The sequence below is a fragment of the Gossypium arboreum genome, chromosome 1 (genome assembly GCF_025698485.1).
Source record: "Gossypium arboreum isolate Shixiya-1 chromosome 1, ASM2569848v2, whole genome shotgun sequence".
NCBI lineage: Eukaryota > Viridiplantae > Streptophyta > Magnoliopsida > Malvales > Malvaceae > Gossypium > Gossypium arboreum.
Genome location: NC_069070.1, coordinates 113,779,480 through 113,851,568, shown reverse-complemented (window position 1 = coordinate 113,851,568; position 72,089 = coordinate 113,779,480). Strand labels below are relative to the sequence as shown.

The following is a 72,089-nucleotide window of genomic DNA, read 5'->3' as shown; positions in this document are numbered from 1 at the left end:
CCCTTCAATCTACCCAAAATCCATTTTCCACCAAAATTTTACTCTCCCATTTACTTTTTTTTCCAAATTTTACTCCCAAAAACCCTCAAAACCTTTTATTTTCCCCTAAAATTTTTACTCCCTCCCACTTTGCCCCTAAAATTTTTACTTCATTCCCATCCCACCTCCCATCTACCCCAAATCCACCCTCCCAATTTTTTTTTTAATATTTTCCCTCCAAAATTTTACTCCCCCTATTTATTTCCCCTCAAACTTTTATTCCCCAATTTTTTTTATTTTCCTCTTAAACTTTTACTTCTCACCCTTTACTCTCAAATAAAAATCAAAATTGTCCCAAAAATCACTAAACATAAATAGTAATAATTTTATTTATGTCTACTATTTATATTATTAAATTAAATTTCACTTTTATATTATTTATATTATTGAATTGTTTAGTCATATTGAATATTTATATTAAAATTGAATTATTAATTATGCCATTAAATATTCATGTTAAAATTTTATATTGGTATCAATTTCACCTTTTATCTTTAAAATAACTTTTATTAAAAATCACATTTTTACATTTAATATATTTTTAATTCAAAAATACATAGTGACAAGAATCAAGATAATTGTAACAACTAAGCAAACAAATAAGCTAACCCGTATATAAAATATTAATAAATAAATTATGAGGCGATGAAAGTTAATAAAAAAAATTTGATTAAGGTGGACAAATTTTATTACAATGGTGACAGTGGTTACAAAGACCTAAAATTATTTTATAAAATTTAACTCGAACAAATATATTCGATCCGATTTGATTCGAATTCCATCTCACTCGACTCAATTCGAGAAAATTTCAAATTAAATTAGGATGATAAAATATGATTCGTCAACTCGATAACTCAAAATTATTTTATTCGATTCGATTCGATTCGATCTAACGCTCACCCCTAATCCCTACTATTACATTTTTCGAACGTGTACACCAATTTATTGCAAAGCGAATGGCTCAAACTGTGATTGTGAAATTACTTAAGAGAAGGATCTCCTATTTTATCGTGGTGAATAAGTTGTAAGCAATTTGGAGGTCTAAACAATCTCTACGAGTCATTGATTTGGAGAATGACTATTTCTTGGTAAAGTTCCAATGAATATTTCTTGGTCAAGTTCCAAAATGATGAGGATTATCTCAAAGTGTTGTCAAATGGGCCATGGACAATCTTACAATTCGTCCATAGACATCGGTATTTTCAGTAGATCAAGATTACCCAAAGAATCTGATGGTTTAGATCAGATTGCCCAAATTGCCAGAAGGATTGTATACAAAGAATTTACTCAAAGTTATTAGAAGCGCAATTGGCCTTGTTGCAAAAAAATGATTGGAACACAGATAATAACTCAAGGGGATAATTTGCAAGGCTCGCGGTCTACATAGATTTGGGTAATCCACTTGTTTTGGAAGTTAAAATTGACAGCAGAATTCAATGTGTGGAATATAAATTGCTACCTCTAGTTTGTTTCAATTGCGGGAGGGTTGGTCACACACGCGATTCATGCCCACATAGAGTTGAACGAGAAGAAGCAACTGAAGGAACAGTAAAGGAGAATCACGGTAGAGGTGCAGTAAAACAAGAAAGATTGGAGGAAGAAAAATTTGGGCCACAAATTTTGGTTGAGCGCAAACATCATTAAAATTCCAGGACAGTGGTTAAAGAAAAGAACGTTAACGGTGACCAGAAGGTTGAAGGATCCAGGTTTGAAGTGCATAGCGAAAATCACAGAGGGATGGAAGATGGTGGATCGTTTACTTTAAATAATAAAAGGGGAAATCTGGATTCTGGGGTGGTAGTTGCTGGGATAAATGAGCTGGCTAAGGAGAAGACAGTTACTCAAATTAAGTCTAAAGGGTTTAAAAAAGGGGTAATAGGGGAAAAGGTAAAGGAGTCGTTATTACAAATTAGCTACGGGCTAATTCAAATATTCTTAAGCATAATAATAAGCAAGTCTACTTTACTGGATTAAATGAAAAACCCATTCGACGATAGGTCAATGATGGGTCCAAGAATTTTGGACAAAGGAATAAACTTAATTGTTTTTCAATCGGCCGAACAAGGGTTAAACAAAAGGAAAAATGTGACAGTAAATATATTATCTTCTAAAGGGGATTCTAGTGGAGAGAAGAATCTAGAAAGAGCAACTAACAACAAATTAAAAGGGATAATGAGAGAAGTTTTTGGACAATATTCGGCTATTGGGCCCAGCAATTTGAGTAGAAATATCGGGCAAGGACAGATTCTCCTACTAGAATAGGCTCCCGTATCTTTTTCGATTGACCAAGCGATAGACAAAATTATCTAAGGTCTCAACCAGGAAATCCAAGATGTTACTACTGTTGAAAAGGGTGTAATGGAAAAGAACGGGGTCAAAGATTTAACTTTAGAGGAAGCTTTTTTGGCGTGAAGAAGCTTGGGTATGTAATTTCATCCCTTTTTCTTTATATGATTAATACAAATTTTAAGGCTTTCTTTTGAAACTGCCAAGGGTGTGCTCACCCAAGGTTTTGTAATTTCTTGAGGGAATATAAGCTTAAGTTTGAGCAAGATTTGCTAGCACTCTTTGAAGCCAGAATTAGTGGGAGCAAAATGGATTCAGTTGTTTCTAAAATGGGGGTTGATAATTCCTTTAGAGTTGAAGCCACCGAGTTTTCTAATGAAATTTGGGTGCTTTGGAATGACAATATAAGTATTAAGATTTTGAAAATTCATTCACAATTTATCCATATGCGGGTTAGGGATAAACAAAATCATACATCTTTTTTGTGTACTGTTGTTTATGCTAGTCTCCAACGAAGCACAAAGGACTCTTATGCGAAGATTTGGCAGCGATTGCTGCAGATATTGAGGAGCCGTGGTTCATGGCAGGTGATTTCAACGCCATTTTAAGATGCAAAAAAAGACAAGGTGGATCTGAGTCCCGTAAAGCAGGGTGTAGTAGATTTAATTCCTTTGTGTTTCAATATGGATTGAAAAATTTGAGATTTCAGGGTCCTATATACACTTAGAACAAGGGGGAGTCTTTTTTAAATGTTAGAGCAATCACTTTGTAATGATCATTGGCAAACGGTTACTCCTAATGCCTCTTTTCATCACTTGTATAAACTTAAGTCAGATCATTGACCGCTCTTGGTATCAGTTAATCCAGCAAGGAGAAGAGAAGGGGAAAGTCCCTTTCAATTCTTAGCTTGTTGGTTAGTGCATCTGGAATTTCAAGATGTTGTCAAAAAGTTTTGAAAAGATAACGACAATATTATTGAAAATTTGGGGAATTTTACGAACTTGGTAAATGATTGGAATAAGGTTGTTTTTGGAAATATTTTTGATCGAAAAAGAGAAGTAATCAGGGAGTTAAACCGTGTTCAACAAGCCTTGGAGCAAGGCAATTCCATACATCTCCCATTGAAGGAAACAGATATTCGGGTGGAAATTGAAAACATTTTAAACCAAGAAGAGTTACTATGGTTTTAGAAATCTAGGTGTGAATGCCTTGCTAATGGATACCAGAATACAAATTTTTTTCACAGTCGTACTTTAAGTAAGAGGAAACATAATAAAATTGAAGCACTTAAAATTGACGGATCAGAATAGTGCTTTGATGATAATCTCTTAAAACGTCATGCTATAGAGTATTTTACCAGTCTTTATACTATAGATATGTATTCAATAAATGACTTCCTTATTAAAGGGCGATTCCCAAAATTGGAAGATGATTTTATTGGCTCTCTAAATACTAAAATCAGTGTGGAAGAAGCTCGTCAGGCTTTATTTAGTATGGCACCTTTTAAAGCACTGGGGGTTAACGGGTTCCATGTGAAATTTTACTAGGTGAATTGGGACATCGTGGGTAAAATTATCTGTACTATGGTTCATAAGGTGTTTATGGGAGGGGGAAGCTTGGATCCTGAACTTAATCGAACATTACTAGTTCTAATTCCTAAGAATATTGGGGTAGACACTATAAATTAGTTCGAGCCTATTAGTTTATCTACTGTATTATACAAAATCATTACTAAAGTAGTGGTGATTCGTCTTTGGAGGTTGATGCTAAATTCTTGTTAAACAAAATTAGTCCATTTTCATAGTTTCACGAAACATCTCAGACAATATCATAATTGCTTAAGAGGCGATACATACAATGAAGAACATCAAGAGTAAAAAGAGTTGGATGGAAATTAAAGTTGATCTAGAAAAAGCTTACGATCAGGTTCGATGGGACTTCCTACATGATACACTCACTGATACTGGTTTGTTAGAGTCTTTTGTGGATTTAATAATGCGTTGTGTATCTTCGATATCTATGTAACTTTTATGGAATGACATAATTTCTGAGACATTTATACAAACCAGAGGATTGCGACAGAGAGGCCCCTTATCTCCATACCTGTTTATTCTTGGAATAGAATGTTTAGGACACCTGATTGAGGCTACTATCAGACAAAAACTTTGGAAACCGCTAATGCTCTCTCAACATGGTCCAGTGTTTCACACTTATTCTGTAACACCCCTAACCCGTATCCGCTGCCAGAACAGGGTTTCAGAGCATTACTACCATTTACAGATCACTAAAAAAAATTTTAAATACTTACCGATTCAATGCATCATATAAATAAATATATTACCATTCAATCAACAGTTTGACACTTGTATAAGCATCAAACAGCAACATTGTTAGTATACTTGCACATATCTCATATAAATTCAACATTGATATATCTATTTTCTCGATATATCGCACTTGAGTTTAATAATAGTCTCAACTTACATAATTTCCTTGTATCAACATATCAAAGATAATCATATATGTACATGTCACGAAACATATCATGCTCTTACCGTTTCTTCATAAGCATATATCATTCATTTCATTATATCAATATTTCATGCTCCATCATTTCCATATATTTTATGTATATTTATTAGGTAATAGCTTATATCAAACTTAACATAAATTATATTCCATGTACTTATACTTATTTCGTTTATCTATCTTCATAATTATTTCATATAACCATTCATCATCGATACATATTACGAATATCAATTGTTCAACAGATGTTAGAGCGTCTCCCATCCACGGTCTTATTTATCTTTGACATGATGCCATAGTGTCTTTCAACTATGGTCTTACTCATTTTCTATCATGTTGCCATGGTATCTTTCAACTATGGTCTTGTTCATTTCATATTACGTTGCCATGGTATCTTTCAACCATGGTCTTACGCATTTCATATCAGGTTGCCATGGTATCTTTCAACCATGGTCTTACACATTTCATATCAGGTTGCCATGGTATCTTTCAACCATGGTCTTACACATTTCATATCAGCTGCCATGGTATCTTTCAACCATGGTCTTACACATTTCATATCGAGAGCACACTCATGAACCTCATCCTTACAATGGGATTACCGGTCAAAGCTAAATCCTCAGTAATATAAACTCATAGAGTATTGTCGAGATTACGGTCTAGGTAAATCCCGCAACGACAATTACTCTAATGAGCTTGGATCTGAATTACCAGTCAAAGCTAAATTCAGACCCTAATTTGGATTACCCGTCCGGCTAAATCCATTTTACACGTATTCTTCTTGGAGGGCTATATCGAATAGGATCACCCGTCCTGCTAGATCCTTTTACCGTCAATTCCTTTTCGAGATCCATCTAATTTTCCTTTCATTCAACTGGGATTTATTTTCAATTTATATCGAGTATTATCAATATTTCATCAAATATCATGAATTGAACATTCAAATCATATTTTCATCACATAACCACATATTTCAAGTATTTAAAATACAATTCAAGTTACACAAACTTACATCATTGCTTGTTTGTGTTTATAATTTTATTAATCCGATATCTTTTCTTTTCCACGATCAAGTCTCATATTTGAGTCGTCCGGATCTTTATAAATAAATTTGATCATCATTTTCATTCATTTCATCTTCTAATGCATTTAATTAATGCTCTAGGAAAAATTACCATTTTGCCCCTAAACTTTTAATTAATGACGATTTCGTCCTTAGGGTCAGGAAAATAAAATTCTTGCAATTTAATCCTTATTTTCAGCTATTATTCTCATATATATTGATAATGATCCATGAATTCTATAAAATATCGAATTTTCCATAATTTCAACACTTTTCAATTTAATCTCTAAAACATGTTTTCCCGATCTTGAACTAAATTAATAATTTCATTCAATTTTGTAATTTAAATAATAAAATAATCCATTTCATGCAATTTGGTCATTTCTGACATTTTACAAAATTACCCATAAAGTTTTACTTTTATTCAATTTAGTCCCTAAGCCTAAAATATGCAAATTAGCCATGCTTAATGAATATTCATATATGTTTTCCTCCTCCTCCTCTCCATTCCACATCCTTGATGTATGTATCACACTTGTAAGTAACATTATCTATAATCTTTATTATTTACTTTTATGAATATTCAAGCTGTCCATCTGTGTCATGTCACTAAATTATTTATATCTGGAGCTATAGGACGCCAAATTAAGATCCGATAATTTTCCCTGAAACTAGACTCATATATATTCTTACCATAAAATTTTAAGAATTTTTGGTTTATCCAATAAGTACAGTTTATTCTTTAAAGTTACCCCTATTCTGCTGTCTGACAGTTGTGATGCTTCGTCACTAAAAATTAATTATCTCCTTGTATAGAATTCGAATGATGTTCATATTTGTTTCTATTGAAAATAGACCCATTCAGGATTCTAAACATATAAATTTAATCCCATAATTATTTTTATCCAATTTTTTTATGATTTTACAAATTCAGAACAGGGGAGCCCGAAATCATTCTGACCTTGTCTCACAAAATTCATCATATCTCATGATTTAGAGTTCCGTTGCTTACATAATTTCTTCTATAAGAAACTAGACTTAATAAGATTTAATTTCATATTTTATTCATCCTATAATTAGATTTCTACAATTGTTGATGATTTTTCAAAGTTAGACTACTGCTGCTGTCCAAAACTGTTTTAGTACAAGATATTAATTACCATATAACATCCTTATTTTCTTTTTCTACACCATTTCTCATCATTTTCTCTTATTATTTTTTCACTAACATATCAAGAGCATAGGACCTTATGTAATAAAACTCTACTATAACATTATTTCCATGCTTTATCAATAATAACAAACTTAAAAACATATTGAAATCTTGATGTACTTACCTTTTCTTATTGACTTCAATCTTTAACTTGATTTTTCTCTCTCCTCCAGCTTCGATTTCTTGAATCCAACTTGATATTCTTGCTCCCCATCATCTCCTTGCTATCTTTCTCTCTTGATGGCTATAGAAATTCTTTCAATTTTTAGGTGAAAATAATGAATTTTTGGTGGAAGGACTAAATTATAAAGAAAGGAAACTTCTTTTCTTCTTCTTATCTTACGTTAGTTTGCATGGGAAAGGAAATGTGTTGATAATTCTTCATTTTTCCTTCCTTTTATACTAAATAAATAATAATAAACATCTCATAAAATATTAATAAAATAATATTTATCTAATTAATTAATTTAAAATATCATCAACATAATCATTACATTCTAGAATTCTCTCTCTTACTAATTGACCATTTTGCCCTTCATGATCTTTTAGAATTCCATCCTTGAGTCATCACTTAATTTGGTAAAATTGCGATTTTGTCCCTCATAATTTTTTTACCTATTCAATTTGGTCCTAATTCATCAATTTTTCTTGGTTTCTAGATCATTCCACCCTTAAAATATTTGCACCATTAGTCCTTCAACTTTTTTATATTTACACTACAACCCCTTAAATTTTGAGTATTTACTCTTGTGCAACAAGACTTTTCTCATCTTTGCAATTTAGTCCTTTCTTGAATTAATATATCATAATATACTTCTCAATATTGACATCACTCAAAAATTCCCTTTTTGTCACTTTATTTCCTTATTTTACTATATCACGGATAATATTTTACTGTAAAAATTTTTGGGGTATTACATATTCTTTGCAGATGACTTAGTACTCTTCTGCAGAGCTAATGAGAAGGGAACGAATTGTATCAAACATGTTCTAGAAACTTTCTGTCATTACTTTGACCTTTGAGTTAGTCATAAAAAAACTCAAGTTTTTTTTTTTTCAAAAAAAGTGAGGGAAGAGGAAGCTACAAGCTTGTGAGATAAACTTGGTTTTATTAGAGTAAATGATTTGGGGAGGTACCTGGGTGTACCTTTTTTTCACAACAGAGTTGGGGCTAACATATTCTAGTTTATTTTAGACAAATTTCAAAATTGGCTTAATGGATGGGATGTTTGGAAGCTATCGTTGACAGGGAGACTTATTCTAGTAAAGTTAGTTTTGATAATGATTCCTAATTACTTTATGGCCATGTCAAGTATCCCAATTTCAATTCGTAAAGAATTGAAAATATGGCTCACAATTTTCTATGGGTGTCTTCCCACTCAGGTAAGAAACCATCTCTTGTTAGTTGGAATGATTGTTGTAAACCTATAGTAAATGGGGGGCTAGGGATTCAAAGAGTACAATATCTAAATAAGAATTTTCTTTTAAAGATTGGTTATAACCTCATTGTCAACACTGAAGCATTATGGGTCCGAATATTGAGGAATAAATATAAGATTCATGGGATGATTTCACTGGATATTCGTCATAACAATTGCTCGCATTTATGGAGATCTTTAACTAAAATTTTGGAGGAGGTCAAGAATGGTCTTATCTGGTCTGTACGTGATGGAAGATTGATTATTTTTTGGAATGATGTTTGGATGAGAGGTGTGGGACCGTTAAAGAAAAAATATATTGGTCAAGGAGAGATAGATAAGACGATTCAGGTTTGTGATGCTATATTACCAGAAAGGAGTTGGAATACACTGTGGTTATCGTCCGTTCTTCTTCAAAAAATTGTCGATCTCATTTTGGCTTGTAACGTGCCATTGGGAGAGATGGGGTCTGATCAACTTAAATGGCAATGGATGTAACACCTCTAACCTGTATCTGTTGCTAGAACAGGGTTACAAAGCATTACTGGAGTTTGCAGATCAAGTACAATTAATTCATGACTTTTACTATTCATAACCAAAACAAGTCATAATTCAATTAAGTTATCCCTTAAATGGACCCTCGAGGTCCTATTTATACATTAGAAATAAGTCGAGACTAAATCAGAAACTCAGAGAATTTTTTACAAAATTTCAAAAATTTTCCTAGATGTAAGGGACACACACCTGCATGGGCATTTGATATGAGGCACACGGTATGGCTATGTCCCAGCCCATGTCCATAACCATGTAACTCTCTGACTTGAGTCACACGGCCAGCCACACGCCCGTGTGCCAAGCCATGAGGACAATTTAATTTTTAAAAAATTAGGTACAGAATTCACATGGCCAAGACACATGCCCTAGTGTTGGGCCATGTGTTTCACAGGCTGAGGCACATGCTTGTGTGTCTACTCGTGTGAACGAAAATAGACCAATTTCAAGGCCACTTTTCTCACCTAACTTTGCCTTCAACCTATAACAATCTTTGAACACTTTCACCAACCAATTTAAGACATTATGACCTAGCCCAAATTTAATCTTATGCAAAATATACCACTTCTTAAATGCATTTATCCAATTTACTTATTTGGCTACATTAGCATATATATATATTACCAAATCATGCATTCTTAAACATACTTGTATAATGCCCATCACTTATCCATTATAATACACATATCAAATATGTTATATAATTACATCAAAATATACCAAACACTAGCCATTCCAATGGCTAGTTACAACCAAAACATTAGTGTGCCAACATTGGCTAATTTACCTATACATGCCATTATACTCAAAATGAAGTTTACTTTTTATACCAAAACTAGTTGAAGGATAGTGTGATGATGCTTCGACCAATCTCCAACCTTTATGAGCTTTCGAGCACTATACAATAGAGGAAATAAAACCTAGTAAGCATGTAATACTTAGTAAGTTCGTATAACAGGAATTTAACTGACCAATTGTATTCATTAAAAGTAAGCATATAAATATCATGTATCCAAAGCAAATTGACCATTTGCCTAATCACATACTCTCAATCAAGCAAGTTAGTCATGTAATTCACATGGATTCTAAGAAACAAAGATGAGCTCATTGTATAAACTTTTCCATAAATTTTCAGACAGATACAATTGTTAATTATATTAAAATATTGCCCATTGAATTTTATGAAATATTGATAAACATCAGATAGTACACATGGAATGTACAATTCTATAATCTATCAATTCATATTTAGGAGTGTTCATAAGAAAACTTAAAGAGGGAGCACTCTCTCGAGCCATATAATAGGGTGCTCATGTGCATGTAATAGAAAGCTTATCCGAGCTAAATCAGGAATGCTCATAAGAGCCACAAACAGGGAGTTCACAAATAACTTTTAACCAGGAAGCTCGCGAAGAGCCCATCAGGAATGCTCACAAAGAGCCATGTAATAGGAGCACTGGATAGCCATATATCAGGAAGTTCAAGCGAGCTATATCAGGACGCTCACAAAGAGCTGCATTTGTGTCTGTAACATATATAGGATACAATCGATCATATAACATGACACTCACAAAGAGCTATGGTAGTTCGCAACACATGTAGGATCACTACCGATCAGGATGCTCGTAGGAACCATATAACAGGATGCTCGTAGGAGTTATGGTGTGTCCGCAACAAATGCAAGACTACAACCAATTCGAGAAATCCTGTATCCATCGAATTCCATTATTCAAATGGGATTTAATATTTATCGGGCTTTATCGGATATGTAACCAATTTTATATATTTGACATTTATACAATTCACATACACAACATTTAATTCATGCATATAAATACACACAATTTAGTTACACGAACTTACCTCAATATTTGTTCTTATTCAGGAATCTACTAATCCGATACTTTTTCTTTTCCACGATGTAACTTCGTATTTGAGTTATCTAGATCTATATGAGTAAACTTAACACCAATTTAATAAAATTCACATTCAATTCAACCAAATTCACATTTAGGCAAAATTTTCATTTTTCCCCTATACTTTTCGTTAATAACAATTTCATCTTTAGGCTCGGAAAATAAAATTCATGCAATTTAATACTTATTCCAAGACCTATCGATTTTTACATATAACATTTTTAGCACATATATTTCATAAAAATCAGAAATTTTCCATAAAATTTACATCTTTACAATTTTTTCACTAAATCACAATTTCATGAAAATTCACTTTACAAAAGTTGTTTATCTATCAACAACCTTTCATTTTCTACCATAAATTTTAAATTTTCAGCATATTCATCCATGAAAATTTTCAATAGTTTAATATCTTTACAAATTGATCCCCAAAATAACTAGATTAGGTTATTCGATATTAAAAATATAAAATTACTAAAAGGAGACTTGATTACTTACCTAATTAAGCTTGCTTGATGATTTCTCTTTCCTAGGGTTTCCATAGAATTTTTGGGGAAGAAGATGATATAAAATGATAATATTTTTCTATTTAATTTAATTATCGTCTTTATTTTTTCTATTTTCCAATTTAGTCATTTTCTTTTTCTAATTTTCCATGGATAAATTATCAAAAATATCTACTAACTTCTCCTTAATGGTCTAATTGGCATATAAGGACCTCAAATTTTGAATTCCATAGCTATTTAACCCTTCTAGCTACTAGAATTCAACTTTTGCACTTTATGCAATTTGATCCTTTTTTTCTAATTAAACATAAAATCGGTAAAATTTTCTTATCGAAATTTTTATACGTCTTTCCTATCATGATGCAAACTATGCAATAATATTAAAATAAAATTTCTTTCTGACTCAGATTTGTGGTCCCGAAACCACTGTTCTGATTTGACTGAAAACGGACTGTTACAATGGATGCCAGTAGGAAAGTTCTCGCTTTCGGAGTCCTATAAATATCTTTTTGCTGTCAATGATTCATATCTCAACGAGGAACACAAGATAATTTTGAAAGTGGCTGCACTTCAAAGAGTTCGTGTTTTTTTTATGGTTATTTGATAGAGATAAACTTCTGACTAATGAGGAACAAATGAGATGTGGTATGAATCAGATTCCTTATTGTGATCTATGTGGAAGTGCAGTGGAATTTGCAATCTATGCTATAAGGGACTGTAGGTTTGCAAAAACTATTTGGAAATCCATTGTTTCTAAACGTGGTTGGAGAGACTTCTTAAATTCAGCCTTAGAGGTATGGTTGTTGTGGAACATCAAGGATGAAAGTAATTTTTTGCTACATGAGGGTGAATGGGCTATTTTATTCTCGATTATCTGTTGGTTCATTTGGAAAAGCAGGAATAATTTTATCTTCAATAATTCTAATAGTAATAGTTGTGAGCTTATCACTTCGGCAATGGCTTGGAAAAAGTCACTCAAATAAAAGGAGTAATAGGACAGTTTTTGTGCAAGCCAATGAGAACGAAAGGATGGCAATTACCAGCTTCTAGTTGGGTGAAGATAAATGTAGATGGCTTGGTATCAATGAACAGATTAAAGGCGATAATAGCTAGGGTGATGAGAGGACCAAGTGAAGGCTGGCTCGTGGGCTTCAGAATGATAACAGGTATGTTGGATATCTTTAATATCGAAGCTAAGGCTATTCTAGAAGGTTTGAAATTAGCTTGGGATAAAGGCTTCAGAAAAGTAGAAGTTGAAAAAGTGATAACTCATTATTAATTGATGTATTTCAGAACGATCTAGCAGTAATAAGTAGTATTGACAAAATTAGATTGATACATGATTGGTACTCCAATGATTGGCAAGTTAAGTTTTGATACATTCGGAGGGATAACAATAAAGTTGCTCACAATTAGCTAAAATAGATGGAGACAGAGTTAACTGCTTGGTTATTCATGAAGATCCACCTTATTTTGTGAGAGGCCTACTGGAAAAGGATATCCGTCAATCAATAATGGATAATGATAGAATATGAGAAGTCTGTTTATTTAGATACCAAAAAAAAAAAAACTTGGGATTGGTATAAATGAAGAATTGAACATAGGGATTAGCATTTGATCGAATTGAGTAAAATTTTTTGAGTTAATTTAGTTGATAAGTCTCATTTTATCATCTGAACTCGATTTGTTTTCGAATCTAGATAAATCAAATGAAATTGTTTGAGTTAAATTAAAAAAATTAAACAAGTCAATTTAAAATCTTGTTACAAAGATAACTAATTTCATTTTAGAGCGCATAAAATTTAAAATCATATATTTTTGAAAACTCTTTCAAAACAAAATAAGAGAAAAAAGTTACATTAGTATGAAAAAGTTGAATTCTTAATTTACTTATTTAGGTATCAAAATTATTATTTTAGAATTTTTTATATATTTTTAGATTTTAATATTTTTAAAAATTTTAGAATTTTTATAAATATTTTGAATTTTAAAAATATTTTATTTTTTCAATTTATCAAATTGTTCACTTTCAAAATTGATAGAGATCAATGAGCACCAATATGTTATTTGAGTTATTCGAATTGTCAAGTTTAACTCGATTGGAACTCAAAACTTGAATTACTTATTTGAGTTGACTCGAAAAAATCGATTAACATGAAATTAAAAAAAAAAATTGAATAGAATCGAGTTTTGTTCACTCCTACTTGAACATAACTTTTTATCACTTTGAGTATGAAGTTTAAATTGTGTCGAACAAGTTAATGCATAGTATTCAGGTAGAGTCGTAAACATATGTATCATGCCCAAAATTATTCTAATTTAGGTTATATTCATTTTATGCTTTGTAATAATTAATTTTATTTATGGTGATTTTAATATATATTTTCTTTGAAATTTAACAATAAATATAATTGTAATTATACCTTTTCAAAAAAATATTTTGCAATTTTAATTGTGGTTCAGGTATTTCCAAATTAATAATTATCCTTTTTCTAAATGTGAAACTTTCCGAATCAATGTGCTATATATCTTCTAGCTGATTTCATGTATATAAAAGTCAAAAATAGGTAGCAAAATGTTTTTACATTCAAACTATCAACGTCCAATATCTGGAATCAATTAACTTTCCATCGCATAAACTTCTTTCTTAACTAAAAAAGTTTAAATGATTGATTATATATTTATTCCTAAGATGTTATTAGGTGTCATGGGTGTAACATCTTCAATTATAACCAATCAATTTTTGCTTTACATCTGTATCTTTTTTACTTTTCTAAGGGCTCTTCTGGATGGGCGAAACGGTGGCTATGAGATTAAATATTATAATGATATTGAAATGTGAGATAAAAAAAAAACTAAACGCACTGTACCAAAGATAAACGCCGTCTAAAAAGGTCTTAAATTAAACTAAAAAGTTATTAACAAAGTTAAATAACCATGTATTGTGGCAATTGACAGTTCACTATATTTCTCTAGATTAATCGTAATCAATCTCTCGTTATCAACTAATCATATAATTTGCATTGTGACATCTCTTTCAATTTTAATATTAAGCAAATCGATGTTCTATAAAAAGTCAAAACAATTTAATTATTATCAATTTCGAATGTGAGCAATTAAATATAATTAATCACAACGTTAATGATTTTGTCGATTTTAAAATTTTTTATTAATATAATAATAGATTTAGCTTTTAAAGTTTACATGTTCGTTAATTTGGCCTGTCTTAATAAATTTAGCCTGCAGCTATCAACATTTGCACAAAATATATAGACATCGATAATTAAATTTATTATTATACCAAGAAAATTATTTACAATTGATGAAAAATATTAATATCGTGATTACTCGTATTTAACTATTCTCTTTCGAAATTAATAAAGATTAAATTACTTCAAATTTCACCCGCTAAAACATAATATAATATATATTAAGAGAAATTGTTTGAAAAAATGTCAAAATATGAATCATTGTGATATGAAAAATAAGGAAATTCATTATCGAAAACAATGTATCTTACTCATAACAAAAGTCCAAAAGATTTTGCTGTGAAAAGCTTTATTTAAGTTAAGAATAAAATAAAAAAGAATCCCCAAATCCCAAATGGTTTGAAAGAATTGACTCGTAAATAGATAGATGGTTCCAGCTTAAACACCTAGAAAAATTGTGCAACAAAATAATTATAACAATGGTCAAATAATGATATTTTTATTTAAAAAATAAACTAGCAAATCTTAGAGTTAAAAATAAGAAATAAGAAATAAGAAATAAGAAATAAGAAATAAGAAAAAAAGAAAAATTGTTTTTATATAATTAAAAAAAGGAAGCAGATAGGGACGTTAGTGATGGTGGCCATGTGCGCGATGCGGCGGATTTTAAACATAATAATCAGACCTTTTTCACGCCAAATTTGAAGGCTTATTTATATTCCGTTAACAATGTTTAGTTGACGTCGTTAACTCCTCTTACAAATTCTTTCAAATATCATTTTTATTTTTAGTGTGAAAGTAATTTTCTTGAAAATTATATATTATTTTTGATTTTTTAAAAGTCGCAATTACTTGAAAAGATAAAATGCATCTATGAAATTATTATTATTATTATTATTTGTTATACATTACTTTTTTCAAGTATAAAATCAATATTTTAAAATTAATTTTATTTTAAAGTACCGTTAAATTAAATTATAAATTTATATTTGAATTCAAATACATATTAAATATTTAGATTTTACTTTCAATTGAATTATATACTAATTTTGAGATAAATATATTATTTTATTTAAAATAATTAAATTAATATTATATAAAGTAATTAAATCAGATTACATGTTTGTTAATAATAATTAAAACCTTTTAATACTAAACATTGTTGGAAAACGTTAAATTGATAAAAATTTGTATTATACGATCAAGGTTATTTGAAAAATTAACATTGTGTTTAGTTAAATTTACTAGTGTTTTTAATCAACAATTTCTCAATATCTTATACTTATAAATCCTTTTACAAAAAAAAAAAAAATCCAACTAAAATTCACTCATCATGAGGATAAGGGTTATTATATTCATCTTTCGCTAATAATTTAATGGTCAGAGATGTTCACCCTTTAAAATTTATTTGGATTTGAGTCTTCAATATTAGACGTGCTTTATGATTCGTATGAATAACCCTTATGTTGGCTTCTATTCCCATATTTTGCTTCACTTTTATTTTGTATGTGTGGTAGTGGGACATGTTTTGGTGGTTTTTGATGGGAAACGACCACTATAAGTATCTCCAGGCATAAAGTCTTTAAACACTAAAAACTAATTCTGAAAATATTCCATCTAGTGAGATTTTCGAATGCTTAGAAGACTTTGGTGATTTTCAGTCATTTGTACAGTTAAATTTGACGACCTTGTCTGTAGTTTGACATATTCGACAATGATATTATATCATTTAGATTTTAACATTTGATTCAAACAATAACTAAAAATATTTATATTTGATCTTTCTCACTTCTTTATAATATAAAATGTCATTTATGCTTACATTCAAGAGAATAATTGAAAGACTTAATTTAAAGGTTGAACCGTCATCGTTAATTTGATATCACTAAATGTAGGGTTGAGTTTCCAATCCACTTTGGATCTTCATGTGATTATGTTGCTCCCTATAAAAGCTTGCATACCCTGTTTGCGCATATACAAAAAGATAATACGCAAAAAGAGTCTTGAAATTGTGTCCGAACTTATTGTCTATCAAGTTTCAAATTATTTTACTTTGATAATATATTTCTTCTCGTTTGTAAACTCAACCACAAATATAGTGAAAAAAATTTATATTTAAATTTCAATTATTATCTATTCATGTTCTATTAGTCGATAAAATAACTTTTATTTTGTGAATGTTTTTATACTAAAAGTCAGATTGTAATTTACTTTTCTACTCAGAAAATAGATAAAATAGTCTTTGAATGTTAGATCAATGAGCAAATTAGTTCTTTTTGTTAACAATTTTATTAATTTGTATAATTAAAAATTGGAATTTATGACGGAATAACTAGCAATGACATGTGGTGTGCCATGTGCACCTCATGCTGACGTACATAAACTAGTTTTCAATAGTAGAAATGAATGAAATTTTTAAACATACATGGACTAATTTGACCATTTTTTGATTAGAAGGAGAAGAATGCAATCGAACCCCTAAAACAAGGACCTCCATGGTACTTTTACCATTCCTATTCCTTACTTACTACTATACTTGTTTATGGGTTGGGATACTTGTCCAAGCTTGAAGGCCTGCGTGAAATTTGGGAGGATTTGGACAAAAAAATTAGGTTCGTTTAGGATATGGGTTGGACTGGGACTTGAAAATTAAAGGCTGAAGTCTGACTCAACTCAACCCATTTTTAAGTTAGTAATGTTTTATATTATATTATGTTACTTTTATATATTATGTAATTTATAACACATAACAATTAAATTTATAGTAGTATTATATACTATTATAATATAAACGTTAAAAAGGTTAAGATAACTATATATAAAAGTATTAATTATTAAATTAAAAATAATATAAATATATATTTTTTAAATTAAAAATAATATGGGTGGACCTAAAATGAGCTTAGATTAGCTATTTACAAATACAGATGGGCTTAGGTAAAATTTTAGGCCCATATTTCGGTTGGGCCAAGTTTGGGCAAGCATAAAGTGTGTTAATATCATACATAAGCCTTTTTGGAGATTTGATAAAGCAATGAACATTGATGTCTCTCTCTCGGCTTAGAGCAATGAATGACCGGGATCTTCTATCTCACATGGGGTAGAAAGAGCAACAAGAAAGTTAGAAATAAGCAAAACAATATTATAGATCCGATGGAAGAGACTAGCATAGAGACTAGAATGTCATGGAAGGATACTCTAATGTCTAATCTACATTTGAATGATGTGCAACAGATGCTGTCATCTGATGATGAGTTCAATGCTTTGGGTAGTGATGATATTGAAGTCTTAGACAGCGATGTTCATGTTTCCTAATACGGGCTTTATCTGGAAATCACTTTTTCTGAGCATGTACATGACCTCTTTGATAAGAGCATGGTGAACGTGGTTATTATTAAGCAGTTTGGTAAAGCTATTGGGTATCGAACTTTGGAAGGAAGACTCAAAAGCCAGTGGAACCTTCAAGGAGATTTCAAATTGGTTGATTTAGATAATGATTATTTCATTGTGAAGCTAAATTCAGCCAAGGGTTACAAGAGAGTTTTGACAGAAGGACCGTGGATGATATTTGGTCATTATATCACGGTGCAACCTTGAAGCAGAGATTTCTCGACCAAATAGAAACATCCTGTAAAACTCATTGTATAAATTAGATTGCCATGTCTCTTATATAGGTATTATACCAAAGGCATGTTGAGGGCTATCATAGAGGTTTTTGGCACAGTGGTGAAAGTAGATTATAATATGATGTGTAATACCCCGAAAATTTTTATAGTAAGATATTATCTTTGATATAGTAAAATAAAAAAATAAAGTGACAAAAAGGGAAATTTTGAGTTATGTCATTATTAGGAAGTATATTATGATATATTAATTCAGGAAAGGACTAAATTGTAAAAGAGAGAAAAGTTTTGTTGCACAAGAGTAAATACTCAAAATTTGAGGGGTTAAAGTATAAATATGAAAAAGTTGAAGGACCAATAGTGTAAATATTTTAAGGGTGTTACATTTAGTGGTATTAGAGCTACAGTTTAGTCAGTTCTCGAACCAAACGTAGTATATGTGAAGTCTAAAAACACATGTTAGTATAATATGTGATAGTGTGATATCTCTCGACTCTGATGAGATTTGTTTTACTTATAGAAAGAGATGCTTTTCAACCAAGCTAATTCCGATAATGCTAAAAGCGATACTCAAGTATATGAGTAGAAAGTTGATTATGATGAATCGGTTTAAAAAAAAGGTATGAATAAATGTTTTATAATACATGTCGATGATGAATATTATGTTATATGTATTATTGAAAGCAAATTATATTATTACATGAAATATTGTGCTGATGACTAAATTACAAAATATATAAAAGTAATATATGAAGTACATGATAAGGATTATTAGAGACTTATGGATGAATAGTAAATTTTGAAATATATTACATGTATTTAAGATACGTAAGATATAAGTATATGAATTATTGGTACAATGATTAAATTGTAAAGCATGTAAAAGTATTATGCGAAAGGTGTAAAAGTGATATGTGTGTATGAAATAATTTTCCCAAGTAGACAAGATTGGAACTACTAGGATATTAAGGGACCTCAGCATGCTCTCTGATTACTAGCACGTTAGTGCTCTCTGATTATTAGCACATTCAGTACATTCGTACTCTCTATATAACACTTCAGTGTTCTCTGTTTAATAGTGCATAATAATGCACCTCTGTATAAGTCCTGTATATCCAAGTGTTCTATCTAGTCTCTGGGCCTCTACTAAGTAAAAAGTAAACAATTTTCAATTCTGAGGTAAAGGATTATCTCTGAGTAAAAATGTTAGTTATGATGAAGCAGAACTCGTAAAAGTACGGATAAATGTTTAATAGTACTTGAGAATGATAAATGTTATATGAGTAAATACATGAAAATTAAATTATGAGGCTTTACGATCTATACCCCTTTACTAGTACAGTTATATGCAATGAAATTCATGAGATTTATATTGATTAAGTTCAGAAGTGGAAAGTGAAAAGTTCAATGGTTAAACAATTGATAATACAGTCGGAACTGAGAATGAGTTAATAGGTAAAGATGGGTTCTGAATAGAGACATCAAATTTTTTTTGAAAACTAGCTGGGGTATACAGTACCACTGTTAAATAAAGAAGTTATTTATAGGAAAATCGATTTGTTCAAATATGGTATTTACAGAATGGTTAACTGAAAATTCTTTCCGAATTAGTTTCTTGAGTGAACTGAATAATGTGAAATTATTGATGACTATACTAGTCAATGGATTGGTAAATAAATTGAAAAAATATTTGAATATAGCTGTTATAAATAGGTATATTACAGTAAGTTTTTTTTTTTTTGGATTTTATACGGGTATTTTATATGTACTGATATTTTCAGAGGTATATGCAACTGTTCATGTTTGGATGCTATAATCAATATATGGAAATGTTGGATAAATATGCTAATAGACAGAAATTATCGCAAGTCTAATTGATTCACAAGTGGTACTAATCTATCTTTTTTTGGTTTTCCAAGCCAATATATGTGATAAAACACTTGATAATAAGATTCATATGATATTATCTTCTATTTATGTTGGTAAAAGCTTTGAGAGGCAAATGTAAAATATTGAATTGAAAATAAAATGTGAAATAAAAGGATAGAGAATGGATATAAATGATAAACTAGGTAAATATGTGTAGAAAGAAACTATAGAATTATAGAAATAATGAAATTCATGATCAAAAGAAAACAAGGAAATTTCGAGGACGAAATTTATTTTAAGGGGGAGAGAAATGTAATACCCCAAAAATTTTTACAGTAAAATATTATCCTTGATATAGTAAAATAAGAAAATAAAGTGACAAAAAGGAAAATTTTGAGTTATGTCAATATTGGGAAGTATATTATGATATATTAATTCAAGAAAGGACTAAAATGTAAAAGAGAGAAAAGTTTTGTTGCATAAGAGTAAATACTTAAAATTGAAGGGGTTAAAGTGTAAATATGAAAAAGTTGAATGACCAATACTGTAAATATTTTAAGGGTGTTACATGATGGATGGGAAACGTGGGCGATTTGCTAGGATTGTAGTGGTTATTGATATTGATAAACCACTGAGATTGTGGGTCAGAATTGATGGAGTTTCTTAGGCTGTTGAATACGATGGCCTACTTACCATATGCTATAATTGTGGTACATATGGCCATAATCACGAATCATGTCCAAATAAGGCGAAAGAATAGGGAACACTAGAGAAGAATGATGTTAACTTGAAGAATAATGGTCAAAAAGAGGCAACGAACAGAACAATAACCAAATTGTGAAAGGAATGGAAGGGAAATCCTTGTATGGTCCATAGATGCAAGTTTCTTCTTGCAGGAGAAGACAACCTTTAAAGAAAGTATGGCAAGAAAGTAAAGAAGAATGTTTTGGAAAATCGTAACAATTAAGGTACAAGATTTATGACAATATCAGATTTAGAGAAGGAAGAAAACCATGTAATTTAATGTGCAAAGGTAATGAAGTCGAGCAATCAAGAGGTGATAACAAGGCAAGTTCCTGATCTAAGAATAATTGTTGATCCTAATAGAACTAAAGCTATGGGGAAAGGAAAGAAAGTTGAATCTCTTACTATGAGAAAGAATTTTAATGTTTTCAAGAAGGGTTTTACACAAAAAAATGAATGATAGAAGTGGGTCTAGTGGGGCCCAACATTTTAAACTAGTGATAGAAAAAGAAACAAGCTTAAAAAGTGCTATACATCGGGCTGTATCGATTGAAGAAGGGGGCTACGGGTTCTATCTCGTACAAAGCCTCAAGGAGAATACGTTAAATGACATGCAAAATTCCTTTACACCTTATGAATCCCATGCTAATCCTATGTAGTGTGGGGTTAAAGAAAGGAATTATAAGGTTTATAAACCATCTGACAATGAGACGAATGAGGACCCATAAGTCAGAGAATAGATAAAGGCCATGACTAATGAAATAAAGAATGTGAATGATAATAATGAGCCACTTGAAGAATCAGATACAAGTGGCGATGATATTGCTCTTGAGGGAGTAATAGAGATGTAAGTCTCTTTCTTTTTTGTTCTAACATTTCATAAATGGTTAAAGTTTTTTTTTCTAGAATGTTCAAGGTGCAGCTAACCCAAAATTCAATTGTATTTTGAAGGGATTTTTAAATTTTCATAAGTCGAATATAATGATTCTCATGGAAACTAGGATAAGTGGCTATAATGTTGACAAGGTTATTAAGAAAATTGATTTTAAATACTCTTTTTGTGTCGAAGCATATGATTTTTCTAGTGGTATATGGGTGTTATAGGGATATGATATACACAGAGATTTTGGATGTGGATTTTCAATATATTCATCTGTCTTGTATTAATGTTTTTGATAAAAAAAATGGCTTATTATTGCTGTCTAGGCTAATCCGTCAGCTTCTAAAAGGAAGAAACTTTGGCACTTCCTTTCCTATCTTGTTTCGAATATAACACTTCCGTGGATTCTTGGTGGGGAATTTGTTGAGGATGTGCCTTAGACTTGCTTAATAATAGGTCTGTAAATCAAGTCTTTAGAGATTTAAATTTTTGTTACATGATTTTAGAAGTAAGTTAAGTGTTTGTGGCATGTTTTTTAAAAGTAAGTTTTTGCTATATAATATGAACAATACAATAAATTATAGTGTGCTTCCAGTATATCTTTCTTTCATATTTTTTATGTTTTATATTGTTGCTAAAATACCAACAATTGGTATTAGAGTTTTTATCTTAAAAGATCTGTGAGTTGAAAGAAACACATAAACTTTAGACATGAAAGTTGACACAACGTTTTCTCATATTGTTCTACCAATTTTTTATGGTGGTAACTATCAATCTTGGGTTGTTAGAATGATAGTCAATCTTGATGCAATGGATCTTTAGGAAGCAGTAGAAAAAGACTACGATGTTCTGTCTTTGTCAGTAAATCCAATGATGAATCAACTGAAGACTCACAAAAAGAAGAAGACAAGGAAGTCTAAAGCTAAAACATGTATTTTCTTTGCTATTTCAAGCAAAATATTTACAAGAATCAAGAATTTGGGATAGGCAAAATAAATTTGGGACTACCTCAAGAAATAATATCAGGGCAATGAAAGAACAAAAAATATGCAAGTGCTCAATCTAATCAGAGAGTTTGAAATAATGAAAATGAAGGAGACAGAAACCATTAAAGATTATTCTAACAAGTTGGAAGGCATAGTAAACAAGGTAAGATTGTTGTGTAAGGATTTTTCCAATGATCGAATAGCGTAAAAAATTCTTGTCACTTTGTCTAAAAAATATGAGTCTAAAATTTCTTCATTAGAAGAATCTAAGGATTTGTCAAGTATATCATTGACAGAATTAGTGAATGCATTGCAGGCTTCAAAACAAAGGAGAAAGATGTAACAAGAAGCATCAGTAGAGGGTGCTTTTCGAGCACAGTTTGAAAATTCAAGAGGTAAGAACAAGAAGATTAAAGATGAGCCCAACAATAATAACAACAATGAGACATATCCACCATGTCCACATTGTAAGAAGACAAATCACTTGCTAAAAAATGTTGGTGGAGGCCTAATATCAAATGCAGAAAATGTGATAGTATTGGGCAATAGAACGGGTTTGTAGGTTTCAACAACATGAAGAGGCAAAAGCAACATGAAGAGGTAAAAGCATTTATTGAGCAACAGGAAGATGAATTTTTTTTTGGCGACATGTTTCTCCAATGATTCTTGGTTGATTGATAACGACCACACAAATTACATAACCAATAACCCAACACTTTTTAATGAACTTGATAAAAATATCATTTCCAAAATAAAAATTAGAAATAGTGAGTTTATTCTAGTTAAGGAAAAATGAACAATGGTTATTGAAAGTTTGACAGATTTGAAAAACATAACTGATGTTCTATATGTGCCAAACATTGACCGAAATCTTCTAAGTGTTGGACAATTGATTGAAAAAGGATTTAAAATCATATTTGAAGACAAATGGTGCTTGATTAAAGACTCAAAAGGTAGAGATGGTTTTAAAGTAAAAATAAAAGCGAAAAGTTTTGCTCTAAATCTAATGGAAGAGAAGTAAAAAAAGAAGCAATTGCTAGAGACTCATCAGTACTTTGATGACAACATTGATGATGTTCTAGTTCATGACACAAGATTTTTATCTAAAATTTATGAAAGGTGCAATATTGCTGTATTTGGATCTGTTGAGTTTAAAGAACCTGAGAAGGATGACAAGCGGATTGAAACAATGAGAGAAAAGCAACTCGAGGCATTCCAAGTCAATGGACATGAAGAGAAAGTCTACATATTAAATAAGGCCTCATGTCGTCTTAAACAAACTTCTAGGACCTAGTACAACAAGATTGATGGATATCATCTGAAAAAAGAACAGAAGGTTGGTGAAATCAAGTTTGTTTTTTGCAATACTGAAGATCAAATTGCAGATATGTTAACCAAGGCTATTTCAAAAGTTAGATTTAAAGTTTTAAGAAATAAATTAGGCTTTTGCAATTACTAAGGCAAGGAGGAGTGTTGAGGATGTGCCTTAGACTTGCTTAATAATAGGCTTGTAGACAAGCTTTTAGGGATTTAAATTTTTGTGACATGATTTTAGGAGTAAGTTAAGTGTTTGTGGTATGTTTTTTAAGAGTAAGTTTTGCATGTTTTTGTTATTTTTTTACTATATAATATGAACAATACAACAGGTTATAGTGTGCTTCCAATATATCTTTCTTTTATATTTCCTGTGTTTTATATTATTTCTAAAATACCAACCGGCTTCAATGCTATTTGTTCCGTAGAGGAGCGTGACTGTGGTGTTTCTAAGAAGAACTGGAACCAAAATATGTTTAGTGACTTTATCTTTAACACGAATGTCGTTGATCTCAGATTTAAAGGGCCAAAATTTACCTAGCGTCGGGGTAATCTTCACCAAAGACTCGATCGTTGTCTTGGTAATGATCAATGGGTTAATGAAAACCCAAATACAAATTTTACTCACCTAAAATGTATTGGTTCAGACCATCACCCTATTTTGTTAAACTCAGTGGCTTTGACAAATCTGAGTAAACATCGTCTGTTTTGTTTCATCGCTGCATGGTTGAAGCATGAACAATTTGTTGAATTTCTCAAGTACAATTGGAGGAAATGAGCTAATATAGTGGTGAATCTTGATAATTTCAAAGAAAAGCTTCATGATTGGAATTTCAACATTTTTGGGCATCTAAGCAGAAATAAGAGAGAAATCAAGGCTAGAGTTGGAGGAATTTATCGTGCATTAGAAAGAAGGTACTCCTAATTTTTGGTCAACTTGGAAAAAGAGTTAAAGAGAGAACTAGATGTTGTGCTTGCTTATAAGGAAAGTATTTAGTTTCAAAAGTCACGTTCTAAATGGATCATTGATGGTGATAATAACTCGGTTTTTCACATGAGTGCTACTAGTAGGAGGAGGCGAAATACAATCACTTCTCTTAAACTATCAAATGGGGGATGGTGTGAAGACTCACAAATTCTGCAACATATGGTGGTGGAATATTACAAAAAAATATTTTTTTTTTCTAATGAAGCAACTGTGGCGGCCCCTTATGATATAAGAGGTATGTTTGCTCCCATTGATGTTAATGAACGCAATATTCTTGCGTGAGAAATTACGAATGATGAAATTAAAACTATGGTTTTTAACATGCAACCCTTAAAAGCATTGGATATTGATGGCTATCCAACTTTATTTTCCAAAAAATTTGGGATTGGATTGGTGATGATATTTGAAATTTCGTTCATGATAGTTTTAAGAATTACCATTTTGATCCTTGGGTTAATCACACTTTGCTCGTTCTTATACCAAAAATGGAGAGCCCAAAGTCGATTCAGTATTTTCGTCCTATTAGCTTATGCACGATCTTCTATAAAATAATTTCCAAGACCATCGTCAATCAGTTAAAACCTTTTCTTCTAATGTGGGTACAGTTGAATCAGACTAGTTTTATTCCTGGCCGCAACATCATTGATAATATAGTGATAGCGCAAGAGATTATTAATTCTATACGGATGAAAAAAAGGGAAGGTAAATTGGTTTGCCATCAAGATAGATATGGAGAAGGCGTATGATTGTCTCAATTGGGATTTTATTGAGGACACACTCATGGATTTGGAAATCTTGGGGTCGATACGCCAACTTATCATGCATCACTTATGTTCCTCTTCTTTGCAAGTTTTATAGAATGACACCATAACAAATTCTTTTACTCTGTATAAAGGAATTTGATAAAGCGATCCGCTATCTCCATATATATTTTTATGCATGGAAAGGCTAGCCTAGGCTATATTTCTTGAAGTAAATAATAGAAGATGGCGGCCTATAAAATTGGCCAAGAATGGCCCACCGCTGTCTTATTTATTTTTTTACTGATAATTTGATTCTTTTTGAAAAAGCTTTATTAGAGAACATGGAGGTTATCAAATGAGTTTGACTTAAATTCTGTAGTGTTTTAGGTCAGAAGATTAACAAGAATAAAACTTTGATTTATTTCTCTAAGAATGTAGCAAGTCGATTATGAGAGGACATTAGTGTCAGATTAGAAGTTAAGGTAATGGATTATCTAGAGTGCTATATTGGGGTTCTCTTGTTTCATCAAACGGTTACGAGAGAATCATTCCTTTTTCTTGCTCAACGTATACATATAAAACTTGAAAGGTGGAAGGCACAAACTCTTTCACTAGCTAGGAGAATAACAATGGCCAAATCTATTCTTGTGACTATTCCTTCGTATGTTATGCAGCCCACTACTATTCCTAAAGGAATATGTCTTGAAATGGAAAAGTTGATTCGTAACTTTGTTTGGGGTTATGCAATGGAGAAAAAAGCAGTGTCGTTAGTCAAATGGGATTCCATCTGTCAATCAAATACAAAAGGTGGGTTGGGCCAAAAAAATATGGAGAAACAAAACAAAGCTTTCATTATGAAAGTTGCTTTCAATTTGGTGCACAAGAAGGACTATTTATAGGTGAGAGTTTTGCGATCAGAATACAGTTAAGAAGGTTTCCTTTCTATAACTTTGAATAAAGGTGCTTGTTCAAATTTATGGTAGGGTATCCACGTTATTTGGGACCATGTATGCATGAGTATTATTTGGAATATGGGCAATGGACATAATATTAATTTTTTTAGAGATGATTGGATTCAAGAATTATGGTCTATTAGTGGAAAGGATTGATGCAGTGTAACAAAGACCGAATGCTTACATGACGATTAGGTTAATGACAAATTAGTATGGGAATTAGGATTGGAATAGAATTGATTATTGGGTATCTGCAGAGATTAAAAGATTGATTACTGTGATAAAGCCTCATTCACCAACTGATGTTGAGGATTTTTTGGGATGAATTTAGGATAGAGGTAGACAATTTTCAGTAAAATTTGCATATGAGCTCTTAACTGAAGAACATATATTGATAGAGGATAACAGATGGAAATTGATATGGACTCATCATGGCACTTAATAGGTTTGTGTTTTCTTATGGCTTGTTTGTAAGGAGAGCTTGTTGACAAATCGAGAAAGACGAAAAAGACACATGACGAATGACCCATCTTGCCCAATCTGTGGAGACACGATTGAAGATATAAGTCATGTTTTGCACACTTGTTTTACTATTGCAATGACTTGGTCGCAATATGTAAAGAATGAAAAGCTTGAAGAATTTATCTCTATACCAATTAAAGATTCGGTCTTCATGAACCTTGCCGACCCTAAATATTTCTTGCAAAGGATGTAAATGATTGGGACATCTGGTTTGGAGCATTGTGCTGGGTTTTATAGACCCGTAAGAATAAAATGATCTATGAGAAAGAGTTCATTAAAAGTGAAAGAATATGTAAAACAAGTCTGAGGTTGTGGATTGAATGTCGCGTTAACGTCCAAGTTGCCCTTATGGAGAAAAGAGAACATAACATTAAAATAGGTTAGACACCACCGCCACTAGGCTGCTTAAAGGTAAACACTGATGGTGGCTTGACAATCAAAGGCAAGATTGCTACATGCGGATGAGTTATTAGAGATCATTTAAGAAGATGGTTGGCGGGCTTTGCAATAAATATTGACTCAACTTCTGTTCTGAATGCTAAACTATGGGGATCTGAGTAAGGCAACAACTAGTTCTCGAGATATATAGTTTGACAACTGTTACTCTTATCTGTCAAAGGAATTTGGAGCCTTCTTCAAATGTTGTGATCCGTGCAATACATCAAATGTTGCAGAGAGGATAAATTGTTCATCTAGAGCATGTTTATAGAGACGCAAATGACGTAACCGATGGATTGCTTAATAATGCGAAAACAAAGGAGCTTGGATATCATTTTTCAATGAACCTCCAAAAGAAGCTAAGTCAATGTTACATGCTAACAACGTGGGGATCACCTACACAAGGATCAGTAGTAGTCATTGTTCTTTCCCTCTATTATGTATTAAAAAAAATCATACATAAGCTTGACCCGTCTCATGAGCACCTCTACTCTTTACCCTAATAAAAAGAAAGGACAAATTTCAAAATTATATATGAATTTTGATTCAATGTGCAATTTGATACATGAATTTTATTTTAGTGTAATTATACACATGAAAATTTAGTTATTGTCAAATGTGTAAATGAAATATTAATTTTGATTCAATCATATAGGTTTAAAGAAATAAGTATATCAAATTATTGTTATATTGGATAAATATAATTATATGTATATACAATATATACATAACTTATAAGAATTGAATAAAATCAAAATTTATTTATAAAAATACATGTTAAATCAAAATTTATGTATAATTTTAATATTTATCACTAAAAAAACATATATCTCCCCACCTTTAACGTGGTTAAAGAACATCAATTAAGGGCTAGTTTGGCGATGCTTTTGAAAAATACTTTTGAAAAGTGTTGTGGAAAAGTATTTTTGAGAAGTGCTTTTGAAAACTTTGGTTTAAAATTTGAGTGTTTAGCATTGCTGTCAAAAAGTGTTTTTGAGAAATAAAATGTCCATTTTAGACATGTTATTATCAAATAACAAATATATATTTAAATAATATTTAAATTAGTTAATATTATTATATTTTAGTAAGAATATAAAAAATTATTATGACTTCTTGTTAATATTTTAATATATAAAATATAAATTTTAAATATTTTTAAGCAATAAATATTAATTATTTATAAAATTTAATTAGAATATATAAACTATATTTTAAATATTTAAATATAACTATTAAATATTTGTAATTAGTATTTTAAAAATATTTTTTATTTTTAATTAATGATTTTAATACATTTTCAATTGAGTACCAAAAAAAGGAAAAATACTATATTATTGGAGGGTAAAAAATAATTAAGTATTAAAAGTATTTTTAGGAGAGAAAACTAAAATTTTAGCTTTTTAAAATTAAAAATTTTAGCCAAGAATAATTTATTCTGCACAAATTTTTTCTAAAAATACTTTTGAAGTTAGGAGTACTTTTGAAATCCTAAATATAACACGCCAAACGGTCCCTACAATTTCACATTTTCACTTGGACTAAAGACCGTTAAGTTAACTGCCGTTAACTTCTGTCACCTCCAAAACCGCGTTAAAGTGGGGTCCCCTTTGATCGTTTGGTCCCAAGCTAATCAACCATTCCTTTCCCAGTTCCATCTAATTTATTATTTAAATTGTTTTTCTATTTCAGTTCAAAATTTTAATTTCCCATTTTTTTTATAGAAAAATAATTATGTGAAGCATATAACAATACACTGCTGCACTTAGAGGACTTTCACGAAGCTTTCTGATATTAAAATAGCAAAGCTTGCGAAAAGTTACTAAGTACACAAAAATTTCTAACCTTTTCTTTTAAAAAAATATACTGAGAAAAAGAGAGAGATAAACAGCTGGTTTTTCATGGCAAGTGATACATTCCCAGGCTGCTTCAGATACATTGAAAATTTACCATTTCCTTATAAACAAGTGGGGTCCTCTTTAGTTTTCTCTGTAATGACAGCCTAATCAACAGCCTGGAAAAGTTGTGTTATATGCACTGCAGAAGCAGCTTGCACCTTTCTTTCTTTCTTTTTTTTTGTTTTTTGTTTTTAAAGGTTTCTTTTTTTTATTTTTTTCTTGGTGATATTCTTAATAGCTCAACTTGGGAGTTTTTGTCTTTGAGAAAAAAAAAAAACCCATTGTTGTTTCCCATTTTGGCTTCATTTGTGAGGTAAGGGCATTGATAAAGTTTTGATCTTTGTACTAAAGTTTATTTCATTTTTTCTTTATGTTGTAATGTTTATTAGCATTGGGGTTAATTAGATCCCAGGTTTGCAAAAGATATGAACTTTGAGGGGGTTGAATTATTGCGACTCTAAGGAGTTCTTTTTTTGTGGGATTTTTGGGGTTTCTTTAGATCTTAGTTTTACTTGGTTTGTTGATTTAGGCATTTGAATTTATTGAAAAAAAGTTGAAGATGAAAATGGGGAATTTGGTGGCTTTGGTTTTAGCTGTTGTGTTGTTTGAGTATTTGGGGTGTGGAATACAAGCCTCATTCACACCTGTTGATAATTACTTGATTGTTTGTGGTTCTTCAAAAAATGTTACATTCCAAGGTAGAACTTATGTTCCTGATTCAGGCCATTCTTCTCTTACCTTGAAGAGTGCAAGTTCTGTTGTTAGTTCTAATTCTAGTGTTCCATCTTCGATATATCGATCCGCTCGAATCTTCTCCGCCATTGCTTCTTACAAGTTTGATATCAAGCAAGAAGGTCGGCATTGGGTCCGCCTTTACTTTTATCCTCTTCCAAAATCAGGCCAGGACTTGACGTCAGCTCCGATAACGGTTGCCTCAGATGATTTTGTGCTTTTGGACAACTTCACTTTTGAGAAGTATAATGGTTCTTTTTTGTTCAAGGAGTATGCAATCAATGTGACTTCAGATACCCTGACTGTTACCTTTGTTCCTTCGAACAATTCGGTTTCGTTTGTTAATGCCATTGAAGTTGTTTCCATCCCGGATGCAGTCCTGCCTGACCAGGCATTAGCTCTGAACCCGTCTGCTCCTATTAGTGGTCTTTCGGAATTTGCCATGGAAACCGTTTATCGGTTAAACATGGGAGGGCCATTGATCACTGCTGAGAACGATACACTTGGAAGAACATGGGAGAATGATGTTAAATATCTCCATGTAAACAGCTCTGCTCTGAATGTTTCGGTCAATCCAGCTTCTATCAAATATTCAACTTTGGTTACGCCTGAAACAGCGCCAAATTTGGTCTATAGCACTGCTGAAGTCATGGGTGATGCAAATGTTCCTAGCATGGCCTTCAACGTGACTTGGGTCTTCCCTGTTGATCCGAGCTTCAGGTATTTAGTTCGGGCACATTTTTGTGATGTCATGAGTTCATCTCTCAACACTTTGGTTTTCAACGTTTACATAAATGATGATATTGCTGTTTTAAGTCTTGATCTCTCATCATTGACTGGTGACCTGAAGGTGCCTTACTTTAAAGACTTTATCTCCAATTCTTCAGTAGAATCCGATACTTTGACTGTCAGTATCGGTCCAGATTCATTGGCAGACATCACGAATGGAACTATGAATGGCTTGGAGATTATGAAAATCAGCAATGATGCTGGAAGCCTGGGTGGGGTTTCTTCTGTTAAGAATCTCCTTCCGGAATCATCCTCGAAGAAGAACAAGATATGGATAATAATTGGTTGTATTGTTGGAGCTGTAGCTGCAGTGGCATTAATCGGATTCTGTTATTGTTGCCTGGTGGCGCGGAAGTCGAAAGATACTCAACAAGGACATCCATGGTTACCTTTGCCCTTGTATGGAAACTCACTGACCATGACCAAAATGTCCACAACATCGCAGAAGAGCGGAACAGCAAGCTGCATTTCATTGGCTTCCTCCAATCTTGGCCGCTTCTTCTCCTTCCAAGAGATCCTTGATGCGACCAACAAATTTGATGAGAGCCTACTTCTTGGAGTTGGTGGTTTCGGAAGAGTCTACACCGGCACTCTTGAAGATGGGACTAAAGTTGCTGTCAAAAGAGGTAATCCCAGATCCGAACAAGGTCTTGCTGAATTTCGCACCGAAATTGAAATGCTATCTAAACTTCGCCATCGCCACCTTGTCTCTCTTATTGGATATTGTGATGAAAGATCGGAAATGATTCTTGTTTACGAGTATATGGCTAATGGACCCCTTAGAAGTCATCTTTATGGAACAAATCTACCTCCTCTGTCATGGAAGCAACGACTTGAAATATGTATTGGTGCTGCTAGGGGACTTCATTATCTCCACACTGGTGCAGCCCAAAGCATTATTCACCGTGATGTGAAGACAACAAATATTCTCTTGGATGAGAATTTTGTAGCCAAAGTAGCAGATTTTGGTCTTTCAAAAACCGGTCCAGCTTTAGATCAGACACATGTGAGTACTGCTGTTAAGGGTAGCTTCGGTTACCTTGACCCTGAATATTTCCGGAGGCAGCAACTTACGGAGAAGTCTGATGTGTATTCATTTGGGGTCGTTCTGATGGAAGTTCTCTGCACTAGGCCGGCTTTAAATCCTGTTCTCCCGAGAGAACAAGTTAATATCGCTGAATGGGCAATGACTTGGCAGAAGAAAGGTATGTTAGATCAAATCATGGACTCTAATCTGGTGGGGAAAGTGAATCCCGCTTCTCTTAAGAAATACGGAGAGACAGCTGAAAAGTGCCTGGCTGAGCACGGGGTTGACAGGCCATCCATGGGAGATGTATTATGGAACCTTGAATATGCTCTTCAGCTGGAAGAGACTTCATCAGCACTAATGGAACCAGATGATAACAGTACCAACCATATCCCAGCCATTCAGACACCACTTGAGCCATTCGATAACAGTGTGAGCATGATCGACGGTAATTCCGGCACTGATGATGATGCTGAAGATGCTGCTACTAGTGCAGTATTTTCACAACTCGTAAATCCTCGTGGAAGATAGACGGTAATTCCGGCAATGGACATCCTGCTGAAAAATCCGGTTCTCCTTGCTGGCTTTGCTTGAGAGAATACTTGGAAAATTCCCAAGAGGTTTAATGAAGGTTTCTTTTTTTTTTTTTCTTACATTTATTCTGTTATTTTTCATCAAATTTTCATCCATAATATATTTAGTTTGTAATATAGTTGAGTGATGGTTACCAATTAAATCCATCCGAAATTTGCATGTACTGTACCATAAATATCCATTATTGTTGATTTAATTCATGTTACTATTACACAGTTACCAGATAAGGAATATATCTCATTTGTTCTCTGCTCACTGCATCAGTTTACAATTTATGTCTATTTTAGGTTTTTTTTCTTGTGAGATAAAAGAGGAATTTTATTGCATATTTATTTTATTTGATGAACTGCCAAATTAGATTTACTACAGAACATTCGACACTGGATTTTTATCATATTCAGACAAACACAAAATCAACATATCCTTAAACTGCAATCCAACCTGTCATTCTAAAAAATCCATGATTTATCTCCTACAAACTATTCCGCTCCCACTAGAGGCACCGCTCGTGCAGTCTAGAGGGCTGTAGTCCATCAGCGATGAATCTCTTTGGTCCGATGCTCTGGCTGGAGAAAATTTACAGGTATAACAATCGGCAGCGAGAAGTGATGAGGTTCGATATTTGTCTTCTCCTCCAACTATTGGCATTGCCGTGCCTGGTTTTGCAGGGTTCATGAAATCTGGCTGATAAGTCCTACCAAGTACTCCTTCTACTTTCGAAGATAAACCGTAGAACTTGAATTGCAGCTCTAAGTGTGCAAAACAGTCGCCAGAGGGTATTTGGTAGTTATGAATACGATCATCTTCCCTGGTCACCGGCACCACATTGACTGAAATCTCAGCAATATCAGGTAAAGTCACTAAGACACTATTCTTGTCAGATGTTCTCTCCACTGTAAGGTCACTTTCCGGGGATTTCCATGATGATAAATGGCCTTCCGGTACGACAATTACGTTCCCATTGTAAGAGAACCTCAGATGGTCAAATTCCTCATCCCAAGTTGCTGCACGTTTGGCCTCAAGAGAAAAGGTTTCGGATCCAAAGAGGACACCAATTGCTTGAATCCAAGTATAATCCCGGGTTCGGCCTGCTGGCCTTAGGCCAATGAACCTGCCATTAATTTGGAGGTTAGGATCCGATACCAAACTGAAATGCTCATTGCTCTTCCCGTGGAAATAAAACACGATGCCATCACCGCCGATGAATCTAGGATCCAAGCATGCTGCTCCAGGGGCATTGCAGTTCGGCTTCCTATCTACAATCACAAAAAAAAAAAAAAAAAAACAGACATTGTAACAACACTTAAAATAAGTTCAACATGAAATGATTAATATGTTTTTTTTTTCCTGTTCCTTACTTTTGCATTCAGCTTTGCATATAGGGGAATCGCAATTAACATAGCAAACTTTTGCCTTCGGATCCGACGGCTTCATCGATGGGCATTGAGACGGGCATCTCATCGTCTTGAGAAAGCAAGGACTCCTACGTGAAAAGCAAGTCCTACGTTCTGGAACACCCTGCCCATGAATCTGCATCGATGCTGCTGATATGAAGAGAAGCAAAATAATCAATGAGGAAGCATTGCGAATGATCTTCATTTTTTTTTTTTTTGATAAAAGAAGCCTAAGCTCCACAAGGTAACCTTAGAAGTAAAAACCCAACTTTCAGAGATTTATAATCTCTTCTGAGAATCTTTACTTATCCTATAATTTAGCAGCTTTTGAAGCAAGAACATGGTCTCATTGTAGCATTCACAAGATTGTATAGTTTTGGTCAATGCTTTGGGATTCGTATTTGTGATTTAAAAATTGGCTGTTGACAATCTGTTAGGTTGGTCTAGGATGGATTCATTGTTAAGTGACTTGTTTTTGGTCAACCCCGGGATGTCTTGAATACTTTTCTAAGGATTAGTTTAGCAAAATTTCTCAAAAATACTTTTAGGTTAATTTTTAAGTTTGAAAATCACTTTTTCTCTCAAAAAAAAAGTAGTCTATTATAAAGAGGAACAGAAAATCAGAAAGAAAACCATTTGTTTGACTATATAGAGCTAATAACTTATGCATGAACTCGAATGTTGGATTACATAAACAACATTTTGCAAGAGAACAGAAAAGATACATGACAAATGCACTTAAATGGGGGCATGCATACCCATGTTACGCCAGTGCATGAAAACTTACCTAAACAATGCCCGGAACATCAATAAGCCTACACTTTGCAGAGGAAACAACAAATGCAAAGAAATATTATAGCACTACAATGGAATTTTCTCCACCAATGAAGATGGCTATTTCAAGCAAACAAATGGCTCTGAGTTTTTAATTGATTTGTGCATTCATGAAGCTAAGAAGAAGAGCACAAATGATGTTTTACAATCAAAACACGTTTGCACACATATATATGAAACACCATTTGTTCATATAAAAAGTAAAACCTGCAACTACAGATCAATTACAATGTTCTTCTCTTTGACTTTCTATCCATCGTCGACAAACTCAAAGCTATGCTAATGATGGCGATGCAACAGCAAATGTTATATGCAAAACCAGGACATTATCCTTAAAACAACATGCTCACAACATATTAGGCATTGAATTCAGCGTCATCTTCCATTTCTCGAACAGCTTGAAGAGGACCACTACCAAACATGAAGCCTCGATCGGAGAGATTGTTCAAAGGACCATCTCCATACCTGTGGGTTCAATCCGATTCAAGCGGTTCCACTCATCATCTGACAGAGACCAGTTAAATATGTCAATGTTTTGCTTTACCCTGTCAGGTTTTAGGCTACATGGTAGAACACTGGTTCCTCTTTGAAACCGCCACCATAGAATTACCTGCAAACAAGCAAAGCGGACGGACATGTCCAGAACATATTCAGACATGGATACGGAGATACAACCCTCCAAAAATCTTTCAAATATGGAAAAACTGAGAAAAATTAACATACCCACATTGGACTTGAGTCCAAGTAACATAGCTCTAATAAAAATGATTGTTATGATCAACATTTGCTCTACCATAAATGATCGTGATCCTAAATGCTCCGAAAATGACAGACATGCTAAATAACCCACAAATTTTGATTCTTGTAGTTGCAAGTTATTAGATAAGAAAACCATGCACTATACATATGAAGGTTTAAATACATAAGATATCCCATGCCAACCATCATGCTGATGTTAAAAGAAAAAATCCTTGGGCCAATCCTGCTGCACATCTCATTGCATTTCCAAACACATCTATTACAGCCCAATCATGATAATACAAACATATATACTCATAAAAGCATAAGACCGTTTCCTTGCACAAATAACTTTAATCAGTTGTAGGCTTCCCTTATTATATGGTGTTATTTTGTTGGGACGGAGTTGAATGCAACTCTTTTTCTCCAATGTTCAAGCTTTGTGTTGGTTCTGAGAGTCTTTTGTCCACTTTGCTCAATGCAAGGTTATAGATCTAAATTCGGCTACTAGAAAGCAGTTGGGCATACAAGACTGACCTAGAGATTCAACAAATTTAACCATAAGCATACGGGGAAGAGTTGGGTAAGGAAGCCCCTCCTTCTTTACTTTTGTTGTGAAATGGCAACTAGTCTTAAATTGTTTCATAAAGTCTGACACATTGATGCATATAAGTGAATCCTACAATATGGATTTTAGTTTTCTTCCACAAAAGATACTGATATTCCCAACTCTTCTCAGTTTTGTTTCTGCTAAAAGTATAGACTTAGTTTTGACAGATGATAAACATAAGCTCTAACCGAGCTCTTGTGTCAGGTCAGCGAATAGCTCTATGTTCAAGTAGACCCTAAGCCGGATGCATCTAAATTTTGTATCCGTAAGCATTCATTATATACTCATGCACTTCAGACACCGGTAATAATCTAAAATAGTTAACTTGTGTTTATTATTGTACCTTCCACCTTATATCATTTTGACATTCAGAAATGATCCCATAAATCCGACAACAAAGTAAGGGATAAAATAATTTGTCAGTTACCAGGATCAATAGGTTGATATTTTACATCAATGAATGAGGTCAACATACTGTCAACAAATTTGAAGTCGTTCATTAGCCTACTTTAGGTCTGAAGAAACACAGAAAACGGAAGGTAGAATGATAAATAAAGTAAAACTAGAGATGATATTGTTAATAAAAGGTATACCTGCTCAGGTGTCTTTTTGTGCCTATCTGCTATCTCTCCAACAAATGATAATTTCAGTATCGGTCCATGTACTGATCTAGACCTCCGAAATGAAATCCGAGGAGTTCTGGGTTCATCTTCCCCACCCGATCCACTATTGGACACTCCAGGACTTGAAGTAGGTACTCCCAAAGGTGTATGAGCCGATCCATGGATACACTTCATTTGGCAGAACTTCACCAGCTCATCTTGCCTCCAAAAAGGATGCAACTCCACCTATAAAAAAAAAAATGAATTAGTTGTATAACTCAATGAATTTCGCCAGATATGGGATTGAGAAAACAAAAAGCAATCAACGAGAACAATAAAGGTCAATATCTGGAAAAGTATTACGAAATCGAAGTGACAAACAAAACGATGTGCATCAACTACAACATAAACAAATATTCTAAGTCCATCAACTAGTAAAGTTTGCCTCAAATGTTGCGGACTCGCATTCGAACATTGTAGAAAGGACTGGAGCTCACCAACTCCGTGTTCTTAGCCAGGCAAATAGATTTGGATCAAAAAGAGAACTTAGAAATCATCTCAAATTAAATGAATGCAAGCAAAAGTTCATAGATTCATGCTAGCAAATTCCACATTTGAGTCACCAACAATTATTCCAATGACTACACATCAATCAACATATGGACAAATATGTAAGCATTCCTTTAATTTCACGGTAAAGTTCTCAACAAATCTACTAAAAGATCGAAGACTGTAAAAAATGTAAAGTTAAAAAATGCGTGAAAATCTATCATACCTGATTAACAGCAGGTACGATTTTTGCGAATTTAAGCAATTCTTTGATCTGATGAACACCGAAATTGCTAACACCGATAGCTCGAACTAAACCAGAATCGACTAGGCCTTCCATGGCCTTCCATACCTTCTTGAGGCGATTCAGAAACTGCCAATGCTCACTCCCAGACTTCAAAGGCGGATCAGTTGCATCACCAAAACCAGAGCTCTCAGGCAAATGCATCAAATGAAATTGATGCCCACATTGAAGCTTAGCCCACGACCGATCCCCATTATCAGTAACCGTTTCAAGGCAAATCGAGCATGAAACAGAGCCGTATAAGACATTTTCCCTAAAATACTCATCTCATTTACCGTGTTTTGTAAAAGATTTTATATTAGTAAAATATTTTCAGCCAAACAAACACCGGAAAAAGTTGAAAAGTTTTTCCAGAAAATGTTTTAGTTCCAAACAAAAGCTGCTACCACTAAAATATTTTTCAAAAATAATTTTTGAAAAATAATTTATTTTTTAGAAATAATTTACTTTTCTAGTATTTAGATAAAAATCTATATAAAATATTTTCTGTTATTTAATAAATTTTCTGAAAATATTTTTGAAAAATTATTTTAAATATATTAATAAATTTATATATATTAATAAATTTATATTTTAAATTGTTTTTCATATATTGTAATAATTTATTTATAAATAAATAAATTAAATTAAATATATAAAATACTCAATTATTATATTGTTCATTCTTCATCCGAATTTATTGTATTGTTGCTCTAAGTTTAGATAGAACTTCATACTTTATCCGGATAAAGTGCTTAAAAACTCTAACAAATAGAATATTTTTGTCTAAAAAATAGCTCATTTCCGGACAAATTTAAATCGAATTTTCAGCAAGGAACATTATTTGATTGCAGTCATTTCATTGGGCTATTTTTCATATGAATTATATAAATATCAACTATTACATGCATTGATAAATTTGATTTTGAATTGTGGTTTCACTTAAACTGGTTTGTTTATTTCACGAAAATAGTTTTCAGAAAATGATTTATTTTTATGAAAAAGTTAATATTTTATGGTATTTGAATTAATATATGTAAAATATTTTCTATTTTTGACAAATTTCTTAAAATATTTCATAAAAATTATTTTAAACGAAACAAACATATATTTGAGATTTTATTATATTTTCATTGTTTAATTGAGTTTATTTTAAAATTTATATTGTTTTTGCATATATTAAAAATATTTTGTTAAATTTAGGTTCATTACAATGTCGGTTTTAATTACATGAATGTCGAGTGAGTATTTTTATTTAAAAAGTGACACCAACAAAATTAACAAAAAATTTAACAATGTCAACAATTGGACTTGATATTCAAATATGAAAAGAAGAAGGATTAAATTCTTAAAAACAAAAGTATAAAGATTAAATTGTAAATTTGTGAAGAGTACATAGACTTATAACATATTTTAACCTTTATACCGAGAAAACATTTATTATTAATATATTTATAATTGTAATAAATATTTATTATTAAAATATTTATAGTGAATATTTTAATAATAGATCAAAAATATTATTTAAAAATATTATTTCTAAAATTTATTATTAAAATAAAATTAAAATATTAAATAATTTATTAAAATAATAAATTATTTTAATAATTTATATAATTAAATATATATTTTAATAATATTTTAAATTAAAATTTTAAATATTTTTAAAAATAAAAGTAAAATTTATTAAATTTGATTTCAATTAATTTTATATAAAAATAAAATAACCTATACACAATCTAAATGGGACAGCTAAATAAAGGTAAAATATTATTAACTTATTTATGGTATAAAGGATGATTTCAATCTTCCATACAAACTGAACTTCTTAAAGGAAATTCATTGGCCAACATCTTTCACTGCAGACACATGAAATAGATTAGATATATAAGTGTTACATAAAAGACAGTATCTTGAAAAAAAAAAAGGTTACATAAAAGACAATATATATGAATGAAGAACCATTTAGAAATGAAAATATTGAATTAGCTTTCATTATTTTAACTGATAAAAGCTACCGTTCCATGACTTTATTTCTTGCAAACAATGCCATATCCAGCTGAAGCCCCACGGATGCAGTCGAGGGTGAGAATTTCAGTCTGAGATGTGGTCTCTTGATTTGAACCGGTTTCTGGTGAGAACAAGCATGTTGAACATTCTGGAGAAAGAAGTGAAGTTGTCCTATATTTATCTTCACTACCCACAACAGGCATTGCCACACCAGGCTTGGCCGGGTTCTCGAAATCGGGCCTGTAAGTCCTTCCAAGGACTCCATCAACATCAGGGGAAAGGCTAAAGAACCTAAACTGCACTTCCAAGTGAGCAAAGCAGTCATCAGAAGGTACTTTGTAGTGGTGAATCCTGTCATCTTCTTTGGTCACTGGAACTACATTCACCATAATCTCTGCTGTGTCCTTCAGTGTTACAATCACACTGTTCTTGTTTGCTACTCTCTCAACTTTCACTTCTTTTTCAGGGGAGTACCAACTTGAGAGTGCACCTTCTGGGACAACTAGTTCCTCCCCGTTGTAACTGAACTTTAGATGGTCCACTTCACTGTTCCATGTTGCAGCCTTAGTAGCCTCAAGTGAAATGGAGTGAGAGTTGAACAGGATTCCAAGTGCTTGAATCCAAGTAAAGTCCGAGTTCGGCCTGCGGGGCGGTGGCCGATAAAGCGGCCATTGATTTGTAGACTGGTATCAGAGACCAAGTTGAAGTGCTCATTGCTTTTTCCATGGAAGTAGAAGACAATGCCATCACCACCGATGAATCGGGGATCGTAGCATGCTGATCCAGGACTATTGCAGTTTGGTTTTCGATCTAAAATCACAAAAGAAAACATAAATTAAACTTTGACATATATATGAGACACTTCAAAATGAAACAGAAGAAGGTGATCTTACGTTTGCAATGTGATTTGCAGACAGGTGAATCACAGTTAACGTGGCAAACTTTAGCCTTTCGGTTTTCATAGCTAGTGCTTGGACATTCATAGGGGCATTGTATATACTTTCCATAGCATCGGCTCGCCGGATTGCTGCAATAAACAGAATCTGCTTTTGCTTGAATCACAGTTGAAACAAAGATGATGAGAATGATAAAGAGAGAGCTGCTTCTTATCTCCATGCTTCAGTTAGTAGAAAGAAACAAGAATTATGATTCAAATGATGTGACGAACTCCTGGATTTATTGTCCCTATATATAGTGTTGGAACTGCTGTGTTTCGTAGTATTATCTGTTTTTATTTTTTACTTGCAATGTTGTATAATGTTTGAACTAAAATTGAAGCATGAACATGGGATATAAAGGAATCTTTTGGATGCTTTGATCTTAAGGATTGAACTCAGGGCTCACAAATGTAATCGATTATCAATAATGAAAGGATAAAAACTGTTGCTTTGAGGATAAAACATTAATTTGCCCCTTTACTTTGTTCTGAAATAGTTGAACATTTCTTTAATTTATTCAGGTTCAGGATTTCAAGACCAAAATATGTATTCTGCAAGTACACTGAATCTTCTTCAATGTTCAAATTAATTTTATAACGCCAGAAAGAGGGGTATATTTTCTCAAATTGAAAGTCATGGAACTGCAATATCATGTATGTATGTGTATGTATGTATTGTATGCCAACTATTCAATTAGAATTCCCCTTGTAATTTCGCCAACCTTTTGTAAACACCATATCTTACACATGGTGGTGCTCGTCGATGCAAGCAACCTCTGCTGTAAGACTCAGTACACTCACTTAGTCCTAGTGGTGGCACAAATGTAATGGGTTATACTAATGTCTCATTCATTTACTATTTTTAGTAACTCATATTTCCACGCACACGTACATAAATTATATTGCCCTTTCATTTCCATTTCATTATCTGTTGACTTAATGGTAATGAGAGATCTTCTAAAATTTTAAGTCTCATAATTAAATACTTAATGAGTTAGTTTAATCCAAATTTATTATTATAAGTTAATTTAGGTTAAATTTATTATTAATTTAGTATTTATAATTATTATAACTATCCATTATTCAAATACATCTATAATATAATATAGAGAATATTAATAAATATTAATATAGACAATATTTTAGATGAATATGATAAAATATCAAATCAATTTAAAATTTTACATGCTTGACGACATATACAAATATCTTGGCAAATTCAATAATTAAATTGTTAAAATATTAATTATATAATTTTTTTGAAATAATATAAAATCACCTTAATTTTACATGGACCGGAGTGGATCCCTCCCTATTGTTGATATAATAATGATTGCAGTGATTTATCCTATCACCCCTAAAATGGTAAAATTTCAATTTAAGCTTTTTATAATTTATAAAATTTTAAATTAGTAATAATAAAATTACACTTTGACTCCTCAAGAATGATAAAATCATAAAGATGTAGGCTACTAAATTGATTAAATTATATTTTTATTATCGTAAAAATATATAATTTAATTTCGGTGCCCTCTCCCTAAAAAAATTTTCTGGCTCTGTCATTGCATATTTCCATTTCCACACATAAAAAACAAGAAGTAGATGTCCTTCACATTGAGATTTAGAAACATTTTTAGAGATAGGCTTGATGAATTGAACAAAATTTAGAACACACAAATTTAGAATCCACAAATATAATAAAACATTCTTTTAATGATTTTATTATGATGGGATTTCATCGGATCATTTTAAATCAATGGTTGAAATAAAAAAAAATATTAATCCAAAAAAGAAAAAAAACATTAATCCATCGATGATCATGCTACGTAGGATTTTCATTGAAAAACATTAGCTTATTTTTTAACTAATTCAACCAGTTTCAACATTAAAAAGAAGAGAAACTAATTTTTAGAGAAAAATAATTTATTTGATAATTGATTTAATAGGGTCCAGATCACTAACGCAATTTTTTATTTTTTAACTTTACTTAATTAAACGACTACAATTTTTTTATTTCTATATTTTAATCATGATAAATATCACGAAATCTCACTATAATAAAATCTCAAATTAAATATTACTTTGGCCACATTTCAACCTGCACATTTTTGTTGACCATGACTAAGATCAACTGTTGAAACAAAAGCGGAAAATTCATATTATTGAGTCACTAACTAGAATATAAGATATCCCCTTAAGAATGTAGGATGCTAAAGGTGTAGTAATTTAAGATTGACTAATTCGTAATTAGTAGTTATGTTATACGTCAATAACCTGATACCTAGATCTTAGAAAAGATCCGAGCCTTCGACCCATGACCCAACCACGAGAGGACAACAAGGTGAACCAAATCGCAAGGCAAGGTTACAGACCCAGCTCGTAGGAACCTTGCGCGAGCTCATAGGGCAGGATTGCAGGTACAACTCACAGAACTGGCTTGCAAGATAAGATTACAAACCTAGCTCACGGGGACCTAGGGAAGGTCGCAGTCTCACTTCGCATGTACCCAAGGAACTCGCAAGAAGTGCCACGTGCTCCATAGGCTACCCAGACACATGTTCAGTAGGTATGAAGTTTGTCCAGAATGCCAGTCCCAGGAGCAGAAAGGACCATGTGCTCCGTAGACACTTGCCCAACAAACTTGAAGTTCGCAAAGAATGTCAGTACTAGGGACAAAGAATGTTAGTACCAGAGATAGCTGAGTCAAGACAAAATAGTAAGGCCTTATCATGAGTTGTAATAATACAATTAATAACATATTTAAATACTAGGACACTCATATCAATAAGACACAAGCTAAATATTTCTCTACAAGTTACATTATTCACTTTACTAGTGGATCATTTCTTTAGATAATAATTTACATATATAAATTTATTTTTCGAAATTGTGTAATCAAGTGTTTATTTACTTTGTGCTTTTACGCATTTGCCATTTGTAATACAACAACACTCCAAACAATAACCAGACCTTTCAATGACGATTACTTATTTTTATTGTCTTCATTTGGATCAATTTAAATTTGAAAAGGGAGTTGGATTTATACTGGTGGGATGATGATGACGTTAAAGAACCCTCATATGACACGTTGAACCCGACCAATTTCTTGAATTTCTTATATAATACTTTGAATTTGATCATCCACCCAATGCATATACGTGTAAATATAGGTTACATAATAGACAATATATATGAATGAAGCACCATTTAGAGAAGAAAATGATGTTCTCAGAGTCTATATAGCTTAAGCTTTCATTATTTTAACTGTTAAAAGTTACCATTCCAGGACTTTATTTCTTGCAAACAATGCCATATCCAGCTGAAGCCCCACGGGTGCAGTCAAGGGTGAGAATTTGAGTTTGAGATGTGGTCTCTTGGTTTGAATGGGTTTCTGGTGAGAACAAGCATGTTGAACAGTCTGAAGAAAGAAGTGAAGTTGTCCTATATTTATCTTCACCACCCACAACAGGCATTGCCACACCAGGCTTGGCCGGGTTCTTGAAATCGGGCCTGTAAGTCCTTCCAAGGACTCCATCAACATTAGGGGAAAGGCTAAAGAACGTAAACTGCACTTCCAAGTGAGCAAAGCAGTCATCAGAAGGTACTTTGTAGTGGTGAACCCTGTCATCTTCTTTGGTCACTGGAACTACATTCACCATAATCTCTGCTGTGTCCTTCAATGTTACAATCACACTGTTCTTGTTTGCTACTCTCTCTACTTTCACTTCTTTTTCAGGGGAGTACCAACTTGAGAGTGCACCTTCTGGGACAACTAGTTCCTCCCCGTTGTAACTGAACTTTAGATGGTCCACTTCACTGTTCCATGTTGCAGCCTTAGTAGCCTCAAGTGAAATAGAGTGAGAGTTGAACAGGATTCCAAGTGCTTGAATCCAAGTAAAGTCCGAGTTCGGCCTGCGGGGCGGTGGCCGATAAAGCGGCCATTGATTTGTAGACTGGTATCAGAGACCAAGTTGAAGTGCTCATTGCTTTTTCCATGGAAGTAGAAGACAATGCCATCACCACCGATGAATCGGGGATCGTAGCATGCTGATCCAGGACTATTGCAGTTTGGTTTTCGATCTAAAATCACAAAAGAAAACATAAATTAAACTTTGACATATATATGAGACACTTCAAAATGAAACAGAAGAAGGTGATCTTACGTTTGCAATGTGATTTGCAGACAGGTGAATCACAGTTAACGTGGCAAACTTTAGCCTTTCGGTTTTCATAGCTAGTGCTTGGACATTCATAGGGGCATTGTATATACTTTCCATAGCATCGGCTCGCCGGATTGCTGCAATAAACAGAATCTGCTTTTGCTTGAATCACAGTTGAAACAAAGATGATGAGAATGATAAAGAGAGAGCTGCTCCTTATCTCCATGCTTCAGTTAGTAGAAAGAAACAAGGATTATGATTCAAATGGTGTGATAAACTCCTGCATTTGTAGTCCCTATATATAGTGTTGGAACTGCTGTGTTTCGTCCTATTATTTGTCTTTGTTTTTTACTTGCAATGTTGTATAACGTTTGAACTAAAATTGAAGCATGAACATGGGATATATGGGAACCTTTTGAATGCTTTGATCTTAAGGATTGAACTCAGGGCTTACAAATGTAATCGATTATCAATAATGAAAGGATAAAAAACGGTTGCTTTGAGGATAAACATTGATTTGTCCCTTTACTTTGTTCTGAAAAGAGTAAGATAATGAAAGAGTAAGATAGGCAAAAAGGCATAGAAACTTTTCTTTAATTTATGCTCAAGGGATTCATTCAGATTCAGGTTTTAAAGATAAATATGTATTTTGGAAGTACGTACACTTCATCTTCTTCAATGTTCAAATTAACATATGGCTATCCCTTTGATTAAATTAAAATGATAATAAAATTTTGATAATTGCCTCTGCTGTTCTTGTAAGAGAGAGTCCTATTCATACCTTAGGTATAGCTTCCATGTTCATGGCGTTTTGCTATTGAATCAAGAAATTTCTATAGATCTACGAGAGTAAGTAAAAGTATCATGAAAGCCCCTATATTATGAATCAAATTAGATTTTGTCCTTTTACTTAAAAAAATAGACAAATAAGTCTATATTCATTAGATCAAATAGGAAATTGGTCCTTCTATTAAAAACTTTATTAAGTTTTATTGCTAAAAATTGGTCCATATATGTTAACATGAGATTCACGTGACATGCTATATATCACTTCCTAGTTATTCCACCAACTATGCCAACTTTTAACAATATAAATGGATAAAAAATTTTAACAAAAAGGATAAATTTGTTCTTTAATATAACATACAAAGGCTAATTTATTTATTTTTTTAATAGAGAAGACAAAATACAATCATACTCATTATACAGAGGCTTCTATGGTACTTTAACCGATAAAAATATTATAAGGATATATATATATATATATATATATATATATATATATAGAGAGAGAGAGAGAGAGAGAGAGAGAGAGAGAGAGAGGGAGAGAGAGGAAGGTTGAGATTAATAAAGCAACTCCAAAATCAAACATCACATGAACGTACAAGCAGTCTGGAGCTAAAAGAAACTCTTCCACAACAAGCCTTTCTCTTAGATAAATGGGAAGGTAATCAAAACATATAAGAACTACTTATAGCAGACACACAACACAGTTCTCCAGAAAACACAATCATGGACAACTAATGCAACTTCATGATCTGGTTTGCCAACTTATTATATTCCATTACAATTTGGCCAGCGGATCCTATAGCTTTTCCACCACAGTTAAGGTTGAGGTGAAAATTAATGGCAGTTTCGGTTATACTTGGGTAGACGGGGGCTTCTTCTTAGCAGGAGATGGTGTAGGCAAGCAGGATCTATAAAAAATTATAAAAATTAATTTTTATACTAGAATGAACCTAGACAACCAATTGCCCAGGTTCGTTTTAGACTTAATTTTTTCTAAATTATATAAATTTAATTTTATTTAAAATTTATCAATTTGTAAAACATTATTAAAATTTATAAAAATATTAAATAAAATTAAAAATAATAAATAATAAAAATCATTTAAAAGTTAACTCCAAAATTTATTTATTTATATATTTATTTTCTAAAATATTATTTATTTTTATTTTTATTTTGATAAGTTTTAATAAAATTTTAAAAATATATAAAAATTAAAATGATTTTTATAAGTTTTAAAAATAAATTTCTTAAAATTTAAGTCTAAAAGAAATTGGAGAATCATTTGTCCGATTCATTCTAGTAAAAATTTAATTGTTTATTTTTTTAAAATTTGATTTTTATTTTGTTGATTTTACAACTGCCACTTATTGGAGTTGTATGTCAACATCGTTAACGCCTACATCAGCATTGTAATGATTAAAGATGATCAAAAAAATTTAATTGATGCAACTTGAGAGTTTGCAAACTTAATTATGTACATTTTTCACAGAGAAACTTAATTGATTTTTCATCAAAGTTGAGGGGTTCATATACCTTTTTATAGCTTATATAAAATTAAAATCATCCATATATATATATATATATATATATAAAGATGGATAATCCAACATAATACATCAAGTTCTTATCTATATAACGTTAAACGTTATTTGATTGTAATTTTGTAACGCCCCAAAACCCGGCCTAGAAGTTTAGATCGAATCCTAGAGGTTACATTGGCCACCAGAAGTGGCGGAAACAATAACTTTAATTCAAACCAAGAAAACCTTTTTGTTCATTATGTTTCAAACAATATTAAACCGGCGTCAAACATTTAAAAATAAAATCTAGAGTTTCTAAAGTTCAGTCCAAATAACAGCTTATGAAAGTCTCAATCAGTATGTCAAATATAATATCAAACCACAAAGATGACGATCCAATCATACGCAATAATCATAACATTTTACATGACGTTAACTATATTGTTAATAACCAAAAGTTCACACAAATAGGCAAATTGTTCTGACAAACAGACGTATATTCAGATACAAACAGATGCACAAGTCAAGATCCCATCCCGCCAATCAAACACCACTTTGTCCATCCAGCACACCACATAAGGGCTATGGTAGGCTCTTCCACCATGCACACATCATAGAACCATAATAGGTTCATCCACCCTACACACCACAACGTCGAACTCTGCCACTTGAGTAACTGTATACAGCTGAGCTAGTATACGTAGAGGATAGTGCGGTAAACCGTTATACAAAAGTATCGTAGTTAAAATTGCTAATTCTATCTTCCTTCTCTTCATGGTCAGATCCTAAAATTTTCATGCTATACAACAATGCACACATTATGCAGACATCATACAAAAACGGACATTAACATTTCCAGTTGAACAGATTCAGATTTGATTACACTTGTATTCTAATATTCAGTTACATCAACTATAATAAACTCATACTTATTTATTACATAAACAAGCAATAAAATTAAAGCCCATAAACGCATATATATACACGAACCAAACTAAATCGAGTCCCAAACACACTTACCGAGGCTTGACGAGGGTTGGATTGCACAGAAACATAAAACAGACAATTTATGATTCAAAACAAAAATTTTGCAAAATAGGGTCATATGGCCGTGTGGAAGTGCCCAGGCCCTGTGTGGATCTACACGCCCATGTGAAGGCAACACATGCCTGTGTGAAGGCCACACACGCCCGTGTGGAGGGGACACATGCCCGTATTAGCAGCCTGTATAACTCACTATCCAAAGATGCCAAAAATAAATAGTAGAAAAGACACGGTCGTGTGGAGATCTCACACGCTCGTGTGAGTACACATGCCCGTGTGCTCAGGTCGTATGGTACCAAAATTTTCCAAAAATCCCTAATTCCCAATTTTACACGGCCGTGTGAGCCACCCATATGGGGTACATGTCTGTGTGGCCACCCGTGTGGTTACGAAACAACATCGTAACAACCTGAAATTCGTGTTTTTGACACCGAAACGATCCCCATCCTTTGGAAATCCAGAAATGTACTGAAATGTGCAGAATATCATGCAATCTATTAATAAATCAACATTTAAAATCAACATCTTCGGAAACACACCTTAAATCGAAATTGCAAACAACAAGGATTAACCATTTCGCCTCCAGAAAACTATTCTGACTCACATCTGATAACACGAAACACACAAGAGCAATCTCCTTTGACGGAACGATAAATAAATTGCGCAAAACAGAAGAAGCAAAAACAAACACAATTAAAATTGAAAAGAACAGAAAAAAAAGGAACGATGGGGAAGAAAAAGAAAAAGTATAAAACTGAAAAACATAAACTTATTTTCTATTCTAAAATTAACTTCCCCTTTTTGAAAAATAAAATAAAAACAAATAAATATCATAAACACTCACAGGGATTCGAACACGAGACCCAAAGTTATACTAATACATAATTAACCACTAAACCAGCAAGCCCATTTTGATATTAAAACACGAAATTGAACCCAAATGTTCAACCCACTCACTGACCCTAATCACAAACCTCAAAACTTTTAACCCCAGATTTCGGGATGTTACAACTCACCCCTCCTTAAAAAAAATTTCGTCCTTGAAATTTCCTACTAACTGGACAACTGTTTAAACACAAAACTCATCATTACGCTCCCGCTGCACATTCTGACCTCGAAACACTACCATATCATACTAAACCTTAAAATTTCGCATACATACCCAGAACACTTAATCACTGAACCAGATCAATTCACTTCTCTATTACACACACAAACACAATGCCATCTTCAAAAAGACAAATCATTTCCGAACAATAGCACACAAACTCAACAATATTATACAACCATAATTGACTAAATGTCGTCAAGGACAGTCCCTAATCCGATGCCCCGTGGACCTGCATTTAAGACACGCTCCCAACTTTTTCCAACAATCACCCGGATGACACTTTTTACAATGCCCACAAACTGACACACTCATGCCACTATTAGAACCTCTCACATTACTTTTACTGACATTCTGCTGAGACCTGACACGCTTCGTAGATTGAGGCTCCAACCTCGAAGGATTACAATATCTTTTCTTCCCACAATCCGCACACCTACCTTGAACCATTTCTCTAGTTCTCTCTAAACTAGCTTCGAAAACTTTTTCTAACACTTCTCTCACAAATCGAGTCAATGCCTCAGTGCCAACCTCCGGGTCATCGCTACCCGAAGCTGACGGAATCGCATTGACTTTCGACTCTTGAACAAACACACGTCCCAGAAAAGCCAATGACTTCTTGAGAGTCTCACCAGACTGACCCTCACGATCTTACTTATCACCAGAATCTATATCAAACTTCAAACTGACCTCAAGAATCTACAATACCAAAATCGAACACAAAAATAATTGTCTAAACATTACCATTGTATTATTACAAAACTAATTCAACAAGTTCAGAGTTTTGTACGGACCAGTATCGGAGTCTCAGACATTTTAGTTTCTCAAAAACTTTTTCAAACCACTGTGGTACATTCTTTTCATTTTTTTAAAACATACATACGTGCACAAGGATACATAAAAACACAGGCCAAATTTTTACAAACTGGCTCTGATACCACTAAATGTAATGCCTTAAAACTTGGCTTATAAGTTTAGACCGAATCCTGGAGGTTACATTGGCCACCAGAAATGGCAGAAACAATAACTTTAATTCAAACCAAGAAAACCTTTTTGTTCATTATGTTTGAAACAATATTAAACCAACGTCAAACATTCAAAAATAAAATCCACAGTTTCTAAAATTCAGTTCAAATAACACCTTATGAAAGTCTCAATCAGTATGTCAAATATAATATCAAACCACAAAAATGACGATCAAATCATATGCAATAATCAGAATATTTTACATGACATCAACTATATTGTCAATAACCAAAAGTTCACACAAATAAACAAAATGTTCAGACAAATAGACATATTCAAATGCGAACAGATGCACAAGTCAAGATCCCATCCCGTCAACCAAACACCACTTCGTCCATCCAGCATACCATATAAGGGCTATGGTAAGCCCGTCCACCATGCACACCTCATAGAACCATAATAGGTTTGTAATAGGCCCATTTTGCTCGGGCCCTAAAAAACAAAAAACCAAAAATAAAATATATTTATAAAACCAAACAAAAATAAATGAAAGACCAAATTGTTTATAGGGCCAAAGTCCATTTCAAAACCCAAAACTAAAATGAAAAATAAAAAAACAATACAATAAAAGTCCAATAACCCAACCCAATTACTAAAGTAACCCATGACCCAATTAAATAAGCCCTAAAACCCGAGGCCCAATACACTCAAAAATTATCTCAGCAGCTTGAGAGCACTAGAATCTTCTGGAACGTGCCAGAACAGTGCCAAGGGTTTAGGCTCCCACGAACGGTTTCCTCGCACGGCCTCTTTCACGCACACCTTTCCCTGCTCCTCCATACGGCCGTTCCTGCAAAGAACACACGAGAAGAAAAAGTAACAGAATATACAGTCAAATGACAGAAGGAAAATATAATTTTTATTTTTCATTTATTCTGTAAATCTGGCTATAAAAAGCCATTATTTGTACCTTGATTTTTTACGCACACTGTATGCATACGCACGCACACTACGCATATTAATCAAACAAAGGAAATCAGTCAAAGTTCAAGGCGATTTCCAATTTGCGTTTCTCCAAGTTTTTTTTCCTTTATTTCTTTTTCAATTAGTTTTTTAGAATACATCATTATTGCATTTTTTTTAAAAAAAATAAAGAAAAATAAAGGAAGGGAGCAATACCGTGCGAGTAGGCCAAGGATCTTCTCTTTGCTTCGTTGGAATCGAAGTTAAAGGAAGATCAAGGCTGAAATGGTTCTTCAAAGACTGCAAAGCCTGCAAAGAAAAATCAACAGTTACGGGACGATTTGGGGTTTGCTAAAAGCAAAGGAAAATTCGGCTGATTTAACCATTCTTAAAGGATAAGGAACAGTGTCGTTTTGACCAACCTTAATGGTTCAAAAATGACACCATACAATAGTCACGATCTGATGACCCGGCCTGCGTTCGGATGAAATCCATGTGTTTAGGCCTTGGAGGGAAATTTGTGCTATTAATCCTTTCCGTTTGCACAAGCATTCGATTGTGCCAAATATGTATTGTTTTATTTCTAAATCTATCCCTGTAATTTGCTCGTGTTTACAAATGGGTCTGTGCCTCAACACAACGTTTTGGGAGCTTGAATTATTTCCAGTTCTGATCCTTCTACATTTACAAGCATGACGCATGAGTCCCTACCTTGATTATTTAAAATTCATTTAATTTTTTTTATTTGATCTATGTTAATGTTTTTCTGCATTTGTGTCTGTATTTAAGTTGTAGTCTAATTTTAATGATAAAATTTTAATGCTTTGTATAGTGTTTAACTCAATTTTTTTTACTTGTACTCATATTATTTAAATCAAGTCTTCTATTCATTATGATTTTGAGAATTCATTTAATTTTTCTCATCTATGTATGTTAAATTATGATTGGATAGCTATTTTATATTATATTGTTTAAATCATTTATATAAATTTCGTTTACATATTTTTGTGCATATTTTATTTTAATGAAGTTTTATTTTAAAATGCTTATTGTTTTAAAATTCATTTAATTATGTATGTGAAGTTACTTGAGAACTTCATTTTGTGTTTATAAAATTATTATTTTGAAATTATTCTTTATGTCATATTATTTTAATATATTATGTAGTATCTCATTTAAATGTTTTTATGTACATATGATACTATTTTGGAACTCCATCTTTGTATTTATAAAATTGTTATTTTGAAATGTTTCTCCATATTATGTTTTCCTAGTATGTTATTTAGCATCTCTTCTAAATATTTTTAAGATATGATAATCTAATTTTACATGTACTATTAATTTCATACTATTCTTTTTATAAAATGATTATTCCTATATTTATTTTTATATGCATGTTTTTTCAATAAAAAATTTATTATGTGTGTTATACCTCGTCATGTATTGTTATTCTTTCATATTTAATATATTATTTAAGTTATCATGTTTATTGTCAATTTTGAATGAATTTGTGTTTTAAATATTTTATATATAATTTGATTTGAGCTTTTATTCTATAATAACTATTTCAATAAACATATATCCCAAGTTTTTATGCAAAGTTGTCAAGTTATATATATTTTGTGTTCATTAATTCATTATTATTTTGAAAATGTCTAATACTATATTGATTTCTAATTCATTTTATTTTGTACATATTTTTGTGAATCATTTTATATTGTGCCATGTTAATTATTGTGTATATTATTTTGTATTAATTATTCACCATCGATGCTTAAAGATTTTTTTTTGGTCACATTGTACTTAGAATAATTGTATATAATTGTTGGATTTATTAATTGAGGTTTATTGTACTATACGTATGTATATTATTTCATGCTCATTAACCCTTTTTTATACAAATGTTTTGTTACAATGCATTAAGTATTCCATCTATTTTAAAACAAATAAACGTGTTTTGAGCGAATTTCCAATTTTCCTTATTATTCAAAAAATTCTGAAATAAGGCAATATCCAATATTTGGGAATTCGGAAAATCGTGCTCAATCGTGCTGGGTATGATTTTTTTCGGTGAACTAAATATTTGGATAACCTTTTATAATTTTAGTGTACGAGTTTTCAAAAGTCAAAAATCAATCGTATTTTTAAAGGTATAACGGATCGTATCCAATCGTACTGGGTACGATACTGCATATCTTTGAAACGAAAGAATTTTGACCGCTAATTTGAACTATTCAAACATTTTAAAAAGAATCGTACTTTGAAAAATCTTTTCTTTAAAAAAAACTTTTTGGTATAAGGATAGCATCAAATCAATTTGGTACCATTTTTTGGGCATAATAAGGGTGCTAACCCTTCCTCATGCGTAACCGACTCCAGAACCCATTTTTTTTATTTCACGTGAACCAAATTTATTTTTAATGGAACAAAACATTTTAGTTGGTGGCTCAATCACACCTAAATCAAGAGATTAGTGGCGACTCCACATTTTTGTTTTCAAAAAGTCGATCCCCATTGTTTTCAAAATAAAAAAGGGTTTCGACAAGGTTCATCCACCCTACACACCACAATGTGGAACTATGCCACTTAAGTAACTGTATACAGCTAAGCTAGTATACGTATAGGATAGTGCAGTAAACCGCTATACAAAAGTATCACAGTTAAAACTGCTAATTTTGTCTTTCTTCTCTTCATGGCCAGATCCCAAAATTTTCATGCTATGCAACAATGCACATATTATGCAGACATCATATAGAAACGAACATTAACATTTCCAGTTGAACAGATTCAAATTTGATTACACTTGTATTCTAATATTCAGTTACGTCAACTATAGTAAACTTATACTTATTTATCACATAAATGAACAATAAAATTAAAACCCATAAATGCATATATATACACGAACCAAACTAAATCGAGTCTCAAACACATTTACCGAGGCTTGAACGAGGGTTGGATTACACAGAAACATAAAACAGACAGTTTATGATTCAAAATAAAAATTCTATAAAATAGGGCCACAGGACTGTGTGCCCTGGCCATGTGGAAGTGCCCAGGCCGTGTGGGGGTCTACACGCCCATGTGAAGGCCACACACTCTTGTGTGGAAGGGACACACGCTCGTGTGAGCAGTCCGTGTAACTTACTGTCCATAAATGCCAAAAATAAAGAGCAGAAGAGACACAGCCGTGTGGAGATCTCATACGTCCGTGTGGGTACACATGCCCGTGTGGCCAGGCCGTGTGGTACCAAAATTTTCCCAAAAGCCCTAATTCTCAATTTAATATGGCCGTGTGAGCCACCCATGTGGGGCATATACCCGTGTGGCCACTCGTGTGGTTTCATAAATTCTGTGAATGTTGGCAAAATTTCATGCTTTGATTTTGTCATTTGTGAGTGAAATTATGAAATAGGACCTATGTGAAAATGTTTGAAAATGCTATAGGCTAAATTGACGTGGCCAAACAAATAGGAGTGCAAAATAGGAGGATTTGCATGACAAACCTCCCATTTTACATGAAGTGGCTAGCCATCATGTTGTTGTAGACAATATGAGCACTTGATATCCATAATTTATGGTACAAATTGATACAAATTGATAATGGGTTAGGTAAATGTTCCATGACAATAGATTAGGTAAATATTCCATGATAATGGGTTAGGTAAATGTTCCATGATAATGGTTTAGGTAAATATTCCATGATGGAATTTCATGTCTTTTGTATTAAAGAATTAAATGGATGAAATATGAAATTTTATTAAAAGAAAAAGGGGTGAAAAGAATAAAGTTTTGTCCATCTTTGTTCATCATAGCTGAAAGTTAGAGAAGAGAAAGGAGAGGAGAAAGCTCTTGAGTATTCGGTTATTAGGAGGAGGAAAATTGAAGGTAAGTTCTTGGTACCTTGCTTTTATTTTGAGGTTCATGAGTTCTTCTTGATTCTACCTTAACTCTTGAAGTATATTTTGATTTTTGGTTGTGTTGTGAGCATTTGGTCATGAAGGAAATGGTTGTTGTTTCATGTTCTTTTGATGAAAAATGAAAGATATGTGAAGTTGAGTCAAACAAATGAGCATGCATGTGCCTTAGATGTTAAAGGGAAAAATCAGCTAACATGTTGTGCTTTAAAATGATGAAATGGAGATTATACTTAAGTAAAATCATAGATATGTGATGATTGATTGGTGATATACATGTTTAAATAACATGCATGCAAGGTATGTGTGAAAGAGTGATTTGGTAATAAATCTGCTTGGGACAGCAGCAGTAACGTGACTTTGGAAAATCACCATAAATTGTGGGAGATGAATTAGAAGCTGAATAAATTATGTAATTAAAGCTTATTGAGTCTAGTTTCTAATGAAATAAACAAGAACATATTTTGAATTCTGTACAATGAGAAATTTGATTCGTAATGAAGAGTGGTCAGATTAGTCAAACAGTGAAACATGGGAAACTTTAAGAAAAATCTGGTATTGATTGGCCATACCAAAAATTCTGAAAATTTTATGGATAAAAGATATATGAGTCTATTTTCAGGGAAAATTAACGGCACTTGATTTGGAGTTTCGTAACTCTATTTATAAATAATTTAGTGACTGTTGCTCAGGAAGACAGCTTGCAGTGAAATTATGATTATGTGGTAAACATTGACAAAAATTTGTTAATGAGTTGCTTATTGATTTCTTATAAGCTTACTATGATCTGTAGGTGTGGTTGGCCGAATATTGTAAGGGGTTAATACGTAGTTTGTATTTGAATAGTTAGATTAACGTGTTAGTAATCCAATTGTAGGCGGTTCGAGTGTGGATCTCGTCAGCATATCGTCGCAAACAGGTGTGTAACTAACACCCTCTTTCTTAGTCTAGATCGGCAAAAGTCGAAAAGCCAAAATGCCGAAAACCGGTATTTTGTAGATTTGCGAGTGTACGAATGCTCGTGAGGTAAATCGATTAATGTTTTTGGTAAGCTGCAATGTTTGGACTGCAAAGTACATGATTTTTGTGCCCTCGATATTTTTGGGCTTAATACGCTAAAATTGGAATGATGGGCCAACGGGCCTAATTCGGTAAGAACCCTCGGTAGTGATTCTGTTAGTACGTGAAAGGTAGGAATATGCATGAAAAACCCTAAAATAGATAAATTACTGAAATACCTTTAAAAGTGGAAAATTTACAGTTTTACCCTTAGGAGATAAATTACCGAAATAACCCTAGGGTTAAATTGACCTAAATGCATGTTTGACTGTTGTTATTTACTGCATGCCATGTTGTTATTATCTGATGCATGGGATTGGGATATTGACGGAGGAAGTACTGAAAGTGGCTTGTCCACGCATTGTAGGCTTTGCCTCAATTTTTGATAATCGAGCAAAGCAAGGCGCGAATCTGTGGAGTGTTAATTTGGGTGGGTTGAGCTATTCCCACATGGAGTGTATGGCTGGTACGGGTGGAGTGTAGTGGTTGGTGGGTTGAGTAGTCTCCCAAATGGGCTTGCATATGTTTCTTGATGTTGCATGTATTTTGAAATGGGCCTATGGGCCATATTGTTATCTGAATAAGGGCTAAGGCCCGGTTTATTGTAATCTGAAAAGGGCTCGCCCAGTACCACTATTACCGAATGGGTTTAGGCCCAATGGGCTTGAGTGACTTGGACTTTGAATGGGTTTTCCTTACACACCGAGTTTCCCAAACTCACCCCTTTTATTTTCATCCACGCAGAAATCCCCAACCATAGTGGGCTTGAGTGTGAGGGAATTTGGAGTGGCCACCGCTCGAAAGTTTAATTTTCTTCCGTGAACTGGACATCCTTTTAATTACGTTTGAGGTTTTGGGCTTTTAAATGTAATAAGGCCGCTTATTTATTTTTGATGGTTTTAATATGTATTACTAAGATAGGTAATACTTATTTTAACTGTTGAAATTAGATAGCTTTAGGGCTCGTTTTCAAAAACAACAGTTGATTTCAAAATAACACGACAACAAGCAAAGCTTCCAGATGAAAGTATTTTCCAAAATTAATCACTTTTCCTAAAATGACTTAATCGAATCGGTTTCCTAGAAATATCCATGACGTTAACGTGTGGCAATGGCGGTATGCATGTCTAGGATTGGATCCGAAGGGAGGTTGGTACTTAAGCAGTCCGATGGACTCACCACCTCTTTTCCGGTTTCCTACCGGTGCATGACTTCCATTCACTTTAACCCTTAATGAATTAATCTTTTGAACATCAAGTACGATTTTCTAGACTTAGAATGGAAATTTTTTTTTACGTTTTTGATGTGGCATGCCGGATCCGGCCATAACTTCTGGGCCAGGTTTGGGGTGCACACCAAAATAGCCTGAAATTCGTGTTTTTGACACTGAAACGATCCTCATCCTTTGGAAATCCAGAAATATACTGAAATATGCAGAATATCATGCAATCCATTAATAACTCAACACTTAAAATCAACAGTTTCAGAAACACACCTTAAATCGGAATTGCAAACAACAAGGATTAACCTCTTCGCCTCCACAAAACTATTTTGACTCACATCCGATAACCTGAAACACACAAGAACAATCTCCTTTGACAGAATGATAAATAAATTGCGCAAAACAGAAGAAGCAAAAACAAACGCAATTAAAATTGGAAAGAACAGAAAAAAGGAACGATGGGAAAGAAAAAGTAAAAGTAAAAAACGAATAACGTAAACTTATTTTCTATTCTAAAATTAACTTCCCCTTTTTTAAAAAATAAAATAAAAACAAATAAATATAAAAAAACACTCACAAGGATTCAAACACAAGACTTAGAGATACACTAACACACAACTAACCACCAAACCAACAAGTCCATTTTAACATTAAAACGCGAAATTGAACCCAAATGTTTAACCCACTCACTGACCCTAACCATAAACCTTAAAACTTCTAACCTCAAATTCTGGGATATTGCAAATTTACCTATATTAATATATATATAAAGAGAGTGGAAGTCATGAGAATGCATAGTATCACTAATCATACTTTTATTTTATTTTATTTTTCTATATTATTGCTATTAATGAGTTGGATAGTTATGGGGCTAAGCATGGCCTTTCTTTCCACTACTACTTTTTCAAATATAATTTGATACCAACTAGAAAGTGAAGTTTATTTTTGGATATTTGAATTAAATTTAAATTTTAGAGTTGTTATTATTAGGAATTGAGTGGGTTAACTTGAATAACAGAATAAAACTAAAATTAAATCATAAAATGGATAAAACATTTGTAATTTGATCAAGTTTGGACAAATAAATTATTATTCACTTTATAATAAAAGGGTATTGATACCCTCATGGTCTGTAATGTTAAGCAATTTTCTATTTGTTTTAATAAGTTTTGGGAGATAAATATTAAAATTATATATAAACTTTGATTGAATATATAATTTAGTACATGATATTTGTGAATATTACTATAATTTTAAAATTAATTGAATATAAAATTATAAAATCTTAAATCTTAAATTGTCTATTAATCTTAAAGTTGCATTTAAGAAAAAGTTAAAATATGTCATCAGTCTTTATATTTTTCATTAATTTAGAATTTAATCTCTATTTTTTTACATTTACGAATTTAGTCTCTTTATTTTTTAGATTTCAAAGTTCTAGTCAAATTGTTAACATCATTAACTTTTTTTTGTTAAATTTATTAGCATGACATTTGTAGCGACGTAAAAATTTTGTGGATTCGGGTCGCTAATTGTGGCGATCTATTGAAAACTTGAAAACTTAAATTTTGATTTTTAAAATAAACAGGGAGTCGTCACCGATCCTTTTTCCTAGGTGGGATCGGACACCTATTAGATCTCCTATTAAAACAAATAAAAGGCTGAGTTTAGGTCTACTTTAAAGTCCAGAGAAAAATTAGGGTTCGGGAGTCGGTTACGCGCGAGGAAGGTATTAGCACCCTCGCGATGCCCAAAGATTGGTATCTCATAAACAAGTGTTGTCTTGATTTTCAAAAAAATGAGTTTAAAGTAATATTCAATCATGATCCGATTCAAAAGACGAAAACTTTCAATTTTTTATTTCCTTTTTTTTGAGAAGGGTATACCGATTAAACACGACCCGATAAATTCCACTCAACATAGCAATGGAACCGTCGACTTGGTATTAAACCGATATGTTGCCTTTGATTATCGAAATTAATTTAGAAACAAGAACGTGATTTTTAAAACGTGTAAGACATAATGAATCTGAAATAAATAAACAAATGAAAGGACTAGGTATACATATTGAAGCAAATGACAAACATAACAAAAATATTAAAACAATAACCGTGCATGCAAGACTAAATGTAATAATAATATTGAATACAAGAAAACAATGAATATATATACATGATATTAAGAATATATACATAATATATTTTGCACACACATATATAAGTAATAATAATGTTGGAAATGTACTACATATATTATTTGAGCTAGTAGTGATAAAATAAATAATTAATAATATTGAAGTATATACATAGTAATAAATAATTAATATATATATATATATATATTATACATAATTTCAATGTTCAAAACATATTAATATTAGTAGTAATAATATTACATAAAGATGTACTTATATATATACATAAGAGATATATACCTATAGAATAAAATACATAAATAACACAATATTTAATATATACATAATACAAAAATAGTAATGTACGTAGTATAAATATAGAATACACATAATATATACATATAGAACAAAACACACACTGTATATTACAATAGTAATAGTATTGAGACACAAAGAGAACAATATGATATAATTAAAACACCATATACAATAAAAGTAATAAAATAATGGGAATAAACCTACATGTAAGAGTTTATATATATATATATTTAAGCATACATATATTTAAGCATACATATAATAATAACAATATTAATAATAAGTATAATAATAGTATTGAAATATGAAAACAAGTAGAGCATTAAAATACTAAAATAAAATAACTAGAAAAAACTAAATATGAATACATACATACATACGCATACAATAAGAGTATATGCCAATATATATAGTAACAACGATAATAATAATAATAATAACAATACTAATTATAAAAATAACAAGGACATTTAATAAATATATGAAAATAAACGGAAAAGGACTAAAATTAAAATAAAACGAAGTTATGGGGCCAATTTAAAATAAAAACAAAGAAAAGGGACTTAATTGTAACATGCGCATAACTTGGAGGGTCAAAAGCGCAATAAATTGGTATTAAACGCTGCAAGCGTGGGGACCAGGATGAATTCGGGGCAAAACCACGGGGCCAGATTAAAAATAAAAAAAACTTGATTGCAAACCCCCAGAAAAGCGGAAGGGCTAAATGCGCAATTAGCCCTTCCATTCAAAAACGCGCGGACCCTAGACTGGACGGGTCGGGTGACCCGACCCTAAGCCAAACGACGTCGTTTTCGCTAAATGGGGGGGGACCCAAAACGGTGCGTTTTGGGTCCCTATATAAGTTAAAAAAATTTTAAAAAAAATCATTTGATGCCTGGAGAAAGAAAAAAAAGAGAGAAGAAGAGAGAAAAGGGGAGGGGGAGGAAGATCGGAGCGATTTCCGGCCAGGGGAGGGACGACGGTCCAATCGCCGGACGGTCGCCGGAGGTCTGCCGGCGCCGGCGCCAGCCACGGTTCGCGGTGGCCGGAAAAGGTAAAAATTTATTTATTATTTTTTTTTATAAATGTGTATATATATGCTAGAAATGAGGAGGAAAAGAAGAAAAGAAAAAAATAGATTTAAGAAGATAACAAGTCACCTTCCGATTTATGTTTTCGTTCCTTGTTTCCCTTTGCGTATTTTCCTCTGTTTTTTGTATTCGATGTATGCTGTTTGTTGTTTGAATCTCTTGCTGATATTGTTATTACGAAGTGGTTAAGTTTTGCTTCTCTTTTTTGAATTTGAATGGATCTTTAGTATATTCGATAGAAAAATTTCCAACCCTTTTACATCAGTTTGAATGGCCTTTTTATAGTCGAATGTTCCAAAGGATAGTACAAAAATATTGTTTCTTTTTCTTGGCTACTGCTCTGTTGCTGCTGTTGTTTTTATTTTCTTCTTGCAGGTACAGAGCATGCCAAGCATGCGCACGGAGTGTGGCGTACGAGGACTGTGGCGGTATGGGAATGTTGTAGTGGGGGTATAAATTTGTTGTGGTGGGGGTATAATGTTAGGGTTTTTGTATTATTTGGGTCTTTTAGTTTTGGAGTCCAGGTCCGTTGTAAAAGGGGTATTGGGTCTAGTTTGTAATGGGTCAGTTTGTTTTAAGTGGGCTCCGGGTTAAGTAATATTGGGCTGGGGTTAAGGGTTTAATATTTGTAATGGGTATTGGATTTTGGGCCTAAAATTGGCTCAGACAATGCCCTCTTTGCTCATTGTCGTATAACGGGAATAGAGCAAAGACATAAAAAAAGGCCAATTTTGCTCCGTCTTGCCGAGTCTTGACTTCATCGGTGCTCTTCTTGTTCAAATAGTTTCCTTCTAGTCCATTTCATCTTGTAGCTTTGGTTCAATCCACCGCATTTTCTGATATATGTCTTGTAACTTCAATCTTCTCTAATGTAACTTTAAGGATATGAAATTTGCGGCTTCAATCTGCTCTTTTATCACTTCAGTGAGATGAGATTCGTGATCTTCTCTTCTGTAACTCTAGTGAGGCAAGATCTGATATCCTCGATCAGCTCCACTGCAACTTCAAGGAGACCGGACTTGCAACTTTGACCTACTTCACCGCACTTCAGGGTATCAAAATCTGGTGTTTTCCATCAGCTTCAATCTTTAGTCTTTGCTTGGCGTGTGATCTTGAGTTCAACTCATTTCTCGCAATATGAATTGACTCTTTAAAAACGGACATTAAAAACAAAAATTGAAAATACCTCAGCAGGTGAACTGAGGCTCAACTCATTTCTCGCAATATAGGTTGATTTTTGAAACATAGAAATTAAAAGCAGAAATTAAAAGGCTCAACTCACCTCTCGCAACATGAGTTAATAATTTGAAAAGTAGATTTCGAAAAACGAAAATTAAAGGCTCAACTCACCTCTCGCAATATGAGTTGATCTTTGAAAAATTAAAAAACAAAAATTGAAAATAGAAATTAAAAAGACTCAACGCACCTCTCGCAATATGAATTGACTTTTGAAAATAGAATTTGAAAATACCTTAGCGTGCCGCAAGGCTCAACTCACCTCTCGCAATATGAGTTGATTTTTAAAAAAATAAAAAACAGAAATTGAAAATAGAAATTAAAAAGACTCAACTCACCTCTCGCAATATGAATTGACTTTTGAAAATAGAATTTGAAAATACCTTAGCGTGCCGCAAGGCTCAACTCACCTCTCGCAATATGAGTTGATTAGATTTAATAGGAATTGAAATTACCTCAGCGTGCTCCGAGGTTCAACTCACTTCTCGCAATATGAGTTGATTTTTGAAACATAAATTGAAATTACCTCAACGTGTCTTGAGGCTCAACTCACCTCTCGCAATATGAGCTGATTTTCTTGGAAAACATGAATTAAAAGCAGAAATTGAAAATACCTCAGCGTGCCCTGAGGCTCAACTCACTTCTCGCAATATGAGTTGATTTTTGAAACATAAATTGAAATTACCTCAACGTATCTTGAGGCTCAACTCACCTCTGGCAAGATGAGTTGATTTTCTTGGAAAACATGAATTAAAAAGCAGAAATTAAAAATACCTCAGCGTGCCCTGAGGCTCAACTCACTTCTCGCATTATGAGTTGATTTTTGAAACATAAATTGAAATTACCTCAACGTGTCTTGAGGCTCAACTCACCTCTCGCAAGATGAGTTGATTTTCTTGGAATACATGAATTAAAAAGCAGAAATTAAAAATACCTCAGCGTGCCCTGAGGCTCAACTCACTTCTCGTAATATGAGTCTTGGAAAACACAAAATTGGAGGACAGAAATTGAACATCAAAAATATCAAAACCTGTCATTTGGTAGAATTCAAGTGTCTTTTCATTTGATTCAATGCGACTCTCATTCCAGATTTCTTGCTCATTGAGTACTGATATGCCATGCATGATGTTATCATGATATGCACAAGTTTGTCTTAAATGCCTTTATGCCTACATGATTATGCAGTGCTCCTTAAGTATGTTTGTCGTTTGTCCCTTTTTTTTTGTCACGAATTTTCATGATCTGCGTCCATTGCTTTAATTTTCGACTTTTCCTCAGGCCTCGTACCCGTCTTCAAATTTCACGAGTAATCGACGTTTCTCAGGTATCACTCTTTCGCCTCTAGTTAAACTTTATCTTTGCTTTGAAGTTCTTGTATTTATCAAATTTTCATCCAGGTAATGCTTAACATCTCCTTTGTTTAGAGTGTGTTATTTCACTATTTATCATGTAAATAAACACATAATGAGATGCATGAAGAAGGTCAGGTAGGGACAAAAATAATATCTCCTATTTATTTATTTCAAGTGTGGCAAACAAAGAAAGTTAACCAATGAGAGCAAAAAAATGTCATAAAGAAAGAAAGGGTCGTATTCAACGGATACAAATGCTCTAGATATTCAACACATGAACTCTTCCACGTTCCTCAATCAATAATCTTTTCGAGCATGGCTTCTTGCGTAGAAGATTTCAAGCTTTCAAAGATGCTTCGAATACTATAGTCTCACTATTTATCGTACAGTTTAAAACGCCTGGCCTTGTAAGCCGAATGTTTGCTTCATTAGAATTGCCTCTCGGGTTTTCATCCTAATCTTTTGTGTTTAATCAAAGCGCCCTTTTCGGGTTTTCGCTCTGATCCCTTTTTTTTTTTTTTAGATGCCCTTTTCGGGTTTTCATCTCAAGCATAATATTTCTTCACTGCATCTGAGTTCACTGGATTCGGTAGCTCCTTCCCATCCATCTCGGTAAGGATCAAAGCTCCGCCTGAGAATACCTTTTTTACAACGTATGGTCCTTCCCAATTTGGTGCCCATTTTCCTCGCAGGTCTTTTTGTATTGGGAGAATCTTTCTCAGCACGAGTTCTCCTTCATGGAATTCTCTTGGTCGTACCTTTTTGTCATGGGCAGCGATCATTCTTTTTTGGTACATCTGCCCGTGACAAATTGCCCTGAGACGCTTTTCTTCAATGAGGTTCAGCTGATCATATCGAGCTTGTACCCATTCTGCTTCGTCTAACTTTGATTCCATTAAGATTCGCAGAGAAGGGATCTCAACCTCGATAGGTAGCACAGCTTCCATTCCATAGACTAGAGAAAAAGGAGTTGCTCCCGTAAATGTTCGCACAGATGTGCGATATGCAAACAGAGCAAATGGAAGCTTCTCGTGCCAATCTTTATATGTCTCAGTCATTTTCCCAATAATCCTTTTGATATTTTTATTGGCTGCTTCAACAGCCCCGTTCATCTTTGGGCGATAGGGCGAGGAGTTATGATGCTTTATGTGGAACTGTTCGCACACTTCTTTCATCATCTTATTGTTCATGTAACACCCCGTACCCGAGTCCGTTACCGGAGTCGGACACAAGGTGCACACAGACTTAAATTAATTTCACAGTCCATTTAAAAATTTCCAGACAAGCTGGTTACTGCGTCACTGTCGCCTTAAAAATCATATCTTGAGTTTCAAAACTCGAAAATCAGTTTCGTAATTTTTCCCTGAAACTAGACTCGTATTTCCATAAACAGATTTTTTTCTAGAATTTTTGGTCGATCCAATTAGTACAGTTTATTAGTTAAAGTCTCCCCTGCTCCAGGGTTCGGCTACACTAACCTTCATGCATTACGACTTGGGTATCTCCCTGTACAGGGCTTCAATACTGATGCCGTTTGTTTCTATAGAAACTAGACTCAAAGAGGAATCTATACATATATTGCATGACTCCTAATTATCTCTGGTTAATTTATAATGAATTTCCAAAGTCGGAACAGGGAATCCAGAAACCGTTCTGGCCCTGTTTCACGAAAACCTAATGTCTCTTAACATATAACTCATATGACCATTTCGTTTCTTCCATGTGAAATTAGATTCATCAAGGTTCATTTACATAATTTATTCACTATTTAATTCCATTCCTACTATTTTTAGTGATTTTTCACATCCACATCACTGCTGCTGTCAGCATCTATTTTTAGGGTAGACTTTCTCTAACACATAGTTTCTATGATTCAACTAACCCTTTTGCATATATAGTCCAAAATATAATCATGATGAACCATTCTAATGGCTGATCATTGCCAAACATTTCCATGCCTCTTAATGAGCATATACATACCGAATGATTATAACATTATGCTCAAAACATTTATAAGCCATTTTCGCATGGCTATTCAAAATTATACAAATCCAAAGGGTCCATGACCCACAACAAAAAGGGGTAGTCCTATACATTAACCAAAATATCCTCTCACTACTAGTCTATTCTATACATGCCATAAGATATTCCAAAACATAGCAATACCAAACAGTGGATAGTGATAGTGTGACTAGTTGCTGACGATCCCCAAGCCTGTAGCTTCCAAATGAGATCTATAAAACAGAGAAAACAAAGTAAACGGAGTAAGCATTTCAATGCTTAGTAAGTTTTAAGCAAGGTCAACAGATAACAATCAAATTATAACATAGTTGTTCGTATTTTTATTTCACTCTTCCTTCGGGCATACCATCCCTTTTACCGAATATGCACATCTCATCATATACAATAGGCGATAAACTTTCACATAAAAGTGAGCTCATGTGACATAGATATATTGTATGATTTCACATAACCTCTCACACCGATCCGATGTCACATACTCATAGGAATAGTCTCATGGATTGCTCTCGTATGCATCACATAACTACCTTATGATTTAGTTCAAATCAAGCTCGCATATAAACTTGGAGTACATACTGCTTAACCTTTCGCATTGAATATATTTATAAGCAATTCTTATTACGAAGTCTTATAGCTTTAACCTCTACTCGGATTATCGGCGAGACCTTTAGCTCGATTTAAATCTCCACACGGTTATCGGGTCTCACCGGACAAAATCTCCACACGTAGTCATCGGGTCTTACCCGGACATAATCTCCACACGCACATAATCTCCACACGTAGTCATCGGGTCTTACCGGACATAATCTCCACACGTAGTCATCGGGTCTTACCCTAATATATTTCCAAATTTCATGTACATTTAATCACATGTTACAACATTCACATTAGCCATTCGGCTTTACCACATCTTCATATCTCATACATATTTCACATTCGCCATTCGGATTTACCACATATACATATCACACATATATTTCACATTAGCCATTCGGCTTTACCACATATACATATCACACATATATTTCATATTAGCCATTCGGCTTTACCACATATACATATCACATATATATTTCACATTAGCCATTCGGCTTTACCACATATACATATTACACATATATTTCACATTAGCCATTCGGCTTTACCACATATACATATTACACATATTTTTCATATTAGCCATTCGGCTTTACCACATATACATATTACACATATATTTCATATTAGCCATTCGGCTTTACCACGTATACATATCTCATACATATTTCACATTGGCCCTTCGGCTTTACCACATATACATATCACACATATATTTATTTATCTTGTACATCAATTTCAGCCATAGCTTATAAGCAACTCAATTAGTTTGATCAATGTTTGCAACAAATTCAAATATTCACCACAAGCTGTTTTCCTGAGCAATAGTCACTAAATTATTTATAGCTGGAGCTACAAAACTCAAAATCAATTTCCATTAATTTTCCCTGAATATAGACTCATATATCTTCCACCCATAAAATTTTCAGAATTTTAGGTTTGGCCAATCAATACCAGATTTTTCTTAAAGTTTCCCCTGTTTCACTGTTTGACTAATCTGACGACTCTTCACTACAAATCAAATTTTTCATTGTACAGAATTCATAATGTGTTCTATTTGATTCCATTTGAAACTAGACTCATTAAGGAGTCTAAGCATATAAATCTTATCTTATAACCATTTTGTACAAATTATAATGATTTTCCAAAAACAGAACAGGGATTTCGAGTCATTCCGACACTGTCCCACACAACTTTAAATATCTCTTTATAGGAAATTTCTTTGCTTCCACGGTCTCTTTTATAAGAAACTAGACCAACTAAGCTTTTATTACATATTTTATTCAACCTATAATTCCACACCAACAATTTATAGTGATTTTCTAAAATCACATTACTGCTGCTGTCCAAGCAAATTATTACAATTTACTCTTAAATTTCCAAGTCCAAACACTTATGAACTTACCATTTGGGTTTAAGACATATCATGACCACATCATATCTTATTAAATCAACTCATTATGTCCTATTATGATTGAATTTACTCAACGATTAATCGCTTAAAACTTACCTCGGATGTGGTCGAACGATTTCGGTGGCTATTCGATCACTTTTTCCTTCCCTTATCCAACTTTGGTCCTCTAAGCTCTTGAGCTAATTCAAACAAATTCAACTTATTAAAGTCTCATTATGCTAGCTTATGGCCGAATATGACAAGGAATTTGATAGGTCATATGGCCACCTTTAGCTCAAATACAAAATGGTCATACGCATTTTTAATCACGTTGAGCAATTTAACACAATTAATCTAACATTTCCTCATGTACACCTTTATGACCCGATACACCTATCATTAACCTAATATCACTTAACTAAGCACTTTAACAAGTTTTCTTTATCTATACACACATTCGGCAATGACAAGGACAACTTAACAAACTTTAAATTCAACTTATAACGATTCATACTCAATATTCAAAGCATTTAACATCACTTCATCATATTCTTACATCATGGCTGGATGCTCCTTTTAAATCATTTACCCTCACAAAGCATAAATTTCATCCTCAAGCTTACAAGCTTATAATCCCATGAATTTTAACCTCATAATATTCATCCAACTCTCACTCATTAGCTTCTAACATAAATCTCAAAATCTATAGTTTTTTCTACCCATGGCGAAACCTCCATCAACACCAAATAAATAAGAAAATATACTCCATGGATCTAAGGTAGAACCGAGAAAGGAACTCATAAATATCAAGGTGTAAGCAACTACTATTGTTCATCTAGATTTAGCATGAAACATAACCATCACCCTTATTAATCTCCATAGCGAAAACCTTACTCAATCCAAAATCAAAATTTCAACATGGGTTACCAAAAATAACTTGATATCTCACTCAATATCCACTAAAATTTCAAGAACTAGCATAAACTTTCTTACCTTAATTTTTTTGCCTAAGATGACAAATTGCTTCATCTCCTTCTTCCTCTTTTCTATTCGGCCAAGGAGAACCGATTTCCTCTTGTTTTTTCATCCCACTTTCATTCTTCTTTTTCTTTTATTATACTTAGTATTTCTTTTATTTTATTTCCTTTCTTTTGCATAAAATAATGGCCATTTCATGGAGATTTACCACATATTCTAATATATGCTCCATCATGGCCGGCCACCATGTATAAAAAGGAGTATTTGACATGCAAAACCATTGTTTTCACTACATGCTTTAATAGGTCCTTATAGATTAACCTGTCACCTTTCAAAAGTGTCACACATAAGTCCTATTAACTAAATTCACATGCAATCGACTAAATCGACGCCTAAAACTTTCTCACATTCTTATTCACATACTTTAGACAATAAATATCATATTCAAATACTTGGTGATTCGGTTTAGCGGTCCCAAACCGCTTTCAACTAGGGTCACTTTAGGGCTGTCACAACTCTCCCCCACTTAAGAAATTTTCGTCCCCGAAAATTTCTACCGATGCATAGTTTAGGATAACGTCCTCTTATTGAATTATATTCATATAAACATTAGCTCATCGATAGCAATTGTAATTCATTATTGATTTCACATCAATCTATAAAATCATTTTCTTATCTTAAAACAAATACATAAACATTTCTACAAGTATGCACATATGTCTCATTTCCTTGATTTCATAAGCAATAATCACTTAATTTAATTCACAATTGCATTTCAAACACATATCAAGCACATATTAACATGTATAATTCACATCATCAACCCACATATTTGTAACCCACATTTTCATCCATGTATAAGCTGTAACCTGACCGAAAGTACACATATACTCAAACATCCCATAGACTAAATCCTTAACACATTTATAACATGAATTCATTTCTTAACAACATATCCACCATCTTTTTACGTATTCACTTACTTAGTATACATAACATAATATAATATGAACTCACAAATTTTTACTTTCATTTGATTTTCACATACCTTCCGTACATACCCGTATCGCTTATTCTGATCTTACTTTATTTATCATCTTAAATACACCTGTTGAATCATTCGAAATCACTACGGATACTCATTAAGTACATATAGCTCTTACAATGCCATATCCTAGATATGGTCTTACATATTCTCACATATCGAGCCGATGCCATGTCCTAGACATGGTCTTACACACTATCTCAAATCAATGCCTTCGTTCAGCACGAGGTCTTACATGAATTCCACTTCGCACACTTAGTGCCCATCGACCGATCTCGCACTCATAGTGCTCGGTTAAAGGAATTCGCACACACACAGTGCCTCTAATCATTCACACACATAGTGCTCTTATTCATTCGTTATTACACATTGAAACGACTTAACCAAGTCTATAAACATCATGTATGTACACTTTTAAACATATCATCTCATTCAAGTTTGAATTAGTATAGTAATGAACACTTAAACTTTGCTCAAATTACCAAGACGAAGCCTACTAGGCACGAAGGTCCGAATACACGCCACCAAACATGATTGCTCTTGGGACCTAGCCGGATACATCACTAGCACGAATGCTCTTGAACTTAGCCGGATACATCACTAGCACGAATGCTCTTGAACTTAGCCGGATACATCACTAGCACGAATGCTCTTGAACTTAGCCGGATACATCACTAGCACGAATGCTCTTGAACTTAGCCGGATATATCACTCTCAATTCTCATGTACATGTACACATATAGCAATACACATTAGTATATCATTTACATTACTTGAATACAAATACAACATGCTTATCGACCATTCAACTTCCAGTTCCATAGCCACATACAAAAATCACATTTATAGTCATAACACTCTTTCAAAATTGCATCACTTATACCCTTAATTCAATCCAAATCGAAATTCAAATACGAGTACATGATACGTACCTGATCAACTTAATAATTTAGGCATATCTAAGTGAAGTTATATCGCAAATTCTCATAGTCAGAAGCTTGCTACAGCTCGATCGGGATCAAGATTCATTACAATACAGCAACTACATTTTAATAGTCGAAAATCATCACACTATCATTTTATCACTTTATGGCATGTATAAATAGACTCACGCGTGCTACGTTAGTCCTAGAATCGACTAAACCGTAGCTCTGATACCAATAAAATTGTAACACCCTGTACCCGAGTCCGTTACCGGAGTCGGACACAAGGTGCACACAGACTTAACTAATTTCACAGTCCATTTAAAAATTTCCAGACAAGCTGGTTACTGCGTCACTGTCGCCTTAAAAATCATATCTTGAGTTTCAAAACTCGAAAATCAGTTTTGTAATTTTTCCCTGAAACTAGACTCGTATGTCCATATACAGATTTTTTTCTAGAATTTTTGGTCAAGCCAATTAGTACAGTTTATTAGTTAAAGTCTCCCCTGCTCCAGGTTCGGCTACACTAACCTTCATGCATTACGACTTGGGTATCTCCCTGTAAAGGGCTTCAATACTGATGCCGTTTGTTTCTATAGAAACTAGACTCAAAGAGGAATCTATACATATATTGCATGACTCCTAATTATCTCTGGTTAATTTATAATGAATTTCCAAAGTCGGAACAGGGAATCCAGAAACCGTTCTGGCCCTGTTTCACGAAAACCTAAATGTCTCTTAACATATAACTCATATGACCGTTTCGTTTCTTCCATGTGAAATTAGATTCATCAAGGTTCATTTACATAATTTATTCACTATTTAATTACATTCCTACTATTTTTAGTGATTTTTCACATCCACATCACTGCTGCTGTCAGCATCTATTTTTAGGGTAGACTTTCTCTAACACATAGTTTCTATGATTCAACTAACCCTTTTGCATATATAGTCCAAAATATAATCATGATGAACCATTCTAATGGCTGATCATTGCCAAACATTTCCATGCCTCTTAATGAGCATATACATACCGAATGATTATAACATTATGCTCAAAACATTTATAAGCCATTTTCGCATGGCTATTCAAAATTATACAAATCCAAAGGGTCCATGACCCACAACAAAAAGGGGTAGTCCTATACATTAACCAAAATATCCTCTCACTACTAGTCTATTCTATACATGCCATAAGATATTCCAAAACATAGCAATACCAAACAGTGGATAGTGATAGTGTGACTAGTTGCTGACGATCCCCGAGCCTGTAGCTTCCAAATGAGATCTATAAAACAGAGAAAACAAAGTAAACGGAGTAAGCATTTCAATGCTTAGTAAGTTTTAAGCAGTGTCAACAGATAACAATCAAATTATAACATAGTTGTTCGTATTTTTATTTCACTCTTCCTTCGGGCATACCATCCCTTTTACGGAATATGCACATCTCATCATATACAATAG

The 72,089-nt window shown here is 32.9% G+C and overlaps 2 protein-coding genes, 1 long non-coding RNA gene and 3 pseudogenes across 3 annotated transcripts; 1 reads left to right on the top strand and 5 right to left on the bottom strand.

Annotated features, from left to right (window-relative positions):
• The first annotated feature begins 29,456 nt into the window (after positions 1 to 29,456).
• LOC108483049 (receptor-like protein kinase THESEUS 1) lies at positions 29,457 to 33,058 on the top strand. The gene has a single exon (XM_017786233.2). It carries the CDS (start codon positions 30,249 to 30,251, stop codon positions 32,766 to 32,768), a length of 2,520 nt encoding a protein of 839 aa, XP_017641722.1. The 5' UTR covers positions 29,457 to 30,248; the 3' UTR covers positions 32,769 to 33,058.
• An 89-nt stretch (positions 33,059 to 33,147) lies between these two features.
• Positions 33,148 to 34,633, bottom strand: LOC108483050 (uncharacterized). The gene is made up of 2 exons (XM_017786234.2): positions 34,190 to 34,633; positions 33,148 to 34,087 (listed from the first exon to the last, which is right to left on the bottom strand). The coding sequence occupies exons 1-2, from the start codon at positions 34,428 to 34,430 to the stop codon at positions 33,297 to 33,299; spliced, it is 1,032 nt and encodes a 343-aa protein (XP_017641723.1). The 5' UTR covers positions 34,431 to 34,633; the 3' UTR covers positions 33,148 to 33,296.
• A 489-nt stretch (positions 34,634 to 35,122) lies between these two features.
• LOC108480827 (aldo-keto reductase family 4 member C10-like) lies at positions 35,123 to 39,694 on the bottom strand (annotated as a pseudogene).
• A 177-nt stretch (positions 39,695 to 39,871) lies between these two features.
• LOC108482728 (uncharacterized) lies at positions 39,872 to 40,967 on the bottom strand (annotated as a pseudogene).
• Positions 40,968 to 44,078: 3,111 nt separating this feature from the next.
• LOC108482551 (uncharacterized) lies at positions 44,079 to 45,174 on the bottom strand (annotated as a pseudogene).
• Positions 45,175 to 50,632: 5,458 nt separating this feature from the next.
• On the bottom strand, positions 50,633 to 51,735 carry LOC108482045 (uncharacterized). Its single transcript, XR_001870812.2, has 2 exons — positions 51,555 to 51,735; positions 50,633 to 51,225 (listed from the first exon to the last, which is right to left on the bottom strand). It is a non-coding gene; the product is annotated as an uncharacterized LOC108482045 (long non-coding RNA).
• Between the last annotated feature and the right edge of the window lie 20,354 nt (positions 51,736 to 72,089).

What these genes read in the sequence shown, in the direction of transcription:
- LOC108483050 (XM_017786234.2), bottom strand. Translation starts at nt 34,430, where the DNA reads ATGAAGATCATTCGCAATGCTTCCTCATTGATTATTTTGCTTCTCTTC. An exon ending in ATGCAAAGCTGAATGCAAAA is followed by an intron (nt 34,088 to 34,189) that starts GTAAGGAACAGG and finishes TTGTGATTGTAG; the next exon opens with ATAGGAAGCCGAACTGCAAT.
- LOC108483049 (XM_017786233.2), top strand. Translation starts at nt 30,249, where the DNA reads ATGAAAATGGGGAATTTGGTGGCTTTGGTTTTAGCTGTTGTGTTGTTT.